General features: G+C 46.7%; 2 protein-coding genes across 5 annotated transcripts; one reads left to right on the forward strand and one right to left on the reverse strand.

Moving 5' to 3' along the window:
- The first annotated feature begins 33,457 nt into the window (after positions 1–33,457).
- LOC133885824 (GDSL esterase/lipase At5g45910-like) lies at positions 33,458–35,837 on the forward strand. Its single transcript, XM_062325577.1, has 4 exons — positions 33,458–33,753; positions 33,841–34,226; positions 34,390–34,693; positions 35,611–35,837. Exons 1-4 carry the CDS (start codon positions 33,489–33,491, stop codon positions 35,835–35,837), a joined length of 1,182 nt encoding a protein of 393 aa, XP_062181561.1. The 5' UTR covers positions 33,458–33,488.
- Positions 35,838–36,153: 316 nt separating this feature from the next.
- On the reverse strand, positions 36,154–41,871 carry LOC133884404 (probable receptor-like protein kinase At5g18500). 4 transcript variants are annotated; one of them, XM_062323802.1, is made up of 9 exons: positions 41,542–41,871; positions 41,172–41,329; positions 39,823–40,505; positions 39,617–39,721; positions 39,378–39,500; positions 38,707–38,877; positions 38,447–38,576; positions 37,426–37,635; positions 36,154–36,689 (listed from the first exon to the last, which is right to left on the reverse strand). In XM_062323802.1, the coding sequence occupies exons 3-9, from the start codon at positions 40,485–40,487 to the stop codon at positions 36,546–36,548; spliced, it is 1,548 nt and encodes a 515-aa protein (XP_062179786.1). In that variant the 5' UTR covers positions 40,488–40,505; positions 41,172–41,329; positions 41,542–41,871; the 3' UTR covers positions 36,154–36,545. The 4 variants fall into 4 exon arrangements, with proteins under 4 accessions (XP_062179786.1, XP_062179787.1, XP_062179784.1 ...); XM_062323803.1 differs by having other exon boundaries at positions 41,506–41,871; XM_062323800.1 differs by having other exon boundaries at positions 41,462–41,871.
- Between the last annotated feature and the right edge of the window lie 29,972 nt (positions 41,872–71,843).

Genomic DNA, 71,843 nt, shown 5'->3' on the forward strand with positions numbered 1-71,843 from the left:
GCTGTGATTAGAAGGGCAGGGAAGCTCGTATATCGATGTAATTAGAGTGCATCGATAGAATAACAAACTGGTGCTTCTAGATCCATGGCTTTAGTGCTCCCAAGCTACTGAAGAAGCAGGCTTTAGTGCCCCAAGAAATTCGATCTCCACTGTTTCCGGTATCTAGCTGATTAGCGGCGGAGATCATGGCAAGAGCTTGACGCTGGTAAACCCTCGATTATTGCAGGATTCCCTGTTGCATGGTACGTACAGCTTCTTGATCTCGACCATGTCCCTTTTTTTTTTCTGCTCCTTCGTTTCACTATGTTGTTCATGGTCTCGAAAGAAAATGTTTCAAAATATTTAACCATTGAGAAAATCAATATTGTAGTCATTGCAATTTTTTTCACTCTCTATCCCTTATCCATTTTTTCTTGAACCTATTGCTTCCTTGGTAGTGCGCACGGTGGGTGCACGGTGGGCTATGATGAAATGTAGGGATAAAGATGGGTATTTCACAGGAGGAAGGAGAAGAATCTGAAGTATAGTAAATTTTGATTCCATCGATCCCTCTATGTACGCTGGCAGTGGCGTGGCATGTGCAAAGCACGCTGGCAAATTGTCCTGATCTTCATTTTTGAGTCCCATCTTCTATATCCTATCTGCATCTGTGAATGTTTGCATGCCGAAGCTCTCAATCATTCCCTTCTAGTGTCACTACAGTGCCGAGTTATACTTGTTATAGATGACGGGTCCCGTACCCGTCATCTCGAACGCGTCACTGATGACTAGTCATTGATGATGGATAAAGACCTGTCATCAATAAGATCGTCGGTGTCAGGTCATAACTTCGACCTGTCACCTTTGAGCGTCTCCCATGTGCTTTGGTGGTAAATATAACCTGTCACTTATATCCCAATAAGTGACGAGTAACTAGGTTATCCATCACTTATATCTGTCGCACATATGCTGAGGAAAATACATAAGTGACGAGTAATCTAAGTTACTTGTCACTTATATTTAACATAAGTAACGGGTAAATATGTTACCTGTCACTTATGTTTATGGTGTCCTACTGGATTGGCCCACTTCCTGACTGCATCTTGGAGTGTAGCCAGGATTGGCAGCTGTCTTCTCTCTGCAAATAACAGCAACACATTTAAATTCATAGCAACAAACACATTTATATAAGAACTCACTTCATCACAGAATCGCAAATGTTACAAAGTTCCAATCTATTAATTACAGAATCATAAATATTATAAAGTTCTGATCAACTCATATTACACAAGACATCACAAACTAGGGATTTTACAGTGTAACTCGCCGTGTGGGCTGATGACTTCAGACACTATGAACTCGGCGATCTATCATCGAATCTCCGGAATTGCACCATTTTCGAAAAAAGAGCATTAAATCTCTAGCATAATTTGACATGTAACCAATGTCATGTTACCATAGAATTAAACTAATTACTGAAATTAGTTACGAATCATCTCGTATTGAACTTACATGGGGGATTTGAGATCCTTCATGCGGAGTGTGAGGAACATGTTCCACGCAACATATAATTCACATGCGTTATCCGATGGTTGTTGATGGCACTGCTGAACATGAAATTTAGTGTTAGATCAAAAAGAAAAAAATAGCAACAGAGAGCATTTGCTAATATGTTAGGTAGCACTTACTGCGAACCCAGAATTGTGTATCAGTCTACGACTGTCTTCCTCGTTGTAGTCAGGTTGAGCTCGAAGATACTTATCAAAAGCCATGCATAAAGAAGGATCGATTAGGTAGCATTTGAATGTTAGAAAAGTTAAATATGTATATTAAGCCAAGCTGAACTTATGCGTTGAGGAGTCATTTTACAGTGTTGTAATCACGCTATTTAAGTTTACCTTTTCGTCCTACTGGTCTTGACGAGTCGAGGTACCACACTAAGTTCCACTTGAGACAAATAATCAGTAAGATTCAATAGCCACTAGTGTTATTGGCATCTAACAGGTAGTGCATTTTGGAATATTGTTGCATTGCCCTGGCCACTTGGTCCACAACGAAGTCGGGGTGAAGTTGAATGATCGATATTGTAATGGCCTCAGGGTCAAGAAATGTGATGGAGTCATTGTTCTTCTTTGTTTCTTTCATCAAGTGTTTACAGATAAGAACACAATTCGATTCAAGACTTAGTGGTATTAATTAATGAATATCCAGTTTCAAGGGACTTACAATGTAAAGACCTGTAATAACGATACGTTCAGACCATCAAAGTTGAAGAGGTTGTATAAGTCATTGAAACCCACAATGAAGTAGCCATCGTCTTTACTTAAGAAGTGTCGTCATTTGTATTGTACGATTATGAATGTGGCATTGCTATCTCTACAAGCTTGCATGTCTTAATTATGTAGGTTGATACATGCTTGTCCCGTCCTCTCTAGGCCATCTACCATCATCATAGGCTTACCATATTTGAATTTCGTGTTAGCACTAGTCCACACTGCTCCAATGTCCGTGGCATTTTTCGTTGGTATAATGGCCTTCGACATATTCGACATATGCTTCTTAGATCCTTTCTTCTCGACCTTCTTTTTTTTCTTCTTTGGGCTCTCTTGGTGAGGCGGAATTGGATCCGGAAGTGAGGCCGTCGGATGCGGTGGAGAAGGTAGTGAAGCCGGCTTCTCTGGAGGAGGAGAAGGCAGTGAATCTACCTTCTCTGGAAGTGAGGGGCGCGGTGGCGGTGCACTTGGAGCTCATCTAGACTGGGATGCACGGGAGACCATGATGTCGCCCCTCTTCCACTATATCCTTTGATGAAGAGCTTCACCCAGAGTTGTAACTTCATCATTGGGAGGAGGGAGCTCCAACACGTGATCGGTGGCATTGCTATGTATCATGTCCGCCATAACCACGATATAGCCTGCACGTATCGAGATCGTATGTAAGATACGGACGCCTGAAAGCACCTGACCCTTTGCAACCTCGATATGATACCCGCAAGGCCTGATTACAAGACAATCATATCTAGCTCAATCAATGCAACACTATTTGTTGCTCGACCTCCTTAGAGGCGCAGCTACTCTTCCCTACAGCTTCGAGGCTAGCTTCTTGTGGCATGGAAATCTATATTCCCTGTGATACAAGCTGCCCCATGATTCTTGCGTAAACTTTATGGGTGATGTCCTGTGTAATTGCAACCACATCCACTGCAGACCTATTCCTCGTCTTGTACATCCCGATGTCTTCGAGAAAGCCGTATTTCTAGCCCTGGGAATTTGATACACCTCGCACTTGACCTGGGTGCTCCGGGTTTCCCAGTGCCGTTGTGAGAACATCATGTTCCCTGACCCGGGTGAAAGAATCTTGGATGGCTGTGGCTGCCTTTTCTTTGACTTTTTCTACAACTGCCTGGGTTTCATTGTTTCTGAATGTGATTTCCCCGCTTTCGGATAGCTCATCCCTTGCATGCAAAGATGACCACAATTGTCCCGAGAATTGGAACCAAGGATTCTCGCTACCTTCTCTGGCTAACTTTTCGTCCTCTGCCTACCATTTCACCCTTATCCCAACGTACCTGGTTGCGCCGGTCCTGTGGTTATGCTTGTTCTTTGCCTGAAGCTACTTCTTCTCCTCACTCTCTATTTTGAACTGCTTAGAGTTCTTCATTTGCATAAAAGCATCCCAATCTTTCTCTTTCAAGTGCTTGTTGCTCTCGAAGGGCACAACCACCCCTTTAGCCAAGCAAAGCTTTGGTGAAGTTTCACGACCGCTTTTATCTACTTTTGCTCATCGACATATGGACACAGTTCACTCAATTGTTTCAACACGAAGAAATGAACTTGGTCGTAAGCCTTCGGATCAGGAGTTATTGCCATCTTCTCCAGAACTCCCACACCTGTGAGCTTCCTCTCATGGCGAGACTTAGGCACACCAATTAGGTTATTTGGGTCAATGTAATTAACAAATCACTCTAATGCCTACTCTGTCGTGTAACCCTACACGATGCATCCCTCAGGAAAGGCTCGATTCCTTACGTACGACTTAAGAACTCCCATATATCTCTTGTATGGAAACAAGTGATGCAGGAACATGGGGCCAAGGTAGTGTATCTTCTTCACAAGGTGAGCAGTGAGATGTAGCATGATATCAAAAAAGGATGGTGGGAAATACACCTCAAGAATATATAGTCTCAAAGTGTCTTCTTTATATCTCCTCCAGTGAGTCTGGATCGAGCACCTTTTGTTCAATTGCATTGAAGAAAAAGCACATGCTTAGGATAGCCTCGCGAACCTTTATTGGGAGGATGTTTCTAATAGCTACCGCAAGCAATGACGTCATCATCATATGGCAATCACTGGATTTCATTATGGTGAAATTTATTTTCAGCTCTTTCACCAAAACAAGTCTTACGATGTTGGACGTGTAACCGGAGAGAATTTTCACACTATGCAAGAACTAGTAAAATTCTCCTTTCTCCTTCTTGGAGAGAATGATAGCTGCTGGGGGCAGGTGTTTTTCTTTGTTCGTATCTTGTGTATAGAACTCTGGCCTTAAACCCATTTCTTCAAGGTCAGCTCATGCATTCTCATGATCCTTTCCTTTTATTTATTTATTTGGAGCAATGTACCAATCAGACTCTTATAGATATTATTCTTTATATATACGTTGTCGATAGAGTGGTGAACATCTAATTTTTTTCTAATACTCTAGTTCAAATAGTATTGATTTTTGGTTCCACATTCCTAACTGTTCATCATCCTTAGAGGATTGTTTTCGCTTGCCACGGATAATATTGATATTCTTAACCTATAGACATCTTCCCCACTAAAATGCCTCGAAGGTAACACTTTCTCTCTTGTGCTATTGAACTTCTTGACCATGTTTCGATACGGGTGTTTCTTGGGAAGGAAACATTGATGCTGCATGTACACTATTTTCTTTGAGTTGTTCAACCTCAAACTGCATGTATCATCTAAGCAATGGGGGCAAGCTTCACCTTTTCTTTTGCTCTGACCTGATAAGTTATGAAGTGCTGGCAGATCATTGATGGTGACGAATAATATGGCGTACAAGGTAAAGTACTCCTATTTATACTGATTCCAAACCTCGATGTCTTCCGACCTTAGTTTCTTAAGATCATCGACTAAATGCCTGAGGTACACATCGATATTATTGCCAGGTTATTTCTTAAGTATTTCCGCTTGTTACAAAGCTAGAGAGAATGGTTGTTGATCGACAATACAACAGGCCAGATGCTATGTAAGGTACTCATATTACCGAATGGATTTATACCATCTGTGCTTATAGCAAACCTAATATTTCTCAATTCTTCGGCGAACTAACCAAATGTGGAATCAATTATTGACCACTAAGTGGAATCCATCGGGTGTCGTATCATTGCGTCGTTCTTACGACCTTCCTTATGCTAATGTACCAATTGAGCCTCCTTTCTGTTGGCAAACAGACGCTTCAGACAGATAATTATAGAAAAAATACCACACCACCTTCCTAGGACCATTTTTACTTTTCTTGCCTCTGTTCCCATCACCACCACCATCATTTCTACGTTTGTATCGATGGGTTCCACACACTGGGCATTGATCCAGGTCTGTATACTCTCCACAAAATAAGATACAATCATGCTTACATGTATGTATTTTTTCTATTTCCAGTCCTAAAGGACAAATTATCTTCTTCGCGTCGTAGACGCCTTCGGGCACCAAGTTCCCCTCCAGTAGCATGTCCCTTAGCAGATCCAATAATGCTTCGAAACTCTTGTCAGTCCAACCATGGGTTGTCTTCAGATGTAGAAGCTTTAGGTTCTCAAATATCCGCGTGTACTTCTCCTTAAAGTTGGGATAAAGGGGTGTCTTGGAATCCCGCACAAATTTCTGGAATTTAGCGAACTCACCATTGTTATACTCATCATGTTGATCGACATCCCGCACCATCTAGTCCACATTCTACTAAAAATCCTCAAGATCATTATCATTCAAACCTAATATGTCATCATCCCTGAGATCATGATCTATTTCACCGGGTATAAGTCTTTGATCCACACTGTCAGCATGGAGTACCTTATCCATCTCTCCCTCATTAATGCCTTCCTCACTATGTTTGTTCCAACATGTATAATTCTCTTTAAATCCACATATGACCAAGTGTGTATGGATATTATCTGGTTTCGAGAACTTCTTTTCATTCCTACAGTCACGACATGGACAATACATTGCCGTTTTACCATGATCTTTCATATCCGTCAAGGCAGCACTCATGAAATGCTTTACCCCGCTCAGGTACACCGGACAAGTCCGGATCTCAGGGTACATCCAACTTTTGTCTGTCATCTACAATTAATGTAAAAACACTCATTCTTCATTAATAGTTACCTTAATTTCGTGGTTAAGCACATGATTAAAAATTCCCTACAAATACACTAGATCTGTGGCATCTCACGGTACATTGGGCAAATCTAGTATCAAATCTAACATAAATACAACTCACTTGTACTAAGATTTTCGATAAAGATATAAAATAACCGATTACAACTTAAAGCACAACAAATTTAACAAATAAGGATTAGAGGAGGAGGAAAGGACGAGGAAAGAGGGAGATGCAAACCTTGAAAGATCAAGCATCAATTCAAACTTCAAATCAACAAGATATTAGAAAATCTCTAACGGATTCGGTGAAAATTGCCAGCACTATACGGATGAAACTATTGAGTAACTGTTTGCCCGTATTGTGGCTGATCAGATCTTAAAACAGATCTAAGTAATAAGTGACGGGTGATAATAATACCTATCACTTATTATTTGTTATAAGTGATATGACATATTACGATCCGTCACTTATGACTGGCCCAACAAGACCCGTCATCTTTGTCAAGTCATAAGTGACGGGTCGTAATATGACATGTCACTTATGTTGGTCATAAGTGACGGGTTTATTCATTACCTGTCACTAATATTATAGGTGACGGTTAATATTATGACCCGTTATCTATTAGCTGTTATCTATGATGAGTAAATACCCGATCCTAATCTAAGACGACATAAGTGACGGGTCGTATAATGATCCGTCACTTATATAGATCTCTTTTGTATATTTTTCACGTAGTGTGAGCCTTTGTACGAGGTGTGTAGAAAGCTTATAGATGAAGAATTATCGAAATATTATACTCCAGCTCATGCACATTGATCTTTGATCGAACAAATGAAGTCAAAGCACTCGTCACTTCACTTCGTGGTAAGCATGTCGGTAGTCGCTATTATCATAGTATGTACACCGTATAAAATGCGGTTCAGGGGTCTTGATCAACACATTTTGTTTTGTTTACAGAGAGCCTAAAACTACGTGTGGAGCTTCCATTTCAATCTAAATCAGATATCAGTACCATATTTTGAAAATACGTATGGTCCATAAGATAAGAGCCGATAAAAAGTGAAGGAAAATCGATCAGATTCATAGACTAACAAGTATTCGAGATCCTTTGCAGTTAATTTACGATGCAAAAGCTACATTATATTTCCAAAAAAACTACATTATATAGACATAAATAAGTTATGAGAATAAATGTTCTTTTTAACAATGAGGTCTGAAGATTCTCTTATTGATGATAAATAAAAGAGTAATATAGCGACCGAAAGTCAGATTTTTGAACTAACCCCGCGTCGCCCACACCGTCGCCAGCCAGGAGCCTTCCCTTCCGTGGCCTCGTGCGGCAGCTACCACCATTGCCGGCAGGTGACGACGGTGGTGGCGGCGACACCAAGCGGCGTCTGTTGTGAGCTCCTCCTCCCTCCCTCTCCTTCTAGCGTGGCTCGACGCGGTGGTGGGCTGATTTGCATTTTGCCAGGTGTTTCGAGGCGACGGTGGGTGGATCTGGCCGGATTTGGCACCGGTACGGTGAGCTTCGTCGGGGGCTAGTTGGGGCGGCCCGTGTTAGCATCGTACAGATGTGACGTTGTGGGTTCCTCTCAGTGTTGCGGTTGTTGGCTCCTCTGCCTCGCTACACCGAATCCTCTCCAAGTGCGTGCTTGACTGTGTCTTGCTTTGGTGGTCGGCTCGACGGCATGGTGGGCTCGTCGGCTCTACGTGGCGCCATTTCGGGCTGGATCCGTGGTGGAGATGCGAGTGGGCAGCAGGCTCAGCTGCCGCCCGTGGTGCTGTGCTCTGTCTTGAATGTGGTTGTTGCTTCCCGGGGTGGCTGCTGCTGCTCGGCGTACTGTGCTTCATCTCCCTGATGCTGCAGCTGGCCTCTGTGCTCGCCTCCTTGCCCCATCACGCTGCCTTTGCTCCTCCCCTTCTCCGGTTCTGTCTCCTTTCCCCCAGATCCGACCCGTGGGGAGTGCGGTGGTTTGGTGGTGGCTCAAGGCTCGACTTCGACACTGCAACTTGTGGGAACTTTTCGGGGCAGTGCGCTCTCCCGATGCCAGCGGACGTGGTGGTTGCGGTGTGGCTTCAATGGAGGTGCTGGGGGGTGGGGAGTAGTGAGTGTAAGCTTAGGCCAGTAATCTGTGGGTGCCAATATCGATGACGTCCATGGGTGCCATTTCCTCCCTAAAGGAGATATTGTGGCGTCTCTCACACCCTAGGGGCATCTTTGGTAGGTTTCTGATCGGGCAATGACGGCATTTACGTCGCTACCTTCCTGAAGGTGTCATCTTCAGAAGCCCTCTTGCACTCATTGGCGACACCTAGTTCTTTTGTTCAGGGTGTACCGCGTCGTCGCTGCCTTCTACTTTTTTTTTTTGCAAGTTGGCCCCTATGCCTCCGCTCGGCGTGATGGCATTTTCAGTTCATGTGTCGTTCCCAATTCCAGTTGTTGCCTGATGCGCAGTTCTTTGAAGTGACACGCCCGCTGACTTCTTGGGGGTTTGGTTCGACGTGGGAGTAGGACTCCGCCAAACATGCTATTGATGGCGTCGATGCAGGGCTCTACCGGCTTGTTGCTCAGGTTGTTGGTTTGGTGCGCGAGTTGAGTTAGGTTGGGCATGGCTATTTTGTTTGGTTGTGCCGTGTGTTGTGTACGTCATTGAGTTGTTTGTGGTTGTTTTCGCAAGCTTCTTCTATAGGTTCACTCCTACGACCTTGCTTCACGCTCTTCATTCAGTTTGGCGCTTAGTGACAGAGTTTTGATCCAATTCGCGCTCCTCCGAAGCGACGTGCTGCCGACTTGTGTGACAGAGAGGTGCGACGTGGGAGCAGGGCTCCACTAACCGAGTTGTGAGGGTGACATTTGTTTGGTTGGCTAGCGCACGAGTTGGGTTGGGTTGGTCCTGTCTGTTGTCAGGTTTGTGCTATTGGTGTGAGCGTTGCCTGTTGAACTTGATGTCGTATTATCGTCTTGAGGTTATCTACTGATTTTCTTTAAAACTATGTAGTTGTGAGGTTTTCAGACCCGATTTTCCTTATAAATTGGAATAATTCTCTTCTTTCTATGAAAAATCGGCAATACTTTGCCATCCTTTTGAAAAATAAATAAAAGAGTAGGATCTGTATTGTTGATTATAACAGCATCGGTTAACCGTTACAAATATGACAACTTGTATAGTTTCATGACAAATCGATACAAAGTATATGTTCAAGCATTAAAGCATAGGCATTGATGTTCTCAAAATTGGATAATGATACATCACTATACTTCTGTCCGCAGTTCAACTCTCATCGGTACTATGTATGTTCATGCATGTCTACATTATGAACAAGTGAACAACACATTGACATTTCATCAGATAAATTCCACTTTTTTCCTACCTATGTCGAATCCTAATTTTCTTTCGGATATTTGCTATAAGGCCCTCTGCCTGTCACTCTTGAAGAAACACTCTGTAACTTCTTCTTCTCCTTTTTTTTTGTGAGGACACCTGCAGAACTGTCAAGTAATGTACACATTTTTGGTACCAACTACTAAAGTATTGTGAAGTCCCAAAATCCTAATGTACTTCTTAAGCATGTAGAAGCATCATAATGTCTTAAAATCATGTTTTAAGTATTTAAAAATATTTTAATAATATGTGTCTTGAGTCTAGACGCGTTTCCACCGTTTGTAATTGAGTAGAGATAGTTTGGAGATGGTTAGGAAGGCACTAGACCCTTTAGGAAGAAATCGGGAAAAGACCCCCTTATTGGTCCAACCGCGCCACTACCAGTCTGACCGCTAGAGCCGTGCATAGCCCTTTTGGTCTCTGTCCCGGGCGGTCTGATTGTCCGAGCTTGCGGTTTGACCGCCAAAACCCATAACGTCCACTTATCCACTCGCCCACTTCACGTTCGTTCTTCCCCAACCTAAGTGAGAGAGATAAGAGGGAAGATCCCCCACCTTGAGCTTAACAAAGCCCGAAGGTCGAAGGAGATGGTCGTAGATGAGCCCCCCACGTTGTCCCCAAGTTTATCCCAAACCCCCTTTCGCTGGAGCAAGCCCAAAACTCTTCTTCCACCTCTAGGCTGGCCGGAGCACCTCGGAGCCGATCTCCACCTCGTAAGTTCCCTGGAGCCGGACAACCCTCAAGAGAGCTTTCCCACACTAAGGTGAAGTTTCCAACCTCTTTCCCCTCATTTTCCCCGAGTTCCCCACCCCCTTGCAATAGAACAGAGTTTCACTTAGCCATGGACGTCGATCCATGGGGCCCAAGCTTTTAGCCCTATGAATGGTGCTCGAACCACCTAAAATAGATCCTCTTAGTTTAATGGAGCATTTAGGTGCTGGCCTTGGTCGAAGGCATCACCGGAATCATCATCGACGGGCTCGCCAAGTGTTCTGACCGCCGTTCAAGTGTCGGACCATCGCTCGGGCCGGTCTGACCGTCAGAAATCAAACTGACGCTCTTGCTAGGAGTCTGATCGCATTTTTCCATAGTTTGACCGCCACTCCCAATGGTCTGACTGCCCATGTTGACGGTTTGACCGCAGTCACTTAGGCATAACTGTTTCAGTGCTGTTTACTGTTGTTGAAGCTTGTAAACTTCATAATAAATTTCATGTAGCTCCAAAAATTATGAAATTAATTTTATTGGTTTCATAATAACCTCCTATAACCATTAAAAATATCCACAACCATTAAATAGTTAATTAACTTTCTGATATTAATTAATTACTTTAAAGCTTAATTAATTCACTGTTAATTCATCGCAAGTCCAACATTGGTGAAGCCAATTTTTCTAGTCTTCTATTTACTTGTGCTAACTAGGAAAAAAATTTTCATAACATTTTGCATTACATTTTGTTCATGATCATGTATTGTATGCTTATTACGATGCATTTTCATTCTTTTAGTAAACGACATTCCGAAGAGTGATGGCTTTTCTTTAGGTGTCTTCTCGTGGTTGTTTGTGTTTGTGAAGCGGAATAGTAGGATAAGTATCTAAACATACTTTATCTACTACTTTGGATCATATGTGTCTAAATAGATAAATTATGCTCTATGTATGTTATGCATGTTGAGTTAGTTGATGTTGGGAAATTGGGTAGCACCTAATTGTTGCATTTATCTCTATCTTATATTGATGATCTTCATCCTTGTAGCCTGGGAATAATCATGATAATGTCTAGCATAAAAGTGGTATGAGATGCTTAGCAATGCATAGGTCTTCGGTAGAAGTCAAGTGGTGAAATGTTCCATCGTTCGCGAGCTATAGGGTCAATTATTGTTCACAATGATGATAAGAATATGGATTGTATGAGAGTGAAGATGAGACGAGATGTGGGCGGTGCCAGGGGTAGGTTGGGAGAGGAACACGGATGCCATAGACCGCTTGAAGCATCGTTTGTTGGTGTTATTAGTTTTAGCACTTTCCGTGTTCACCACATGTCGATCTAATGGTAAGACAAGCCGATTATCATACGCCATGCTGACGCTTGCCTTGCAGCCCTATGATACGTATGAAAAATAGAAAAAGAGAAGTAATATGGCGGGGAGCTGGAGGTGTCCGAGACATTCTCACGGTAACCCCAGTGCCATAGTGGTATGTACAAGTGGGTAGTTTCAGGTATGAGAAAGGTTGACATGAGTACCCCTTCTGTGGATCTGTGTGATTGCGTAAGCCGTATAGTCCTCGAGAACAATTCGAATTGCCACGCTCTTGGTCATGAGTATGCTTCTGTCCATCCGTATCAATCGTAGTGTCACGAATGTAGGATGATATGGTATGATATGTTGGATGTGGTTGAGATCGTTCTAATCATAGATATGTTTACGATGGTTCTAGCTACATATATGTTTATATTGATGATTACATGATAGAATGGCTAGGTGGTTAAGTGTAGATACTTGCACAGTTATGTCAAAAATTTGCTTTTGCATATAAAGTTATTTAATCTTTGGAGTCGGATTATTATATATACCTAATATAGATTAAGTCTTGTGAGTACCTTCGTACTCACGCTACTCCTTTTCTTTTTAGGTGAAGTTAAGTGTCTGCTACTTATTTCGCACCAAGAGTGGTGTGGTGGTGAGCCACTGTTATGCTACTCTAACCCCGGTCTGTTGCCTAGTGGGCAAATGGTGCCACTGGTTTAGTTTCTTTAGTTGTGTTTTCCGCTGCGATGTATATATGTTTATGCTCGATGAAACCTTATCTTTGGTTGAATGGTTCAACTTGTAACCTTTTAAACCCTTGTATATTTGTGTTGTTGTGATATTCATATTGTTAAAGTTATGTGTGGGTAATAGTTTTCCTAAGAGTTACCAGCGCACACATATTGGGACTGTCAGAATTAGATTTGGGGTAATCATTGGTGACTACGATCATTGTGATAAAATGTGGGTTAACACGTGGCACATCGTAAAACGGACTAATGCTAGCTCTCATCTTATTAAATGGTATCATAATAATTAATTCGAATACAATTTACACGGTCCTGACAAGTACTCCCTCCAGTAAAAAATATATGTCGTTTTTGACTTTTTACGATTTTCGACATGCAACTTTGACCACTATTTTCTTTTATAATATAGTTATAATATCTAATAAAAATATTATATTATAACAGTAGTTTTTAAGATAAATCTGCACATATGATTTTTATATTTCCAAATTAAGTATTTTGGAAACTATTGAGAGATAAATTTTTAAAGTTAAATAAGATTTTGGTTAAAGCATTGAGAATTTATGACATGATGGAGTATCAGGTTTCACTCGCACACAAGCACACCTACATGCATGTACATGTACTATGAATACACATGTTTCGTACCAACATGATCAATGCAAAACTGCAGTCTGTACAACAGTAAAAAATATATGTCGTGCCCTCTGAATTGCAAATCTAGCTTAATCTCTGTCTTCAGTTCTTAACCTAAATTAAAGCAGCACTCTTGCATGCGTGCCCAGAGAATCTAAAATTGCCTTCCCTTCTACGCAACTCCAACTGAATTCATAGGCCTATCTATGCACTATCTCGGCATGGTGCAACATCAGTGATGGACAAATGACTATATGCATGCGCCAACCTCCGATCCTGCCGTTACAAATGGGAGGGCGAGAAGTGGTGGTGGCGAAGTAGTGAAAAATACATTGTTAGCATTGAGTTAGCTGCTGTGCTAATGTATTGACAAGCTTAGCATTGAGTTACTGAGAAGAATTTAGGGATCTCAACACGATTTCACATTCTATTTCACTACCACTGGGTTCTTTTCACCTTTTACCTTTTATTCCAAAATTTCCTTGGAAAACCAATTCCGATCAGGATCGTATTATACGGTTACAACTAAAATGATCATTATTCTTTTTTTTTGCAAGGACGAAAATGTGCCAGACTGCTGTAGGGAATGGTTTGATTATCCCTACAATATACACTAACAAATATAGGGGGCAGTTGGTCCTCATAAACTAACAAATATAGGCAAATATTCAATATAGATATGGAAGATAAATAATAGGAGATTGAATGTATCTTAGATGGGTTGCCAATTAGACCAAAACTGCTAAGCAAAACAGGCTAGGCCCAAAAATAGTTGGTATGTACATATGAAATTGGCTTAAAATTAGTATGATCGTTAAAATGGGCTTGACCCATAGATAGTTAGGCCCAAAATGATATTGGTCCACATGTAATTGGGTCCAAAATGGTCTCAGTCAAATCAGAATTGGGCCTAAAAAATGAGCTTGTCCCAACCAACATTAGACCTGAAAATGGGCTAGTCCCAACCAAATTGGGCTAGAAAATGGGTTAGGCCCACAAATAAGTGGATTGCTACTTGGACCTGGACACAATGACCTCAACAATCAAAATAGGCCCCGCGAGCAGTTATGACCCACAAATAGGTGGGTCATATTATGTCACCCGGTTATATAATTCTATGATGATCCTTGTCCAATGTGACGTCACCACAATCACCAGCTTGTAATGTTATTTGGTTCAACATTAACAAAAACCTAACGTCATAAAATTAGTAACGAAATATTATTGTCATAAAATCTATGACGATAAAACTCCAATTCGTCACTGAATTAGATTAGAGACGCATGATAGGTGACAAACGGATTTTCGTCATAAGATTGTCACAGATTTCATACCATGACAAATATTTCACAATCTGTGATAAAAGCTTATGGTCACAGATCAACAAATTTGTTGTAGCGAGGGTGTGTCATTGCCCGTACATCATCTCTACCGCCATCTACCATGGAGGTCACTTCCGTCACACTATCTTTACGCTAAGGTACATACGAGAATTGTTTTCATCCTCTCACAAATCAGTCACCATCTTAATCCTCCTAATAGTGTTACTACGGACGACCAACCCTGGACGATACATTTCCCCTCCACCCTCCTGTCCGTACTCAAAATTCTCATCTCTCATAAACTTACATAATTATGTTGTACATTTCATATATGCAAATCTCCTTTTATATTATATTATTTTATTCTTTTCAGATCGTTATATCTTGAATTGATTGTGAAACACGACTGCACTAAATGTACCTTAGTAATTGAGCGTGGCCCGGCCCTTTTGCTTCCCCAACCTTTTCCCCTTTTCCGGCTCGTGTAACCGTTCTGGCAACGCTTCTTTTACTCCCTTTGCAAGCTAGAAGCTCTCCACCTCTCAAGTAAGGAATTAGTACTAGAAGCAGCATGTTGTGGTCGCAAACACGAATCCAACCACAAAGGTGACCACTGATCAAACACCAAAGTGCTCTAAACCCACCCTAATATAAGGAGGTACAACTAGTCAACTAGTGAAAATCGTGCAGATAGAATTGCATGCAAACTGTCTATGAGACACAGTTATAAGTGATGTACACCTATATATATATATATTTTTTACAGTTAGGCCCTCTTTTATCCAGGACTTTCCTTAGAAGTCTTTTACAGGAGATATGGGAGGAAGGAATCGAAACCCCCCCCTTACCATGCCCATGTAGGTGTTGCCAACCGGGCTACTGCCCGTCCACATGTACACCTGTATATTGCGAGGTGGAATCGCTTGCTCCCTCCGTTTCATAATATGTCTCTTTTCTCAGATTTTTTTCTATATAAATGTTTATCTATGGAGGATACAGAGCTGGTTGGAGAGGACATGATGATTCCCTGTCTCAAAGATTGCGTATCGTTTCAAAACTGTTGGCATGTCCCCTTCGAGACTCGGCCATGCTTTCTTTGGCAGCCTTCTAGTCTATCCTAGTACAGGGATTCTGCCACCATAATGCTGGCTCCTTCATCATGTGTATTCTCTGGAGTTTGGAAAAATAGGTTTGGTGATTCAGTTTGACAGGCTCAGATTTCAGTTTGATAGTTTCTGAACTTCAAATGACAGTTAGGAAAGCTTACACGATGATGTTGTCGACGGGGTTTTGATCTGCAACCTGCCTACCTCCACCGCAAACATCGGGACTTATCAGTTGTGTGGAAGATTAGTATCCGATAATATATCCGTAATTAAACAGGGGTGTCGTCGAGATCAGGAATCGAGTAGAAAATAAGACACACGATGTATACAGGTTCGAGCCACTAATTAGAGTAATACCATGTGGATGCTATCGTATATTGATTATCTTGAGTATGAGCAATATGGTTAGACCTATTACAATAGAGAGGGTTGAATCTAAACTAATCTAGGGTTGAAGTCGTCGAGTATCTCCAGTTGCTAGGGTCTTGGTGTCGCTTACGTCAAGTTGCATGGGTGGAGATTGTTTCATGGTTCGGAGGTTGTACTATGAGGGTCAGGGACCCTGCCTTATTTGGGATCTAATGCACCACCTTAGTCCTGGCCGTAATTAATAGAGAGTCCTTCATCTTGTCGGTCAAGGCAAAACAGATGAATCTAATCTGAATACTGGTCATACTTGAGTCAGATAACCGGATCGAGACCTTCCTAGTATATGTCTCCGAGATCTCTAGGAGTATCGGGTCCTGCAGATTTGGGTTTGCAATATCCAAAGTGTTAAGCATGTGTACGGTGTGCCCTATCCGTATACAATGTACTCCTTATGCACTTATACCCTATAGTTAGATATACGACAGTAGCCCCTAACTCTGTTCAGTAGGGAGGGCTTCCACAAGCGCCCGCTCGAGTACTGCCAAGTCTAGGCTTGATCAAGTAAGATGGATCAAGCTTATAGTCGAAAGAATCGAGCAGGAAAGGTCCTATTCCAAGTGTCGAGTGGAAATGCAGTTGGGTAAAGCGCCCCGCTATTGTTCGAACCCGAGACTCAAAAAAGCTTAAAAACTCGACTTAACAACACCCGACTCTAAGTAGAGTTAAAAGAGAAACACCCTAAAATTTAAATCGTTGGGTATTAGCGCATTTAACATGCGCGGATGGCATTGCCAAGATTCGCACGGCACCATCACCCCGCTTTTTCATGCGGAACGAGGCGTCACAGTGTAGGGAGTAGTTACCAAAGAGACGATAAGTTCCCGATTATTTATACGTACAAACCTGGACTGCAGCCGTTCTTTCATGCTCTTGCCATCACTCTTCTCCCACAAGCTTTTATCTTTCTCCACCCTAGCACACGCCGCCACACAAAACACCTGGCGCCATGGCTTCCAGCTCTTCTGCGAATGCCGCCACTCCTTCCTCACTTGAGAAGAATCCCGATGCAATGGCCACCGACACCTCTCCCAAGCAACTTGATGAGATGAAGCTCATGACGAATGTCTGGTCAATCTTGATGATGCACGAATTGAAAATCCAGGAACTTGAAGCTTTAAGGGATCGTTCCTCCTCATGAACTGGCCAACTAGAGGCCGGCGTCAGGTGAGGAATTCCCCTCCTACTAGTCTAATCATGAAATTGTGGTGTTTAAATTGTTTTTCTGATGTGGTTTCAATGTCCCCCCTTCCAAGTTTCTTCTCACCATACTCGAGTGCTACCAAATCGAGCTTCACCACTTGAATCCCAACTCGATCACTATGCTTAGTGTGTTTGTTCACTTGTGTGAAGTCTTCCTTGGCATTGTACTGACCTTGAACTTGTTCCAGTTCTTTTATCATTTGAAAATGAATACTGAGAACAAATGTGTCGGAAGCTGTGGTTTCCAACTGCGGGTTGGGAAGAAGAATTCCTACATCCCAGTTACGCTAACCTCCTCCTGGCAAAAAGATTGGAAGAAACATTGATTTTACGTCTCCAACCCCATTCCAGTCAATTCTCCTTTAGTTTATAAGGACCTCCATCCCCGCCAAAATCCATCCTAGACGAAGAAACACCTTGAATTCGACCACACTGCCCATTATATCAAGAGGATCAGTGAACTTAAGCAGAGTGGTTTAACCGGGTGGCATGTGGTCAAAGACTTCATTAGTCGGAGGTTGAGTCCCTTGAAAGCACGGGATCACTTTGTCTGGGACTACGCTAGAGATGATGATAGCTCATGGGACACCACCGGATGTAAGATTTAACTAGCATTTTGCTGCTTCTTTGCCATAGTCAAGCTCTTTCAAAGGACTCTTTCCTCTCTCTTTTCAGCCCTATTCCTGCAAGACACTGCTGCTCGATTGAGCAATCGTTCCTGCTCCGTTCAGCCCTACTCCCTCATGAATCCTCGACCACCGATGAAAATTTTCCTAATTGAAGAAGTGGTACTGATTATTACTTGTGTGACCTGATTTATCTTTTTGATTCCAGGTTCTAGTTTTCCGCCAAGAGGATAACATCCCCATGACTGGGGATGAAGTAGTGAACTTTTGCGCATGTAGGACTAGGCTTAATTTTTTAGTTGGTTACCGGCTCCATCACATTCCAAGGTAAGCTGTATCAGAGAGAGATGGGTGCCAACCTCTCCTAATCTCCCATCACATGTATGGCGTAGAGATCACATGACAACCTTTATGGCAGACACTTAGGGTATGTTTGATTCCTTTACCCACCTTTACCTAGGCTTGCCTAGCAAGAGGACAAGTAAACTTGTTTGGTTTGAATTTAAGCAAGGTGGATAAGGATTTTCTTGCTTTTGTGAGTGGGCAAAGAAACCTTACAAAACAAAGCTAGTGGGCAAGAGTGAGCAAAGAAACCAAGGATACCCTAACCTTCCCATAATAACTTTGCATTAGCCAACAAGAAAAGAAAAGCCATCTAATCGGCTGAGCCCTAACCTTGTCTTAACCAAAACACCAAAAATGTGGTTTTACTCTGACAACAGAAGGAGCAGGTGTCGCTATGGCCCTTCAAGCAGCCAGATTTAGGATTCCCAGAAGCAGCATGTGCAGCACTTTGGGGCCGTTTGATAGAGCTCTGATTTTATGGTGAGAGTGATTCTATGGTGGAAGTAGGATGGAAGTGATTCTGTGGTTGAAGTGATTCTATTTGTAAAATCGTTTGGTATGCTAGTGGTGGAAGTGATTCATGAGAGAATATTATATTGAAATCGAGGAGAATCAGCCGGGAATCGGGTGAAAGCTAGATTTTTCAGCTCCCACCTCACAATACAAATCGTGAAGTGATTCCCGCGCAGAATCCGCTCCCAGGCAGAGCGTTTGGCAGCGCGGGAGCTGATTCCCGCGCGAAATCACTCCACGGAGCGCTACCAAACGGGGCCTTTATACTGCGTTACTGTTTGATTCCATGGGATCTGGTTGGGAGCTTTAGCTTTAAGCTAAGAGTTGCATTGCAAAGAAGTATCCATCTAGAAAACATTTTGAATAGAGAATATCTTAGTCCTATGGAACTTGGCAATTTTGCATTAAGAATAAAATAGATACTCCGTTCAAGAATATAAGACGTATTTTATTTTAAAAAATCATCAAAAGTAAACTTTAACTGTTAATTTATCTTATAATATGTTATCAATTGCTATAAAATCAATATTGTATAAAAGTTCTTTGAAATACAAATCTATTAGAACAAATTTTGTATACTAAACATGTATATATTTTGACTAATTGTCGATCAAAATTTATAAAATTTGATTTTTTTGAAAATAAAATATACCTTAACAGATAGAATACTACCTAAATACCTGCCAAGGTGAACATGAATCTGGACGATGATATACCAACAGACAAAAAATCCAGAACATCGGCTACAATACCAGCCTCATGACCAATGTGCAGCCCAATTTTTATGTGTGTGATCTAGAAACACTCGGTCACATATTGCTGTAAGCTATAAGCTACTCAATCGAAGATCTTGCGCGCATCCGCTTCTTCTGAAGTAACACACGACTGCGCTGGACCAATTCCTTCTTTTCCGAGTCTAGGACATATGAAAGGGGTAGTCTATTCCCATTTAAAGATGTTTAAATGGACTGTGCTTACTAGGTCGATTCAAAGCACGACACTGTAGGCACGGTCCAAGCACAGCCCGACCCGAACCTAGATGGTTTGGGTCGGTACGGCACGAGGTTCCAGGCCGTACCTAGGCCAAGCACATGGTACGGCAGGCCGGCACAACCCGGCCCGGACGTTTCAGGTCGGCATGGGCACAGCCCAGCCCGAGTAGGCACGGGCATGGCATGGCCTGGCACGGCACGACCCAGGCACACGGAGCCTCAGGAGGCATGGCCGGCCCGGCACGGCACGACCCAGCGCACCCGCTCGGCACGCAGCAGCCCAGGCGGCACGGTCGCCCCGGCACGGCATGACCCGGTCGGCATGCTCGGGAGGGCGGGCACGGCCTAGCGGGCGTGTGATGGCATGGCCTAGCGGGCACGCCTGGACCGGCTGTAGCCATTGTGCTTTTGCTTGGCACGTGGGGCATGAGAGAGCACGGATGGCATGCGGGGGCACATAGGTTTAAGGGGTTAAACGGGTTGGGAACAGCCCTTTAACCCATTAACCCGGTATTTTTGAATTTTATAGCCGTTTTACGACCGTTTGAGCTCCAAAAAATTTGAAAAAACTGCAAAAATACAATTTTTCACCTATAAATAGAGGATCACCCTGCCATTCTATTCCACACCAGCAACACCATTTGCTCTCTTGACCCTTGTTTCCTCCCCTCATTTTTGTCTCAAAGTTCTCGAGAATTAGCGATAATTTGGCAAAATTAGTTTGATTTTTTGCCAAAAATCCAAGCAATTCCAAAACCGTCATCCTACTGCCTTAAAGTTGTAGAAATCTTGGTGATTTTTTTGCATCGTTGTTCATTCATGTTTTATTATTAGTTTTATTATTTGATTATTTCTAACACTGAATATTTGCATTTTTTGTAGTGCCATTTTACATTGATCATGGATGCCCGTGATCATGATCATAATACATCCAACGATCATAATTTTTTTCTCCAAAGACTCACAGGGGATTATGGCCCCTTTGATACCAGTGCTATAGGTGATGATGGACCCGACAGTGAACCTCCGGTTGGTTTACATGTAGTGATGCAGCAGTACCTCCATCGTTAGGCTCTACAAGTGCACACGTATCAGCAAACACTGGCTCTAAAAGATCAAGAGCCGGTACTTTTGAAGTTTGGCAAGACTTTGAAAGGTTCTATAGAGAGGACGATGGGGCAAGTGTCAGGTATGTTAAGTGTTATATTTGCAAACATGAATTATCTGCAAAGCCCTCAGGTGAAACAGGATATTTGAAGAGGCACGTCACAACTTGCAAGTGAAAGAGTGGAGCAACCATGAAGCAGACGGTGCTGCAGTACAACCCCGATGGTTCTATTCGTCATTGGGAGTATGACTCTGCCAATGCTCAAAAAGAGTTATGTCGCTTCATTGCAAAAACGGATCTACCACTCAACATCGGCGAGTCTCCTGTATTTAAAGATTACATTAAGCAAGCTCATAATTTTAGGCTCACGCATGTTTCTAGACAGACAACTAGTAGGGATATGGTAAAATACTATAATACGTGTCATACCAAGATTAAAGAAATGTTGCAAACATGTATATTTTTAGTTGCTTTGACCTCAAACATATGGGCAGGTAGGGCTAGAGAGGATTATCTTAGTGTTGTTGCTCATTTTGTTAATAATAGGTTGATTGACAACACGTATACCGGTGAAAATATTGCTAAAAATATCTCAAGTAGTTGAAGACTTTGGTCTCATAAATAAAATATTTTCTATCACTTTAGATAATACCGGTGCAAACTCTAGAGCTATGGATATTCTTACTCCGTTGTTTAGTACATATGATGAATCGTCTTAGAAAACTCTAGACGATTTTCGTACTGCAATATCATTTGTAAACTCCTCTAATCAACGAATTGCAGCATATAAGTAGTACTGTGTTACAATGGATGTGCATCCACGTAAGTTTGCTGTGAACATGCTGGTAAGATGGAACTCTACTTTCTTGATGCTCAAAAATATTATACCATATAAGAGCACATTTGGTGTGTTTATTCATACACATTATCATCAGTATGGGGTCAAACTTTTCTCACGGAAGCGCATTGGTATGTGGCCGAATGGATACTATAGTTTCTTGAATTTTTTTATGATTCAACTGTGAGTTTATCAAGAGTTTATTATCCCACATCTTGTTTAATAGTGTATAATATTGTTAAAATTGTTACTCATTTAAACATGTATGAAAATGACAATCTTCTAAGAGATTGTGTAGTTCCTATGAAATCTAAAATTTTAAAATATTAGAAAAAATTCTTTTGTTATATGCATTTGCCTTTATTTTAGATCCTAAAGCTAAAATCGTAGGTTTTTTTTAGAGTTCTCACAATTCTAGGTGATGCTCTTGGCCATGATTATTCTACTTATTATACTAATGTTCGTTCTATGTTATTAGATGTTTATAGTAAATATGAAACAAAGTATGTCAGAGTTTATCTGCAATGACCTCCACTAGCACTCACAACAAGTAAGAAGACGACAACGTGGAGAAAGATATTTGGTGGAGGTTCTTCATCAAAAAGTTTAGACTCTTCGTCATGATCGTCTATGACTACGAGCACAAGAATTCCAACATCCGGAGGAGAGCTAACTACCTTCATCGACATCGACGTTATCAACCATGAACAAAAAAGTTTCAACATACTACAATGGTAGTATGAGCACAAGACGAATTATCTAGTATTTTCACTGTTAGCACGAGATTTGTTAACGGTTCCCGTATCTACAGTTTCTTAAGAGGCTACCTTCAGTCTTACTAGAAGGATAATCGAAGAGAGAAGAACAAATCTTACAAGTGAGATGGTGGAAATACTCACTATAGTAAAAGACTAGGAATAAGCTGAAGCGGGAATACAACACACTGCAGAGAATACTGAGCTTCAAGCTTCATTCGAAAATTTGTATCTAGATGTTGATGATAACGTGTAATTTCTAATTTTCTGAGATAGGTTGTACTATTTTTTTCTTTGCTAGAAAGGTTTTTAATGAGATAACCTATCAATAAAGCTCATTTTTAGAATTAATTATGTCTCCCTATTATTTCTGAATTTTTTATGTTTTTTTTTATTTTTTTTCGAAAGCGACCAGAGACCCACCACCCACCTCTCATCTTGGCCTATAAATAGCCACTATCTGTCCATGCCAAACTCCCACTGATCCAAACTTCAATGTCACTTGACCACTTCGACAAATCAATTCTATATTTCCAAATTTCCATTTATGGATCAAGACGCCGAAAACTCGTGTGTATGGTCATGAGTGTGGCAATATTTTGAGAAGGTCTTTAGAGAAATTAACCAGGAGCAGGTAAGATTTGCTAAGTGTAATATATGTAACAATGAATTAGGTGTCAGGTCTACAAATAAAATAGGGTACTTGAGGAGGCATGTTAAATATTGCAAGTAAAATTCTGGGGTTTCGAATAAAATCATGTAATTTTTGAAGTATAGCTATATGTTGCACTCTTTTTTCCTTCCAGTAGAAAGGTTTTTAACGAAGCAACCCATCAATAAAGCTCATTTTATTTATTGTCTATTTTTTGATTTTTTAGGATTTTCTAACTATTATTTTTTATTTTTTCTTATTTTTGAAGTGTTGCCAGGCTGACGTGCCCATCCGTACCAACGGGCCGGCTGTGCCTCCACCGTGCCCGCTGGCCCGTTGGTGTGTAGCCGTGCCGCCTGGCCGCCCTGCACTATGCCTTTGCCGGGTTGCCCATGCTTTCGGGTCGACCAGGCCAACCGTGACGGGCCCATGCCAGGCCGGCCCGAAAGACCCATTTAGCCATCTCTGTCCCCATTCACTCTTCCCGCCCCTGATTAAAAAAGAATAGAATAATTCCCCTTCCCCCTCGCTCCCCCCGCCCACCTCTCTCTCTCGGCTCTGTGGATCCGACAGATCTACCCGCCGGCTAGCGATGCGCCATCGCTCGATGACCGAATGCTGGTAAGGGGCTTCTCCTCCTCCTCCTCCTCTCTCTCTTCCTACAAAAGGCAGGATAGCACGCTCAGTGCCGCCATCACCAGAGGAGGAGTTCGTGACAATAGAAAGGGGCGCCGATAATGGAGAAGAACAAATGACAGATTTGATACTCCCTCCGTTTAAGAATGTAAGGTGTATTTTTTTCAAAAAAAGTTAAATTTCATAAGTTTTGACTGATAATTAGTTAAAATATATGCATGTTTACTATACAAATTTGTTTCAATTGATTTGAATTTCAAAATACTTTTAATATGATGTTTATTTTATAATAATTTATAAAATATTATAAGAGAAATTAATGATAAAAGTTTACTTTTGATAACCTTTTTAAAATAAAATATGTCTTACTTTGTTGAACGGAGGGAGTACTTCTTTTTGAAACTTTTTCCAGTGAAAATTTTCCCAAAAGTCTTCCAAAAAAAGATTTGTCAAAAAATTTAGTGGACAAGTTTTTTGAAAATTTTTGTGAAAAAGATTTGTCAACAAGTTTTGGGAAAATGTTTCCCGAAGAGTTTGAATAAAAGTTTTCTAAAAATGTTTTTGAAAAGTTTTCAAAAAAGGAAAGATGGGGAGGAAAAAAGTTTTTTAAAAAAGGAAAGATGGAGAGCCTTTCGGATCGTGCACGACTTCTTCTGCTAGCCCATGGCCCCTTTCCTTTGCCACAGAAAAATACATGAATTTAAAGCGAACGACACAAACTAAAGTTTCTGTAAGGTTTGACCCCACGTCAGAGTTTCTTCAAAATTTCTACGTACTAAGGCACTCCATAGGAATTTCAAGTGGCTCGTTCATTTGTTCCAAAGGTAGATAGGAAATTCCATTGGATTCGAATCCAATGAGACCCATTTAGAAATCCTACGTTTCATTACTGAGTTAGTTAAGGGTGTGGATGTACGTCTAAACTATCTAAGTTCGACTTCTCATGGATGCGATTTTTTCCGATAAATGAAGATTTATTAACTCTCATTGTTATATCAAAATGATACAAGAAAATAAGAGCATACTTTCGACCTCTGCATAGTATGAATACACATAGTAAAAAAACAAAAGGAAACAAAAGTTATCTTGATCATGGTCTAAGGTGAAGAAACAATCCGAAGTCTAGATTTTCATCCAAATCAGGTAAAAATCTCCTTGACCATTCTCTCTGAGAGAGTACATGCCGCCGTCACCATATATTGCTCCTCCTGCCGGTGCAATTCTGCCCACAAGTGGAGCAACCATGTATAAGTATGGATAACCTGCATAAGAGAGTTAATTTTTCTCTTATTAAACACTACATCATTTCTTTACAGCCACATCGACCAATAAAACGTGGTTGTCGCTATCATTATTTTGACTTTCCATTGCTTATTAATCTCATCAATCCAATTGACAAACATGTCTGAAACACTTATCGGTGGGTATAGGTTGAAAGCCACTTGAATGATAGACTATGTAAATCTCGCAAAACAGCAATAAAAAAAAAAGATGCTTAATCATCTTGTTTTCATGATGAAAGCAACACTTGTCACTACCTTGCTATTATCTCTTGATTAGATTATCTTTTGTTAGAAGAACCCCTTTGTAAAGATACCATAATTTTTTTTATCTTTAGTGGTACTTCTATCTTCCATATTTTTTTATTCTTCTTGGTTCTTCATTATTTATAAGTGTTCGGTAAAGCGACTGCACCATATACTTCTCTTTTTTTTCAAATTCCAATGAAATTCATCTAGTTCTTGTGTCAGATTGATGTTGATAAGGGGAGGAAGAAAATCATTCCAGGCTATCAATTTAGGTCTGCTCAGGTTCCGGCGGAAAGCAATATTTGGTGGGAAGGATTCTAGGACGTTGACGACTGTGTCTTGTTTGTTCCGTGCAATATTATATAGGCAAGGATATTGGTTGCTCAAAGATGAGTTACCCAACAACATATCTTCTCAAAAACTGATTTACAAACCATCTTTAACGAATAAAGGTACCAAAGCGAAACAAATATCGCTTCACCTTCATCAATTCTGCCTAAAAATGAGAATCACCAGCTTTCTAGCTGACTGTGATAGCGGTTTGAAACCCAAGTATTTATTTTGAATAAGATTATGCTAGACTTCATTTTCAGACATCAGTTTAAATAACCATTTACAGACGCGAATTTGAGTGTCTATTTTTCAAAAAAAATAGCCATGTACATTCTTTGTTGATGCAGAGACTAGAAATTGTACTTCATTATAAAAAAGATGTTCCATTGAGGCCCTTAGTGGGTTAATACATTGTTGGACCAACAAATACGCCAAAATCGTCTGTGTTTCCCATTCAGCCCATGTATAACATCTCGTGCTGGTACGCTTTTTTATCGAGCCCAGCAGGTAAAACAAACCCTTAAGGACGGCCTGCTACACGTGGATCTGTTATCTATGATTTGGGTCATGCAAAAGGAGCAAATTGTTGGATCAAAATGCCGTTCTCCGAAGCCTTGCAGTGGGCTACTTTCGTCAAAGAAGACTAGCTTTTCAGCAGCAGAGACGAGCAGCTTCCTGTAGGCAGCAAAAGCTCATCTTTCTCACAGTTTTGCGGCCATTCCTTGGTGAACTGGGACACGGTGTCCCGACCAAAAAGAATCAGCAGGCTAGGCATTGTTGACCTCCAAAAATTTGCGCATGAACCAGAGCTAAGGTGAAGGGTCTCTCTTCTTCTCCAACCTTCTCATTTCCCTCCTCTTTCTCTCTTTCTTCTTCTTCATCCTCTTCCTCCAGCCTTTGTTTTCCCTTGGGTTCCAATGGCTGTGGTTTTGGTGGAAGGATGAGACAAGGCCATGGGTCAGCATGCAGTACCATGTTATGAAGCTGATAAAGATCTTTTCAACGCCTCCACGATAGTGCCCTTGAGAGATGGAAAAAGGTTCTCCTTCTGGCACTCCAGTTGGGTGCATGGCCAAGCACCGAAGAACATCGAACCCTCGCTCTACTCAAAAGCCCGAAGAAAGAACCAGGCGGTAAGCAAAGCATTGCTGGACAATAATTGGCTGCACAGCTTGGGTCCCATAGACACACAGCAGGAACTCGAGCAATTAGTGACATTGTGGGAGTCCCTGCAAGATTTTTCACTAAATGAGAAAGTACCAGACTCGATCATTTGGCGATGAACGACTAATGGAGAATACACCATAAAAAGTTCATACAAACGTCCAGTTCAATGGAGCGATCAAGAGATATAACATGAAGAAGGTTTGGACAGCTAAGACCGAACCAAAATGTAAGTTCTTCACATGGATTCTCCTGCAAAATAAAATCCTAACAGCAGACAATCTAGTACGAAGAGGATGGTCCCATGACCAACAGTGCAAGCTGTGCGCACAAGCGGATGAGACACCAATCCATCTATGTAAAGACTGTCCATTCACAAATGAAGTTTGGACATGCATCGTAGGATGGCTCGGTCTAGCAGGGCTACCAAACCTAAACGACCACTGTAAAATAATGAAATCGTAGGATCTTCCAACGGGAGACATTTGCCAGCATCACAAGTTGCCATAACAGTAGAGGAAGATATCGACGGAAGGAGAGCTTTTGGAAACCAACAACATGAAGATTGATGAAAGTGATCCCCAGTTGTCATAGGGGTACAATTGCTAGTCAAACGATTTTTTTTTTATGTTTTTGTATGTATGTAGTAATTGGTTCCTAGTTTGAACCATTGAAAAATATCGGCAGATCTCCTGCCGTCCTTTCGAAAAAATAATTTGCTTTGAGATATTTTACACTCAACTAATTTGTTGTGTATGCTGTATCGACATGTTGCGTGCAGGTGCTCTTCGCCTCCATTATAAACGGACTATCTAATTTTTAATTAACTAAAATTTTAATCCTTTTCATTTCCATGATTAGATCACCATCCAATAGGTCACATTTTTCTTTCTATGTGCAGTGCAAGAATTGCGCATAATTTAGTGTTAGGGGATAGCCCAATAGCCCAGGAATAGATCCATGTAAAGATTTAGCACAATCCATTTAGTGGCATAAATTATAAATCATATATCCCACCAAAAACGGAAGGAGGATGTACCCCCTCCCCATTCATATATATAAGACCCCAAGGGGTCATGAGCTCCCAAGCTCATTCTAGCACCACCATTCTATTTTCTTTCTTGTTGGGAATTTTTTTCTAACATTGGTGCCATATGTGTGATCGAACTCATGCATGAGCGCTTCAGAATGTTTATTCTCCTCACTCATACGTTGCATAAGCAATTCAAAATGTTTATTCTCTGCACGCATAGATTGCATAAGCGCTTCAGAATGTTTATTCTCTGCACACATATGTTGCATGAGAGCTTCAAAGTATTTCCTTTCACATATATTGCATGAGCTCTTTGGAATATTTATTCTCCTCGTGCGTACGTTGCATGAGCGTTTCATAGTATTTACCTTTCGTATACATACGTTGCATAAGAGCTTCGAAATATTTATTCTCTGCATGCACACGTTGCATAAGCACTTTGAAATATTTATTCTCTGCTCGCATACGTTGCATGAGCACTGTAAAATATTCACCTTTGAATACAAATGCCGCATGAGCACTGCTGAATTATTTACTTCTTGCATGCATGCATGGCATAAGCATGTTAAAGTATTAATGAGCCGAAATATTTACATTGTGGACACATGCATGGCATGAGAAGCCGGGTTGAAGCCTAAGGGCTCCCCGCTGGGCAGTCTAAGGACCCTCAAAGGCCTCTATCATAAGGACACACCTTTGATAAAGGATCATAGTCCAAGGACTACCCTGTTGTTGACATCTAAGGACTCGCCACCTAAAAAACCGAGCGAGCCTAAGGGCCCCGGAGGGCTGACATCTAAGGACTTGCCCATAATAATGAAGCGTCGTTGCTCAAGTATGGGCTTGACACCTCAAAAATTGGGTGAGCCTAAGGGCTCTAAAAGGCTTACATCTAAGGACTCGCCCCCAATAACGAAGGTTCATCGCCTAAGGATGGGCTCAACACCTCAAAAACTAGGCGAGCTTAGGGGCCCCAAAGAGCTAATGTCTAAGGACTCGTTTGCAACAATGAAGGGTCGTTGTCTGAGGACTCCTCCATGGCTGATCTCTAAGGATTCACCACTTCGAGAAACCGAGCGAGCCTAAGGCCCCAGAGGGTTGACATATAAGGACTTGCCCGCAATGACAAAGGGTCCTAGTCTAGACATGGACTAGCCACTTCAAAAACTGAGCAAGCCTAAGGGCCACGAGCGACGGGCACCTAAGGACTCACCTGCTATAGTGAAGGGATGTAATCTAGTGATTCCCTTGTCTGGACATCCAATGACCCGTCACTTAAAAGATCATGCGACTCTAGGGGCCCCAAAGGGTGACTACCTCAAGGTTCCCAAGCAGCTGGGATCTAAGGAACCATCCGCATGAAAAGCCGAACTAAGCAAAAATAAAGGCTATGAAGGCTAATGCCACGCTGATGGATAGCACATAACTAATCGTGGCAAAAGAAGTCTTTATAACCAGATGGCTCGCTTCGAGTGGAGTAATTGAGCAAGGCAAATTGCGAAGAAAACTGCCAACACATTATTGAAACAAATAATGTTACAAATTACAAAGGAGTCGAGGGATCGTCTGAAGATCTTGAAGGATTACCCAAAAGTATCTCCCTATATTGGCGGTTTCATGCTAATTGAAATGCAAAGCTGTATCTAGTATCAAAAGGTGCTTCAAGATCTACTTCATCATCAGGCCAATCCTTGGAGTGCAACGATCCTGAGGACGAGGCCTCCACAAATACATCGGGTAGATTATCTTTGACTTCTTCAATAGGCTCTTCTTTCAGGACTAGAGCTCCACCTCAATTAAAGGTCGCGCACCCCTTTACTCCCTCCGTGACTCCAGGACAGAGTTGTCGAAGTCCACCCAAAACTCTCGGGCCACAATATTATAAGCATCTTGAATAGACCTATGCTTGTAGGCATAGTCATTAAAATCCCCATCGGGATGTCGGCACAGAAACTTTTGTCAGGTTGCACCAAGATATAAATACCGTTGTAGTACATCGCTAGCGAGAATGCATCCAGTGATGACCTCTTCGGCCCTGGACCCGAAGACAGTCTTTTCTCACACTTCACCACTAAAGACGGGCCAAATCCTCAGAGCTCCCCACATAGAAGACTCCGGGTGGGCCTTCTTCGACTTTGACTCCGCGCATGCCTTCGTCGACTTCAGAGCACCTAAGGGAGTGCTTCGTCGACTTTGACCCCAGGAGTGCCTTCATCAAATTTGGCTCCGAGTGCGCTTTTGTCAACTTCAGAGCACTTGAGGGAGCACTTCGTCGACTTTGGCTCCGAGCACACCTTAGTCGACTTCAGAGCATCGGAGGGAGTGCTTTGTTGACTTCGGCTTCGAGTGTGCCTCCATCGACTTTAGTGCACCAGAGGGAGTGCTTCATCGACATGGGCTTAGCTCATGTCTTCATCGACTTCAGCGCACCTGGAATAGTGTTTTGATGAATTCGACTCACTAGCCTTCATCAAGAATCGCTGAAGCTACTGAGCAGTGGATAGCTCTCAGAGTTTGTCCTGGCTCGTCTCAAATCCACCAGGTGTCACTTGGGCGTTGAGGGAGTTTCATCACCACCGGAGTACGCCGCATGGTTTTGTCATCTAAATCAACTGCTCCAGGCCTCATCGACTCCTGTACGTCGTAGGGAGTATGAGTCCCTTGGCTTTGGTTTCTACTGTGACACGCTTTGCTACCACCGGAGTACACTAAAGGGAGCATGAGTCCCTCAGCTTCATTGTTGGCTTTGACTGTGTCAGGCTTTGCCACCACTGGAGTATGCTGGAGGGAGTACGACTACTTCGGCTTCGTTGACCTTGGCTTCATTTAGCTTCGTTGACCCCAGTGTACAGCTCCCTCGTTTGTAAGCACCCCCGTTGGCTACGACCTTTCAGCCCCCCACACTATCAACATCTCGGACTTCAAGCGGCTTTGTGGCTGCAACCCAGTCAGTCTATGAGACTTGATCCACACCTTTGACTGTGCCAGGGGTTTGTGGTGTGTGAGGCAAGCCTGAGGGAATGCGACGCCTTTGGCTTAAACTTTGTCCATTACTTTGACTCCATTGAGTGTCTCTACGACGGCTCGAGTTTGGTCTTGATGAAGGTTTTGGCCCTAATTCGACAAAGTTTTTAGGGCTATTTCGACATTTGATGAAAGCTTCAACTCGACTTCATCTTCATCTTCAGCTTCATCGATGACCTCAACTTCGCTAGACTTTGTCGGCATCGGAATATACCGGAGGGAGTGCAACTCCTTCGGCTTCGCTTGGGTACCGCTATCGCAGCGGGACTCCATCGACAACTCATTTGGCTACATTGACGATGATGACTTTGGACACGCCTTCATCAACTTCAGTGTGCCTGAGAGTGTGCTTCATCAACTTTGGCTCTGAGCGTGCTTGTGTTGACTTTGGAAAACCTAAGGGAATGCTTAATTGACTTTGGCTCTGAGCGTGCCTTTGTCGACTTTAGAGCACTTGAGGGAATGCTTCGTCAACTTTGGTTTCGTGTGCACCTCCGTTGAATTTAAAGCACTGGAGTGAGTGCTTCGTCGACTTCAGCTCTAAGCGCTCCTCTATCAACTCTGGAACACCTGAGGGAATGATTCGTCAACTTTGGTTCTGAGAGCGCCTTCATCAACTTCAGAGCATCTGAGGGAGTGCTTCATCGACTTCGGTTTCAGGCGCACCTCCATCAACTTCAGTGCATCAGAGGGAGTGCTTCGTCGACTTCAGCTCCACCAGGCTTCATCACCACCAAAGCATGCTGGAGGGAGTACAACTCCTTTGGCTTCATCGACTTCGGCTCCACCAGGCTTCGTCGACATCAGATAATGCCTGACTCCTTCAGCTTCATCAAGACTCTCCAAGGGAACACAGAACCCAAGGCTTAGGACGTCGAGTGTCTCGAGTAGCATCATCGACCACCACCTCTCAGCATTCCTGAAGCCTCCACCAGCCGTCGTTCAAAGTATTGGACAGAGTGCGCAGTCTGTTCTACAGCACTAGTTAAAGAGGGAGTATGAGGTAATAGTGGGTATGACCAACTTTGTAACATTACTCGAATTTAACCGTTGCTGTTGAACAAGCGCCTCCGTTGGTTCTTGCTTTTTGGCTCTCCTTCAACCTTGACTTCAGAGCAAGTACGACTCCTTCAGCTTCTACAAGTTCTGTTGCCATAGATTTCACTGGGTCATGGGAGGCCTTCTCATCCACCATAGACTTCGCCAGGCTGTGGTGCTCCGTCAACGTCTCCTTCAACTACATTGGCAGCTTTGACTCAGTTTGGATCTACGCCTTTGGCTATGTCGACAACTTTGACTTTGCTAGATAATGGAGTACGGATGACTCGACTTTGTTGAGCGTTGCCGCCACCCTTCATCTTCGACTTCGTTAAGTCTCATCGCCATGACTCTCCTTAGACATCATTAGGTAGAGGGACTTCGTCAAGGGATTCGGCTCATCTTTGACATCAGCACACTTCATCAGGTACTCCCAAAGGTGCCAAGTACACTCGGGGTTGCGACGCGTTCGACTCTGATAGGCTTAATCGAATACTCCATGGGGTTTCGACAATTTTGACTCCGCTCGGCTTCGTCGCCACTAGAACATACCAGAGGGAGTGTGGCTTCTTCGGCTTGGTCAATTTCCACTCCGCTCTGCTCCTTCGACTACTTCGACGACTTCGACTTTGACTACATTAGCAGCTTCAACTTCACCAGGCCTCATTGACTCTGGAGTAAACCGGAGGGAGTGCAACTCCCTCGCATTGGGCAGGCTCTGTCACCACAGACTTCGCTAGGTCGTGGGACTCCATCAACGACTCCTTCAGCTATGTCGACAACTTCGACCTCGATTGCGCTAGGCCTCACCGACACCGAAGTGAGCATGCGGGAGTGTGACTCCGGGTTTCATCGCTAAGGCTCTGCTTCGACTACATCGAGCTTCATCAATAGTACACAAGAAGGAGTATTCCTGTGAGAGTATGACTCCATCGGCTACGGTTCTACACCTTCGGTCTCGCAGCAGCCAGGACTTCAAGCAATGTGGCTCCCTCAACTTTGTTAGGCTTCGGTCTCCTACACACTCTTTTCTCTAGGCCTTTTTCTCACTGGGTTTTTGGGCTGAAGTTTTTAATGAGGCATACCGGTGCATGGGATTCTAGAGTAGATATTCCTATTCCTAAGGGGCTAAGAGCCATCCTTAGTAGTAGCTGTAGGTTCCTCATGCTTCGGAACCTACATCCGAGGGAGTACTATTAGGGGATAGCCCAATAGCGTAGGAATATGACCATGTAAAGATTCAACCTAATTCATATATTGACATAATTTGTAAATCATATATCCCACAAAAGACAGAAGGGGGACTTACCCTCTCCAATTCACATTATATATATATAAGACCCGAAGGGGGTTATGAGCTCCCAAGCTCATTCTAGCCCCACCATTCTATTTTCTTTCTTGTTGGTAAGTTTTCCCCAACATGTAGTGTTGCAATTTTCAGCAAAGAATGTGCAATTCTAGGCGACTGATAAATAAAAAAAAAATCTTGTCGATTAAAAGTTACAAATATATTCTAGAATATTTGGATGATAAATATACCAGTCCCTTCCTTAACTGAGTCTGACTAGGTTCCAAGCTATGAAGCTAGTCAACCATTCACTTGCAGTTCATTAGATTTGTGACCCCTCCCACGCAGCCCGCTGCGCCGCAAGCAAATTGACCGGCCGGTCACACTTGCTCTACTGACATGGAGCCGCCGACGCTGCTGCTGCTGCCGTTCACTGTCGTCGTCCTCTCGTCCATCCTACATGGCACGGGCGCCGCCGCCAACGCACCTCAACGGTTCAACGCCATCTTCAGCTTCGGCAACTCCTACACGGACACCGGCAACTTTGTCCTCCAGTCCGCCGGCCTCCCCGCCATCCCCTTCAACCACTCCCCCTACGGCGAGACCTTCTTCCGCAGCCCCACCGGCCGCCCCTCCGACGGCCGCCTCGTCATCGACTTCATCGGTACGCAAGTACATATATCACACACAACACTCTGAAGTCTTCGTAGGTACAAACATATATAGATTTCTTCTTTGCATGTTCGTGCAGCGGAAGCGCTCGAGATTCCTCTGCTACCGCCGTTCCTCTCGTGGGCGGGGCGGCCGCAGGACTTCAGCCGCGGCGCCAACTTCGCCATCGTCGGCGGCACGGCGCTGGACGTGGGGTTCTTCCTCCGGCGCAATGCGGCCAGCGTGCCGCCGTTCCGGAGCTCCCTGCGCGTGCAGATCGGGTGGTTCCGCAGGCTGCTGAAACAGTCGCTCTGCAACACTACCGACACCACCGCGGGGTGCAGGGAGCGCCTGGCGAGGTCGCTGTTCGTCGTCGGCGAGCTCGGCAGCAACGACTACGGCTACATCCTCGCTGGCGGCAAGAGCCTCCAGGAGGCCAAGTCCTTCGTCCCGGAGGTCGTGAAAGCCATCTGCAGAGGCATCGAGGTATATGATTACAGCTATACTATACATTCCTCGGATCACATGAAACATCGCGAGTTGTCGGCTTGTCGCCGAGAAAGATGAGCTCTCACATGACACATTGCGACTTCCCAAGTTGTTGTTGCGAAGAAAACAGAGTACGTTCTCACTCACATGACATGTGCAGAGGCTGGTGGAGGAAGGAGCGAGGTACGTGGTGGTGTCGGGGACGCCGCCGGCGGGGTGCATGCCGATGGCGCTGGCCAAATACGGCACGGCGGCGGCGGCGGCCAAGAATGAAACGGATCATGAGCACGAGTACGACCGGCGGACGGGGTGCCTGCGGCGGCTCAACGGCCTGTCGCAGTACCACAACTGGATGCTGCGGGAGGCCGTCGGGCGCATGCGCGGCAAGTACCCTGGCGCCAAGCTCGTCTACGCCGACTTCTACCGGCCGGTGGCGCGGCTCGTCCGGCGGCCCGCGAAGTTCGGTGAGTCAGTCGTCGTCTGCTATCGCATTCGCATATTCGCCATTCATTTCATGCCTCTTAGCGACTCTAATGTTCCTCTAGCATGTCATCGTTTCTTTGGCTCTTCGTCTGAAAGAATTTCAGTTTTCGTATCATCTGTAGCGATGTAGAGCCTGCATCAACCCAGTATATTGTTGAAAAATTAGAGCAATATAATGCACATGATTTCTGACGACAAGCTCATGAATGCGGTGTCACCGCTACCATGCTGCTGCACATATATATGCGTGTAGATATACCAGTAGATACTGCAGCTATAGATTAGCTACGGAGTCAAACATGTTGATGATATCTAAAGCAATGAGATCATTAACAACACTTGTCCTGCCAAGTGTTTTGCAATTTTCAAAATTTTGGAATCTTGGGGTACGCTAACCCATACTTCATGTAGCATTTCCTGTTGGGCAGGAAATGAGAGCAGCATCGGTAAAACAAAAAAAAAAAGGAACCAGCGAGATTCTTTTAGCTGTTGATCGAGGAGGACCATGCAACCGGTAGAGATTTTGTTGGGTTCCACGTATACAACATAACTAATTTGCAAGGTCAACTCTAGTGAAATTCCAAATTCATTTGCACGTAGGCCTATTTGTAAACGGAGTGAACAAACAGACTACAACTCGCAACCATATGTGTGCACCTGGGATCACAATCAAAATTTGGAAAAATGGAAATGGCCTTCGACCGGTTAGCGAAAACGGTTATCTCGACCAGCTTTCCATCTTCAAATTTTCAACATTTGAGGTCATTTAGCCTTTAAATTGCATTTTCACCCTGACACGAGTATTGGTTAGTTGTAGACCAAGATTTGGTTCCCTGGTATGTAGTGATCATATGGAAAAAGTATATGCGAGTAACTTATGGTTTCACTTGGTTTGCAGGATTCACCAAGGAGCCTCTCCGAGCGTGCTGCGGCGGAGGGGGTCCCTACAACTACAATCCTGAAGCAGCCTGTGGCTCACCCAGCTCCACCGTCTGTGGCAACCCGTCGGCCTACGTGAATTGGGACGGCATCCACTTTACAGAGTCGGCCAACAAGTACATCGCCGACGGCTGGCTGAATGGTGTTTACGCCTATCCCTCCATCCTGAACCTGCTGGCGCAATAAGGAACGCCATAATAGTTTAATTCATTCGCAATATCAGGATAGGTGTGGATGATTTTGTTACAAAAACTAAGGCATGATCTAGAGATTGCCAAGTGAAGAAAAAGTTGATTCTTGATTGAGGCGTCACAAGTGATCCGATCAGGTGATGGTACGATAGCACCAGCCTTCTCGCCGACACATAGCATGGCATGGCATGGCAATGGTGCAGCCCCGGGAAACCTTACATAGCTGACACACAAGCAAGATATACAAAACCATTCAGGTTGAGGTTGATTCATTGATTAACTACACAAGACAAACTGACAATGGAGCGCAAAGATGAATTTTTTTCTCTTCTCTTTATACTCTTCGAGTAAACAATATAATACAAACAATACCCAATGTTACATCGACCGATCCCTTTTCGCACTCTCATACTTCATACCAGCATCCACTCTCAACCATTCCTGTCACCAACCACACCCAGCCATCTTTTTGAAAGCTTTTACAAACTAGTACTGTACATCCTTCGACTATCACACACCACTGTACATGTGTCAAGGAATACAAAAAAATGCATTATCGGTCACCGTTCCGAGAGAAATAAAAATCAGTCAATTTGTTTTCTGTTGAATCGAGATATCATGCTTCCCACAATGTGTTTCTCGCACGTAGCACTCCAGGTGTCTCTTATCTTATCTCCTAGTATGCTTTTCTTTGCTTGTTCCCTCATTTGGACGAAAATGTTTTACTCTTCACCCGAGGTGGCCTCACCTCACGCTCAGGGGCATCACTCCTGCCACTGTTATTCTTGCCCCTCAATGGCTCGGTTTCTGAATTCTCAGGGGTCCGGTTCTGTCGGTGCCTCCTTTCCTGTAAATCCATTGACATGTTTTCTAATTCTGGTATAACACTAATATACAAAGCTGCGATTTCATTGGGTAAACAATAGACATCAATGTCAAGTTGCACAACCTTCTAATAAATACCATAAAGCTGATGGAATAGGTATATGAGGCAATCAAATAAGATCATCGTACCAATGGCAGCATTCTAGTACAATGTAAATAATTGTTTCATCTACCGCTAATTTTAGTGACATGGACAAGGCTTAATAATAGTCCCTCCCATCTTTTCACGATGTAACTTTGACCATTACATTTACAAATTATGACAGTGAGTTTTTTTTTTCTTGACCACGAGGAGAGACTCCCCCGGGCTTTTTTTTTTAAATTTAAGGTAGGGGAGTATCGAACCCTGTCTGGCCAGGAAACTCGCTGAAACTAGTTTCTCAGGGAGATACCCACAAATCGGTGCGCCCTGGGTTCGAGCCTGGGTGGTTGTCCCCTCTACTGGAGGCACTAACCAACTGATAAGTAGCTCAGTTCGCCAATTAGAGTTAATAACATCATAATATTACAAAAGTATTTTTAACAGCTAATTTAATGGTGGTTATAAATCTATCAATGGTGAATCTTTGCAAAGTTTGACTGCACAGATTCTAAATATCAAATAGAAAATAATGGAGTAAGAGAAAGCAAAAGAGACAATATTTTGAGGAATATTATTCATCATGTCCACACATGGTATTTTTATTTATGGATCATACCTCTTGAGGTATGGGTTCATTTGAATCCAACATCCGGACCACTTGGTCCATCCTTGGTCGCTTCTCAGAATTCAAATCGATACACCTCAAAGCTGTCAAAAGGGCACGTTTGAGCTCCTTCGTCGAAGGTCTTCTCTCCAGGTTTGGATCTACCACTTCTTCAGAACGTCTATTGGCAACCATCATTTTAAGCCAATCAACTAGGTTTACCTACAGTTAAGGAGCAGTGCATTGGAAAATAGAGAGGGGGTATCAAATGTCAAGGATACGGTACGTTGCACATTATCAACTGATAACATCTGCAGTGTTTCGCGGGTAACTCTGGTTGTATGCTAGTTAGTAAGTTGCAAATTTGTATGTGCAAATATCGTACAACAATAACAGCATGCTTGCAGGAAGATAAGGTTTTAATTAAAGTTGCACATGTTTTTGCAGAAATGAACAACTTCATTATGCTTAGAAGTGTCCCTAAACTCAAAGCACAGTAGCTGTTATGCTTCATGGAAGCAACAGTAGCAATTCTGATGCAGAATGCTAGCGAAAGCATAGGTTGGAGAGACAAAATAATAGGATAAGGCTAAGTGGCTCCAAACCATTCATATTTGACTCTACAGTCCACAAAGCTGCTAGATCAACAGATATTCAAATGCAGCAGCAGATGTTTCTTGCCAATCCAAGTATTAACATGATTCACAAGTCCATCTAATTTACCCTTGACTCAATCTTGCATGAGAAGTTCATTTAGTTTATCCCTTGTTCTTATTGTTATATCTTTCTGAGTTTTGGTTGTTGCACACTATGCTGCATCAAATTCTCCTAAAAAAAAGCTACACTAGCAATCTAGATCAATAGTTAGACTGTCTTGTTTGGTAAGAGATGTTACTGAATCTTGTATGTTTTCTGTTATGGAGTTGAATAGTTAACTAATGTAACAGAAATGAAAAAGGGTTAAGTCGTAGAAAATATAGAGAGCAATCAGGACGCTGGAGATTATCAGAAAAAGATATTTGACAAGTACTACCTCATTTCCAGGGCGATCGTAGTCAATTGGATCTCTACCTGTAATAGCTTCCAACAAAACAACCCCGAAGCTGTAAACATCACTCTTTTCATTCAAAAGTCCACTATTAGCATACTCAGGCGCGACATAGCTGTAAGGGAAAAAAGTTGAGTAATACTAGTACCAACAATTTTTCCTAAAATAAAAAATTCACAATGGACAAGATTGAAGGAAATATTAACAGAAAGTGTCTCAAATATACAGTGGTATGAAGAACTTACCCAAAGGTACCCATAACTCGAGTAGCAATGTGACTTTTACCAGCACCAAGCATCTTGGCCAAACCGAAGTCTGATATTTTGGCATTAAACTCATCATCAATCAAGATATTACTGGACTTGATGTCACGGTGAACAACTTTTGGCTCGATTGCCTCATGCAAATAAGCAAGGCTGCAGATTTAGCAGTCTACATCAAATTTACGTTTTACAAGGAGGAATAACTATAACTGGGAATGACCAAACAGAGCACCACTACGTTATTAAAGAAAACAGAACTAGTTTACGAGATCATAATAAGAATCATAAGCTAGTGACAAGGACTGCTTCAAACTTCCATAGTTTCAACCTTTCATCTAACCAGAGCTTATCAAAATCAAACATGTTCTTGTTCACAATAGAATGGTTGATTACAAATTGTGAGTTAGTGATTAGTAAGAATAGTAAAACTCAAGAAGCTGCCAAGATTGAAATATGTGCTCAGATTGACCATTTTTAGCCTTAAACATTAAATGGTACAGATCCAGTCGGTTCACGCTTTGCAAATCTTGAGAGTGGGCAAACGATGTACAAATGATATTTCTACAAAAAAAATAATAATAAAATAATAATAATAATAATAATAATAATAATAGACAAATCAGGGCATCAGATTCAGTTAATGAGTTACTCACGCCTTTGCAGTGCCCAATAGAATTTTCATGCGAGCTAACCAAGTGAGAGAGCTGTACTGGGACAATTCTCCGTGAAGCCAACTTTCGAGATTTCCATTGTTAACATATTCATACACAAGCATCCTGGTTACAAACACACATAAAGTAATTCTTGTTATGAGCTCCCTATTTTTATTGATACAAGGATCAAATACATAGCACACCATATTTTAGAGAAAGATTGGATTTCATATTCTTACCTTTGAGTACCCTCAACACAGTAACCCAAAAGGCGGACCAAATTCTTGTGTCGAACATGGCCAATTGCCTCAACTTCCACTCTGAATTCTCTCTCAGCCTGCCCTCTGCACAAGACAAGCAGCTATAGTATAAGAAAAAGGAGGCAAAATGATAAAGGCATGTACTGCCACAGCATCAGTCAAAAAGTGCCATAGAAAAAGCTCACAGATTGTTAAGGATTTTCTTGACAGCAACTGGGGTGCCATTTGATAATCTGCCACGATACACGACACCATATCCACCCTCACCAATTACATTATCCTTTGAAAAACGGTCAGTTGCAAGATCGAGATCTCTGAGAGTGAACCAATGGCCCCAACCAAGATACGAAAACTCAGGTAAGCCCGCCAATGGCGCAGAGTCAACAGTAGCATGCGTTGAAGACTGTTCATTGATGGAAACAGTCTGAATGCCATCACAGGCATCCGTAATGTGAAAAGAACCAGAATGATTGTTCTCTTCTCTTTGTCTCGACTTATCCTCCTGAGCCAACTGAATTGCTTCTCTATTGACTGAATCAACAGGGTCAGGCTCATTCTGAATGGCGAGTAGAAGCCCATCATGTACAACAAAATCATTTGCTGGAAACTGGTCCACCGTCCTTACTTCCTTGATATCTTTGCACGCAGAAGGTATTAGGGTCATTGGAAGATCAATGACTGTCCTACGTGACCTCTTGATACAACTCTGGATGGTGATGCATATGATAAGTATGAGAAGAATACCCAAGAGGGACGCTCCAACAGAAACCCCAATAACAACCCAAAGTTTAAGGCCAAAGACAACTGTTCTCTCATGGAGAGATTCTGTTAGACTGGAGTTTGATGACATCTTCTGATCATCAAGTACCTACATGAAGAGGATAAGAACGTGTCATGAACAAATGCAAATAACCACTTTGCACAAACATAACAAGATTGCAATTCAGATATAGGCTGTTTCAAGCTGGTTCTAGTGAACAGCAGTGCAATTGCTCCTTGAACTGGAATTCTGCAGCATGCTAATCAGGAGAAAGCTACATTGTAACCACCAAGAAGACCAATCAAGAGTTCTCTGCGAAGTCTTGATGTGCATTCAGAGGGGTAGCAAGTCATAATTAATTTTGTGCAATTGTATTTAGACAACCGACATCAACTGAAGCAGCCCGATTGTTGAAGTCAAATTTCACATTAGATTTTTTTATAAGAAACTTTCACATTAGATTAAACAGTTTATTAAATGTTAGCGCAAACAATACCTTAAACACGAAAAAGGTGGAAAATTTACAGTAGCAGACATTTGTGGGTTTACAAATACGTGGAATTTAAACCAGCGGAAGGATTCGAACTTCCGTAGCTGCTGTGCACAGGCTAGAGCAAAGGGGGAAACAATCTGTCCATGAATAAAATTCAGCAATAGTAGTCCACGATAAGCACATCAAAGAATCTCCTCTTTCAGAATAAAGAACCCATTCACCTGTCAAGACCATCCTAAATCGTAGAAACAAACGGCTAAGAATATCAGTGAGGTACTTACAGGTTGGGGCGAGAAAAATCAAATCTTTACAGGATAAGCTCAGCAATGGTGACTACTGCAAGACATCCACAATCTGCGTGGCGCAGTGGCGGACTTGGCGCTGGGCATGGGAGCTCGGTTGAACACCCCAACAAATCCTGTGGTGTTGATCTTGAGAGCTGGAGAAGAGGAAGAAGAAACTAATTAATCAAACCATGGGTGCACGCAGCACACAAATCCACAACAATCTGAATGGAGAGAGAGAGGGAGGGAGAGATTTGGATCTGAATGGTAACAAGACCAACTCTTACAAAAAAAGAACGGAATCCACCCAAGTAAGCTAGGATCTTTTTACTTATTTGCCAGCAAAAGAAGAAACCAATCCACGTACGGATGGACGGATCTGCACTCCACCTCCACTGGAGACTGGACAAGACGGGAGAGCAGCGCGGCAGGAGGATTAAGCAGCGAGCGGCGTGTGGAGGATCCAGACCAGCACCAGCCGAGAGAAAGGGAGTGACCGGCCCTGGCAGGCAGCCTCGTGCTCGGCCCTGCTTGTTTTGGAATTTTTAGAGGCTCGTCTGCGTGCGCGGCGCGGGTCGGGGCGGTTGGCAGGTCGATTGCAGCCACCTTCCGACGGTCGGTCGCCCCTGAGCCCCTGCTGCACTTGCTTCGTTTACAAATTTACATGGGCAGACAGCTTTACTTCTCCAGCACTGCTGCTGGTTAAGCTGCAGTGGAGTCGGACTCGAGAGTGAGGGAGAAGGAAGAGCCAGGTGGTGTCGTGGCGTGAGCTCAGGTCACGTAGCACCGCAGTAAACATGAAACAAAGCAAACATTTTTTTCCCTCCCCTTTTTTGAGGATTCAAGTGAAGCAACTGTGGTGATGCTTTCTCCTCTTTTTTAATAGGCTTTTGTGATGATTTCCGTTTCAGACCGAGAACGTATGTATGTACGTATGACAAAGAAGGGTGTGGATGGAACAAAGGCATATATTGAGAGTCGAGAGATGAGTCCCAGTGGTGATGGGCAAGCTCCAACTAACACTAGTGCTTATAAAAAACAAATCGTTCGACCACGTTTTATGGGATAAGTGGTAGTTGTCAATTGTCATCGATAGTTTATTATAGATATGCATTATGTGTACGCTTCTCTTAAATTAGATTGGATGTCAAATGTCACTGGATCTTCCGGCGACAGCAACATCATCTTCTCTCTAGATTTGATTAGTTAGGTGCGTCTGGCATTGGCAATATGGAGGCACCAGTGGAGTTTTTTCGACAGAGTAAATTTGGGAAAAATTTAGTTAGCAAAAGCAAGAGTATAGATATTAAAAGCTGTATCACAAAACTGCATATTGGTGTCTTGATGTACCGCAAACCACAAATTTCTGCACCATCAGCGAGTTTGAAGTTCGAAAAATTCCAGATTCACTGCACCCTATGTCCTGTGGGGTGTTGTTGCCATATATTGATGATATCGAGTACAAGCAATGTGGCTAAAACTATTACAGAGAGTAGATCAGATCTAATCTAACTTAAGGCTAAAGTCGTCGAATATCTTATCTGCTAGGGTCTTGATATTTGCCTCGAGTTCTCTCGCTTGTTTCGTGTTGTTGTCTCTCTTCTTTTCCCTCCCCAGTCTTTCCGCCTTACATAGGGGTGAGGTACTGACTTTTATCCAGCTGTAGTCGATAGGGAGTTGTCTTCCTTCACGTCCAAGTAGATGAATCTGTTTTGAATAATGATCGTATCGGGTTGGATAATCAATCTAAACCTTCCTCATATATACTTCCTTGATTCCGGTATATCGGGTACCACTGATTCAGTTTCGTGATATCTAAAACTTCTTAATGTGTGTTGTACATACCCTGTCTGTCTGCGATATATTTCTTATGCGCATATATCCCATAGTTAGATATTCGACAGTAGCCCCCTAACTCTACTCCGGAGGAGAGGTTTCCATAAACACCTACTCAAGTACTGTCAAGTTTGGTCAAGTAAAGTAGTTTGAACTCATGGTTAAAAGAATCGAGTATGGACAAATCCTTTCTCGAGTATCGAGTGGAAGCTAAGTCGGGTCGAGTGATCACTCGAGACTCAAAAAGATTTAAAGAACTCAACTGATCGACATCCGACTTCGAGTAGAGTTAAAAAAAACCTTTCAAAATTTGAAACGATGGGTATGTGAGTATTTAATGCGGGCATAAGGGTGTGCAGAGATTCGCACATCGTCATCATTCCTTTTTTTTGCGCCAATCGAGGCATTGCAAAGGCGGGAGTGGTTGAAACGGCGATAACTTTTCGGTTTTTTTACCCGTATGACCCGAACTTGTGGTGGCCATTCCTCGTTATTGCCACCAGTCTTCTTGCATAAGCCTTTCAGCTTTCTTTGTTCCAACACTCACCACCACCAGAAAGAAATTTTAGATCCATGGATCCCAACTCTTCCCCCTCACCGAAGAAGCAGTCGGATGCAGCAGTTGCCGATACCTCGCCTGATTAGTATGTTGAGGCGAGGTTTATGATCGAAGCCTGGACACCCTTGACAACGCAAGAATCTCGACTGGCGGAACTTGAAGCGGAAGAAGTGGTGCCACTGCGCAGCCTGGTTGAATGGAGGACGGCATCCGATGAGAGATTCCTTTCATGCAAGATCGAGCACAAGTTTTTAGTTTTCGAGTCCTTCTTCGATTGCGGTTTTAACATTCCACCTTCCAAGTTTCTTCTTAATGTTCATAATCGGTATCAAATTGAGCTTCACCACCTGAACCCCAACTTTGTCACCATGCTTAGTATTTTTGTCCGTCTATGTGAGGCTTTCCTTGGTATCGATCCAAGTTTAAATCTTTTTCAGTACTTTTATAAACTGAAAATTATTACTGAGAATAAATGTGTCGGGGGGTATGGTTTCCAATTGAGGAGTGGAATGAAAAACTCCTACATCTTGGTTGCCCTAACCTCTTCTTGGTCGAAGGATTGGAAAAAACATTGGTTTTACGTCTCCAATCCTGACCTAATTGGTTTTCCTTTAGTGTATAGAGGTCTTTTTCCCGTCAAATCCTTCTTGGACACAAGAGCATCGAGAATCCAACCACACCACCTATTTCGCCAACAGGATTGGCATGCTGAGGCAATTTGGCCTAACCAGGTGGCATGTAGCTAAAGACTTTATTAATAAGAGATTAAGTCCCTTGAAGGCATGAACACGCCTAGCTTGGGAATACAATGGGGATGAGGATGCTTCAACAGATGCAGTCAGATGTAAGGCTTAGTTAGTACTTTTGCCCTTTCCATTTTTGCTATGAATTTAGAGCTTTGTCGAGTAAACCTTTCTTTTCTTTCTCAGCTCTACGACCTTAGGATGTCACTTCCTGGTTGAGCAAGCTTTTCTCTTCCGGTGCACCAGAATGCGACATTCTGCCTTATTCCCTTGAGAATCCTCGACCAGATGTAAGGATTTTCTTAAAAAAGTAGGACCGGTTATCGTACATTTGATCTGACTTGTTTGTATGACCGTAGGCTCCAATCTTCCGCCAAGAACACATCCTTTCGAGCGAGGTCCTTGATCTTGACGACACTTCTTCCGCTAATGTTGTCGATAAGGGGACGGGATCAGCCAATGAGGAGGCCGAGGGGTCACTTCAATCGAAGAGATCGTCCCCGTCTTCTCAACTACTACCTGATCCGAGCCCTCACAAGCGCAAGCGAAGGAGTCCTCAGGTATTGAAATAGAAGTCCTTATTATCTTCATATTCCATAAGCGGATATTTGAATGCATTCGATTGTGATGAGTGGTCTTTTGTTAGTGAACGGCGAGCGTACCCACCCAATTGCCTCCTCGAGCAATCGCCACTCTTGATGACCCAGCCGAAAAGGTAACTATTCTTGAGTTATCGATTTTCTTTTAGTCATTCTACTGATGGCAACTTTGCGTGGGTGGCCTTTTTTTAGGGGGCATCTGGTGCATCCTCGCAATTGCCAACTCGAGGGTTCGTTGTGCCTGATGAATCGACTAGAGAGGTAATTTCAGTTGAATTATCACTCTTTAGTTGTTCATACTTTCACTCGATAATAAATTCTTATCGTTTGGTTCTTTGCAAGTTACTGATGTTTTGACCTTGCCTGGTACATGTGTAACTCCTCCACCGGTTCTGCTTGCCAAACTGAGAACGGAAAAGATGACCACAAAAAGGCCAAGATCAAGCGTCAGCTCACACTTTCCAATTTTGAAGAGGTTTGTTCTGGATTCTGATCTCGATTGGTCAATTGGCAGTCCTTTTTTCTTCCCTTATTCTGTTGATTGCAGACTATCGACTGAGGTGCAAACCAAGGCTACCGGTGCCTCAACCAGTCATTTGGGTCTAACTCCTTTAGTTAAAGATCCTACCTCGAGTACGCCCAAAGAAGACCTGCAGCTCAAGGGAAAAGAAACCTCAATATCGATCCCAACCAATGACCCATGGATAGCGATAAAGGTTCTTCTCCAAGTCACAGATGCCCAGGTAGCCGCCGCTGAGGATAACCACCACAAAAAGCTCAAAGCCAAGAGGGAGAAAATCGAACGTAAGTATGTCCCTAATCACAAGCGTGTGATTCGATTACTGGGTGATTAACAAAAATTACTTTTTCGGTTTACTTTTTTCAGGCCTTGAGTCCACCTGTAGCAACAAGGAAAAACTTCTTGCTGACGCAATGAAGAAGATTGACAACGGCATCAAGTATTGGGAGATGCCGAAAAGAGCTAGTGAACACTGCGCGAGCCGAAAAGAAAGCCATGATGATTGAAAGGGATGCTGACATTGCCCAACGAGATGCTGCTATCCTGGCTTTTCAAGAGCTGAAGGAGCAAACACTCGACTACATGATCCAATCAGCCTCTATAAGTGCCACTACATTGCTCGGTATCCTCGAGTTACAATTCCGCGCTTGATACTTTGTTGGTGACAGTCGGGTTTAATTGTACTAGCAAGGAGGACGCAAAACTTGTTGAAAGTGTCTAGCCGGTGGTTCCAGCCTTTGTCGAGTCTTTAAGGCTTAGTTTGCCTAGTGAGGATGGTGAGGAGAGTCCCTCAGACTGATGGTCCATCCTATTCTGACACTTGTAAAATACATTTTATGATCTAAGAATGCCCACAACAACGCTACATTTTACCAGTCTATTATGCTTTTGCCTGCTATTTCCTTGTCGATGAAATAGGATTAGCATAAGTAGATGCAATAACTAATAGAGGCATGTTGTCATTGTTCTCAAGACCATATGATTATGTATCTGTAAACCTGAAATCTTAACTGGATAAGTTATTAGATGTGCGGCCCTCGAGTAATCGAGAAAACCGTAATAGTAAGGAAAAGACTAATATAGAGCTAAAAAAAAGAAAGATCATATTGATTTTTTTTACGAACTTTTATCAACATGCGTATTCGGCCAGCATACAAATATGAACTCGATAGAGAGCACACGCAAGGCAGACTAGGACTTCAGAACCCTTTTTGGCCATTAGGCGTGAGATGTCTGACAATCTCTGTGTCGTTATGCCTCTTGAGGTATAACTATCCGTCATCGAGCCAACACATGCCTCCGTTGGTCCTATTCAATGTGACCAATGCAGAGCCAGATAAAATTTTGCAAAAAACATATGGTATTACGATGTAGCCCCCGACTCTATGGTCGAGGAAGAAATTACTCGATCGGAGAGTAGAAAAGGACATACCTATACTATTGATCAGAAAGTAGTTTTATAGCTCAGAACTGTGTACTCGACCGAATCTCAATCTCGACCATGTACTCGATAAGGCTCACTCTCGACCATGTACTCAATAACGGAGTCGGTTGAAGGATGAGGCTCGTTCTCGACTGAATACTCGAGAATGCAAGCCCCCGAGTGTTATGGTTTTGACTGCAATATGATTATCGAGTGAACTTGAACCAACGGGCAGGTGGGCATTAAAAGACCCTACTCCCATTTGTACTCGTTTTCACCGCAACATTGATTTGACGCGTCATAATGGCCGCCCATCCCTCTTTGCAGAGACGAGACAAGCCATAACGCCATCATGACTTCCACCAAGCGCTCTACGTGCCCGAGGCGACGCCATCATTTCGGATCTTGACAGCCACGTTTACACAGTACAACCTGTTTCCCCTGCTATAATGTCACACCCTGATTTTCAGAATTTACAACTTTTTAAATTTTTCCAAGATTATTGAATAGCTTCACCAGTAGTATATGTTTAAAACCTATTTTCTTAATCAATAAATCAATATAGGTTATTTTGTGTGCATTGCATGCTGAGTTTTGCTAGAAGCCAGGTAAATGCATTAGAGTTCTTTTTCTTTTTCTTTCTCTTTGGTGTTTTGAGTGAAAAAGATTTTGAAAAGTTTTTTACAAAACTTTGTAGTAAACTAGTTAAGGATCTTAATGGTTGGAATTCAAAATCTTTGAATTCATCATCTATTCAATCCTCGATCATACCGGATCCTTCTCTAGTTCAATTCAAATCTTATCCAAATCCTTGTTTAAAGCCAATCTTACATCTTTCTCAAATTCTACCCAAATCCAAATTCAAATTCCTTATCTACTCCCATATTTGTTCAACCTCATTTTTTCGTTTCTCTTAAATTCACTCCAAGCTCAATTCAAATTCAAACTCAATTCAAATTTCTTTGCAAAAGTTTCTTTTCTAAACCCTAGATATATCTAAAGTGTCTTTGGGCTTAATCTTGCTCAAGTCCAAACCCTTAGCCAGTCTTCTAGATGGCCCAATAAAGGATCCATGAAATCTGCAAATTTTCATGGAGTCCTGGATAGTCTCATCTTACCATGAAGTTTCGTAGTTTAAAACGGCCTCAAATGCAAATCTTGACAATACTAAAGTTGTAGGTCTCGTCGAGAGCTTTGATTTGAAACTATGGAAGTCCCTATTTGGATAATGGAGCTAGGAGTTATGGCCCCCGAAATCAGTGCTACGCAGATAAGTCTGAGTTCAAACATTTTATCTTGTGGTGTATTTTTGGAAATCAATATGGCATTTTCAGAAGTTCCAATGAATACCAAAGTTGTACATATTTTCAAGTAGTACAATTTAGAGTCTAGAATGGAGAGCTACGAAAAAGGAAATCCTAACTGACTTGAACTTGAACCCGATTCTTGTTCGGCGTGGACTCCACATCAACCAGCCACCCTAGCCCTATAAATATGAGTTTTACGCCCTCTCCTACCCCTATTCCATGCCACCAAGGCCTAGAGGTCGCTGCTGCCCTATCCGTGTGCCGCTGTTTGCTGGAGCTGCCGCCGCTCGTGATGCGCTACGTCATCTTCTCTGTGAATCCTCCTTCCTCGACCATAGAAGCAAGGTGAGGACCCATTCTTCTCCTCACTTAGTACTATTTTATCATCATACTATATCCCTAACCAAGCCCTAGCCCCGGCCAAAGCTCGATCTACACCTCCACGGTCGTCGCCGTCGTGAACAGCCGTATGTCCCGGCCAGCTAATGCACTGTTCACCATGCCCTTTCACCAGCGTATGTCCCATGATGTTACCCACGCCCTCACCAACCAGGTTGGCCAGTAGAGTTGCCAAACCATCGAAATCAAGGTCGGCATACCCGTTGTCCGACTTCTGGACGTGTTCTGCGCGTGCACTGGATTTGCATTCGCGTTCCCTGTCAATCTAAAAGGCGTATGGATGCACCAACCGCATCACGACGTGTCCCATAGTGTCTTCTACATGACCCTAGGAGCCCATCCCTGTTTGTGCAGCGACACGACCGGAACGCGATTGCCAACCATAGTATGTCACAACCGTCACCCATCTCATCTCCGTTGATCGTTCTTCATCTCAGGGGATGATCTACCAAAACCCATGCAATAGCATTGTGTTCCCCGGATATATGAACATCTATGTTCAAACGGTTTCTCAAATTTTATAGTCAATCTCTTGGAACACGAGCATCTTTGTTGCTGCATCTGTTCGCGGTCACCACCAAACCTAGCAGCAGTCATCGCTGTTTTGCCGCTACCTCAGATGACCCCTTCTGAAACCAACTATACCGCTGAGTTAGTCTTTCCGCGTTCTATGCCATGCTTCTCTCGTTTCACTGAAATGCCATCGAAGCCCGTCATCGATGTCAGTGGCTACACGCCCGATCGCTGTCTTCGATGAAACCCGAACCACCACCGTTACATAGAGTCACCGGTAGTATCCTTAACCTAGAAGGGCAACCTTCGGCATTTTTGATCCATCATAGGTGATAGAGACTAGATTTTAGTGTATCCCTTCTTTAATTTAAGATGGTATTTGCATAGAATACCAAGTCAGCACCACATCATTCTCCTTAACCTAGTCAGCGAAGTCTGGTCTGTCCTACACTTCTTGAATCTTGCGCAATGATGTTGTCAATCCTGACACAGTGATTGTGCAATAAATCCTTTTCCCATAGAAGATAGTTCCGGTAAATCAGCATTTCTTTTTCAGTCTAATCCATCTCCCGAAAGTTGTTCTCTTTTCATCTTAACTCCGATTTAGGCGATTCTTGCGTCTAAATGTTTCTAAAATTATACCTATCCAACCATAGTGTTTAAAAGTGTTTTAATGATGTTTGGTATATTTTTCTTAGTGTTTTCCTTTGTGTTGTTTGTCGGTAGTTCCTGCGATTAGTCGATAACGTTCCGGAGCAGTTTGAGAGACTTCAAGACCAAGATTTCGACAACACCGAGCAGCATTGTGTAAAAGGCAAGTGTCCTTGATCATCTTATACCTATGTTTTTAAATATTTTGTTTTACAAAATTTCATGCAGTGTCTATCAATATGATGGGTAGTCACCTATGTTAGGGTTTTCTCTTATCATCCCTTGGAACCTAGATGGTTTATGGTTAGGTATCTTTGGTGGGTAGATTGCTTAGCCATGCTTTTAGGATGTTGAGAAGTGTCATATACTTGATTAATAAACTTATGCAACAATGGTCGTTAATGTGTTAATGGTCTAGCAACATGGAACCTTAAGCCTTGAGCAAAGTGGTTTTGGTGGTTGTTATGGTTATGTTGTTGGTTTAGTGTTTGCTTAAGTAACATAACTAATGACCGATTCATGGAGCGACAACCCAAGGTATATTGTACCAACCATGAGACTTGGTATAGGATATGCCTGGCCTATTAATTAGTGGATTCCAGTTTTTATGCGTGCCAAACGGAAGAGTGGATGTGTGGGGACAGCTAAGGCCAGAACCATTTGGTTAGTGGTATGAGATGTGTAGTGGAAGGGAAGGGTGAAAACTTTCTAGAAACTACAAGGCGCAAAAGGCGGCTTCTGGGTGGGATGAAAACCACTTTTGACGGTGGTGAAACCTAACAGGCATGCACATACTGGATGAAACTTTGTAACGGCTTTGAAGTGACTTTCTGGGCGACACACCACTGGCGTGTGTTAAGTGTCTAACTAACACGGTAACATGGAAATCATGACTCATGGGGAAAGCTGGACAACCTCTGTAGAGTGTAAAATCTGATATATCAGCCGTGCTCACGGTTGTGAGAGACTTGGATCCTCACATGATTAGTGGGTTGTGGTTATGGCTTTGGTTGTGGTTTTGGTTATAGTACAGAGAGTACTAGACAGTTATGGTATGCAAGGTGGGGAGCCTTGTATGCTGGGTATTGGACTGTATGGGTTACATTCACTTAATAATTAATTAATGCTTTTTGAGTCCAAATATCTTTTCATTACTCGTATTTGCGTAAATATACCATGTGCTAGCCTATTCTTGATATAAGCCTGCATATCATTAACTTTCCCACATTTACTGAGCGCGTCATGGGCTCACACTTGCTATTTTCCCTATGCCATGCGACATGTGTGGTGCTGCTTAGTGAGTGAAGATGTTGAAGACTATCAAAACGAGGTTGTGACGTTCTAGGCGCGTGTCTCCCGATCGGTTGCCTGCGGTGTTGTTGGGCACCAGTGCTTCTATTCCGCTGCAGATATCTTCATAGAAAACAATATATGTCAATTGCTGTAAGAGTTTAACATTTATTTAATAAAAGTATTGCTTTTGTTACTTCACCTGTAACGTCCTTATGTGTGTTGAACATCCTGGGCACACAGAAGCCGCATATGGTTTTGTCTGTTAATACTGGGTGTGACATATAAATAGAGGGAACTCGAAGCCGATTGTCCATTGTCTCCTTTGTTTTTTATCCATTGCCTCTTAGGACTCGTATAGATTGAATCCATAGCCTCCACTCAATCTCTACCTCATGAGTCGATCCCAAAAGTCCTTTCCCCTAGGCCTCCCGCCATGATACCTCCTAAGGTCATCATCATCACGTCTTCCGATGATGAGGACTCGAGTAGCGGGCCTCAGAAGGAGAGGGAAGAAACATCCATCGTGGACTGTCATCGTCCCCTCAGTCAGCGCATCCGCTGTTACATCAAGACCTATGCTTCGGCGCAGTGCTCTGCACTGGAGTGGAATGAAGGTGATGGTGATCTTGACCGGATCATCGACCAAGCTACCATTGAGGTCTTCGGCGGTGGAGCCCCCAAGTCATTGTCGGCGAAGGAGGCATGGTCGTCTTCTCTGTTGACAACCGCTAGATTGCCTTCGCGCCAGGGAGAAGACCACTCGGCATCACCGGCGCCAGTCATCAGCTCCAGCAGGCTCTTCACCTCGGCCACTTTTCCTGGCCCGTATGCTGGTCAGCAGTCGATTCCTAGGGTGATTAGCTGTCACTCGAGGGAGGAGTATAGAAGGTTCCTCGATTCGTTCAGGGCGAATGAGGGTCCATACGCTTCCAAACTTTCGGTGGTGGTGGATCTTCACTATTTGCCAGAGCTAGACGGATCCTTTCTGTAATCTATCTTATGAATAAACTTTTGGGGTTGGTCGATGTTCCATGAGTGCTCAAGTATCTCGCCGTTTAGAGTAGATAGCTGTACTGAACTAGGTCGGATGACCTCGACTACTATGTAAGGTCCTTCCCACTTAGGCGATAACTTGTAGCGCTGGGCCTGTTTCTGTACCTTTCACAGGATGAGGTCCCCAGCAGCGAGTTGTCTAGACTAAATTCTTTGGCTTTGATATCTACACAACGCCTGCTGATACTTAACTGCTTGAATAGACGCTCAATCTCGGTACTCCTCGATTAAATTTATGTCATCCGCTCGTAAGTGCTCCTACCCTTCTTCTGAGTAACTTTGCACTCGAGGTGATCCGAACTGAAACTCGGTCGGCAGCACCGCTTCCGCTCCATAAACCAAGAAGAATGGAGTTTCACTAGTGGCCCCATTAGTTGATAGACGAATGACCCATAGTACCGAGGGAATCTCTTTTACCGAGTGTTTCGAGTAGGCTTTTAGCCTGTCGAAGACCCGAGTTGTGATACCCTGCAAGGCTATACCATTAACCCTCTCAACTTGACCATTACTTTGTGGGTGAGCCACTGAGGCAAAACAAGTGTTGATGCCGAATTATTCACAAAACGCAATAAAGGTTCCACTTCTAAACTAGCTATTGTTATCCATAATTATCCGATGCGAAATGCCGAATCGAGTAATTATGCTCGTCATGAACTTCTTAGCCGGTTCTGTTGTTATTTTTCCTATGGGTTCGACCTCTATCCACTTGGTGAACGTGTCGATAGCCACGAATAGAAACTTGTAACCACCTTGGACCCTTGGGAACGGTCCCAGGATATCCAAGCCCCAGACAGAGAAAGGCCAAGAAAGAGGAATTGTTTGCAGAGCTTGGGCTCGTCGCGTGGTCTGCCTTCCAAAAAATTGGCAGCTTTCGCACTTTTTGACCAGCTCGGAAGCATCCTGGAGGGCAGTCGGCCAATAGAATCCCTGGCGGAAATTTTTTTCTACCAAAGTGCGAGAAGACACATGATTACCACACGTGTCTCCATGGATATCAAGCAATATTTTATTACCCTCTTCCCGAGTCATGCACTTCATCAAGATTCCGTTACTCCTCGTTCGGTATAGCTTGCCATCTACCAAAATGTAGAGCTTGGATTTATGAGCAATTTTCTCTACAGACGCATCATCATCAGGGATGTCTCGACCCTCGAGATAGGCTTGGTACAGAGTCATCCAAGTCAGGTTGCATTCAAGTAGTACAACATCCGTGTCTGCGGGTTCTGCCTCGCTAACCTAGCCAGACTGCTGGTCGGGTTGAGCAGCATCCGTTCGCCAAACTGTAGGGACAAATGGTTTAAGGAGTTTCTCAATGAAGACCCCTATGGGTACCTCTGCCTGAGAAGAAGCGAGTCTAGTAAGTTTATCTGCATCAGAGTTATCACTCCTTCTGATATGCGTCAATTATAGCCCTTCGAACTTTTGCTCGAGCTTTTGTACCTTGAGTAAGTAAGCCATGATGTTGTCGTCCAAGCACTGGTACTCCTTTTGAACTTGGTTTACGACTAGCTGTGAGTCCCCTTACACAAGAAGTTGTTTAATCCCAAGCGATGTAGCTATGTGGAGCCCGTTTACCAGTCCTTCATATTCTGCAACATTATTAGAAGCTTTAAAGTCTAATTGAACAACGTACCTAAGTTCGTCGCCTGTTGGAGATTTGAGTACAATGCCAGCTCCCGAGCCCTGAAGCATGAGAGATCCATCAAAGAAGAGCGTCCAGTGATCTTTAACCATGTTTGGCCTTGTCTCTTCAACGCTTGTCCATTCGGCGATGAAATCTGCTAACACTCCGGATTTCACGCTTGTGCATGGTGCGTAGCTTAGGTCGGACTCATTTAGTTCTACCGCCCATTGCGCGATTCGTCCAGTAGCTTCCCAATTGTGTATTACATGCTTTAGTGGATACGTCGTTATGATGGTGATCCTGTGCGCTTGAAAGTAGTGCTATAATTTCCAGGAAGACATCAATACTGTATATATCAGCTTTTGTACTTGTGGATATCATAGCTTAGCATCGTGTAGAACCTCGCTCACATAATAAACAGGTTTTTGGATCTTGGCATTTTTCTCAAGACATTCCCGTTCAACCACCAGTACCGTGCTTACAACTTGTGGGGTAACTGCAATATACAAAAAGATCTCCTCTTTCTCGTTAGGTAGTGTAAGAATTAATGGAGAAGATAAGTACTTTTTTAAGTCCTGGAAGGCGCGCTCCACTTCTTCTATCCATTCAAATTGGTCTTGTTTCTTCAACAACTTGAAGAAAGGCATTCCTCGCTCGCCCATCCTGGAAATGACTCGACTAAGAGCAGCAATGCAACCTGTCAGTTTCTGAACCTCCTTCAGTGTTCGAGGTGACCGCATCTGGTCGAGAGCCTCAATTTTGTGCGAGTTGGACTCAATGCCGTGACTTGACACCAGAAAGCCGAGAAGCTTGCCTGACGGCACACCAAACGTGCACTTTTCGGGGTTGAGCATCATGCGATACTTTCTGAAGTTGTCGAACATTTCCCTGAGATCATCAACCAATGCACTTCTGGTTTCCGATTTGACTACGACATCATCGACGTATGCTTCTACATGGTGCCCAATTTGGGGTTGTAGACAATTTTGAATACACCTTTGATACGTAGCATCAGCGTTTTTTAGACCGAAAGGCATCTTTACATAGCAAAATACACCGAAGGGAGTAGTAAAAGCTGTTTTCTCCTCATCCTCTAATCCCATACTAATTTGGTGATACCCTGAATAGGTATCTAGAAAATATAGCAATTCGCAGCCAGTTGTAGAGTTGACGATCTAGTCGATGCACGGGAGAGGAAAAGGATCCTTGCGGCAAGCCTTGTTGAAGTCGATGAAGTTGACGCACATTCTCCATCTGCCACTGGCCTTCTTGACGAGGACGTGATTCGCGAGCCATGTAGGATGACACACTTCTTGGATGAAACCTGCCTTTAGGAGCTTATCGACCTCCTCCTGGATGGCCTGCTTCCCGTCTTCCGCAAATCATCGCTGCTTCTGCACCACAGGCTTGGCGTCGGGTTTAACAGTTAGTTGATGCTCGATCACCTCCCTGGGGGCCCCAGGCATATCGGACGGTTGCCATGCGAACATGTCTTGGTTTGCCTGGAGGAAGGTGATGAGCTCGAGTTCCTATTTAGGGTCAAGGTTGGCCCCAATCTTAACCATCTTGGATGGTTCAGACGGGTTGAGGGGCACTACCTTGACGCAACCATCGGTCTTCTTGTTGTTGACGCCATCGTTGTTCTTGCTTTTGGCATTGTCGGACTCAAAAGTGCCAGCAAGACTTACGAGCCTAGAGTCTTTGGCCTCGACGACACCTTGGCACCTTTGACAATTAGATTTTGTGTCCTTCGGAGTGATGGCCACTCGTCCTTTGACGCTCACATTTAACCACTGCGTGTTGATCCCCTTGAACGATAATGGCCCCCTCAAGACTCGGGATCTTGAGTGTTTGATAGGCGTAGTGAACCACCTCCATGAACTTGTCTAGCATTGGGCGATCTAGGATCACATTGTACGCCATCTCGAAGTCTGCAACATCAAAGGTCAGCTTTTCTGTGCGAAAGTTGTCGGGCGTGCCAAATGTGACTGGCAGCTCAATCTAGCCAAGAGGCATGGTCGATGAGTTGGGAGTTATGCCATGGAAAGGCTCGATTCCCATCTTAATCTTTGACCTCCGAATTCCCATCTTGTCCAAGGTTTTGGAGAAAATAAGGTTGATTGAACTACCACCATCGACCAGAGTTCTTGAGACTTTGATGTTGAGTATGGTCATCTGAACCACAACCGGGTATCAACCAGGATGTGGTATCACGACTGGTTGGTCGGTTTGAAAGGTGATTAACTGTTTCGACCACTTGAGATACCGAGTGAGCCTAGTTAGGGCCAAATTGACTTCTCGCTCGACCGTCTTGTACTGCCTTTTGGACTCGTACATGGCGGATCCTCCAAATATGTGCGCTAAGCTATGTTCAGCCTCATGGAACTGGGGCTCATTACCCTCCATGTTTGACTAGCCTGCTTATTACCACGCTCAGCGTTTGCCTTGATCTTTTTATCAAGCTTCTTCTTGAACACAAAGCACTCATCAAAGTCGCGCTGGTTGCTCCGATGGATGGGGCACCACTTTCCACCACCTTGACTGAGGCCATTATTGTCCGCAGTGTTGCGCTATTTGCTCTTGTCGATCGCGACTATAGTTGTATCGGGACCCTTGCACTTGTCACCGGGTTTGTTCTTCTTTCATCCGTTCTTCGAGGACTTGGGTCTGTCCTTGCCAGATTGGAGGTTTTTAGCGTGTACCTGCGCTTCCGCTTGTTTTGCGCACTTGTTGGCCAACTCGAAAGGCTCTTTGAACGTGAGGATCTTCCGAGTAGCCATCTTTCCACGCAAGTCTGTGTCATGAACACCTCATTTGAAGGTGATAATTACAGACTCATCTGAGATGTCCGGGCTCATGTTACGCTTGTCGCTGAACCTATGGATGAAATCTCAAAGAGATTTGTTGTCTCCTTGGTACAATTGCTGGAGGTCGTTCTCCATTCCTAGGCGCTCGAATGTGCCTTGGAAATTGGCTATGAATAGGGCCTTAAGTTCTGCCCACAAACTAATCGAGTTGGGTGGCAAGTTTGGCAACCCGGACCTTGCGGGTCCATCAAGGGCGGTTAACATGTAATTGGCCATTACTCGATTGTCACCATCGGCTGCTCGAATAATAGTGGTGTAGATCTGTAACCACTCATTAGGATTGATTTTCCCATCATATTTCTGGATCGGGCCCGCCTTGAACTTCTCGGGCCACCGAATTGATCGAAGTTCGTGCACAAAAGCCTCGCAGTCCCTGTTGAACTCTTTATGTGGAGGTGGTGGGGGACTATCACGCCTGGCTCTTCGAGCAGGGGAGTCATGTTGACCATCTCATCCTGTTGATCTACAGTTATAGTGGCGACGATTATCTTCACGACATTCTTCATGGTGGTTTTCGATCCCCATCTGTAGATCATGCCGATTGTGAGGAATACGATTCCTCAGTTCTTCCTGATTTCTGTGCCTATGGATGGGACAGCTACAGTTTGGCCCATAGTGTCATGTTCTAGCTCGATCACCTGAGCTTCCCATCCGAGATTCCTCTACTTGAGAGTGTTCCCACCCATGGCTCCTCAAGCCGGGACCGTACTGTCTGTGGGGCCTGGAATTGTTGGGATTGTTTGCTTGAGCAACTTGGATCTGGGCTGCATCGAGTAGGATCTTGACTTGATTAACTATAAGAGTTAGTGGATTCGCCGGATCCAACTTTGGAAGAGATCTGAGAATCAGATGAGCTCCTTGTATTTTAGTGTCCGGAGTACTGAATACGTCGCTATCGAGGCTCGGTGGCGGTTGAGCCAATGAAGCCTCAAGGTGACTGTTCGGAGGGAGCTTCTCCCTTGATCCGTGAGTCATCACGGGTGGAGGCGCACCCACCAGAAGTCGTCGGGAGAGGCTAGGAGGCATCTGCTCTCCCGTGGTTTGCTGGTGGAGGGTCATGTCGGGTGCACGTAAGGCTCTAGCTGCGGATGTTTCTGGTGGTACTTGGCACCGGTACTGTTGGTAGTGGCAGCTGTCGCCGGATCTTTGGGAATTTCCGTACCGTTGTCGACCACGTCCATTGAATCTATTGCCATTAGGTCAGCCGATGAGGGGTCGTTGCTTCTAGCCATATACACGAATCGATCTGTTCGGCTACTCTGGCTAGCATTAGAATCATCATCGCCACCCTTGTCGCTGTCGCTGTCCATGCAGTGGAGAACATTAGGCTCCGCAGGATCCCACTCGAGATGTCCCACCTCACGGTACGCATCCACTGGTCTGGATTCGAGGGTACCGGTATGGATCAGTCCACCTTGACCATCCCAATGGAAAACTATAGTTCCGAAGATAATTTCTGAGTTGATGAGAGGTGACTTAAAGCTGTCCTTCGTCGACTCGAAGTGGTCATAGAAGTCATTGTTGGAGACTGTGACGTAAACGTGAGCCTGAGACATGATTAATCCTGCGAAACAGAAGAAGGCCCCTACCTGACGTGCCAACTGTCGAAGATTAGTTCCTAACAATATGTCCATAAATTGACTAGGTACTTTCGAGTGCAAGGATTAATCACGAGACGAGACAATCGATGTATATAGGTTCGGGCCTCTGATTGGAGTAATACCCTATGTCCTATGGGGGTGTGGTTGCCGTATATTGATGATCTCAAGTACATGCAATGTGGTTAAAACTATTACAGAGAGTAGATCGGATCTAATCTAACTTAAGGCTAAAGTCACCGAATTCTTCAAGTACCGGAAGAACAGTTACCAATGGAAGACTTGGATGTTTAAGAAGATCTCTCCTATACAGAGTACCCAGTGAAGATCATTGACAAATCAGAAAGAGTGACTAGAACAAAAGTAATACTACTGTGCAACGTACAATGGAGTCATCACTCTGAAGATGAAGCGACATAGGAAAGAGAAGAATATCTGAAGATGGAGTTTCCCTATCTCTTCTTCTATCTGTCCGAATCTCAAGGGCGAGATTCATTACAAGGGGGGTAGGTTTGTAACACCCTGATTTTCAATTTTTGCTAATTCTTAAAATTTTCCTAGATTTAATTTGAGTTTAAACAAATAGCATAGGATAAAGCCTACTTTCAAAAAAATAAATCCAAAGTGACATAGGTTATATTGGTTGATATGCATTCATGCTGCAATTAGTCATCTAGGGTTTCATTTGATTTTGTTTGGATTTAGTTTTGTGGTTTGGATTTGAAATTGTTTTGCTTTAGTTGAAAATTAGAGAAAAAGAAAAAGGAAAAGAAAAGCAGTCTAAACCCGGCCCATTCCGTCCCCCTTGGCCCAGCCCGAGCTAGCCGGTCCCCTTTCCTCCTCTCTCCCCGCTTGGGCTAGCCAAAGCCAGCCCACCGCCACATCCCATCTCTTTCGCTTGGGCCGCGTCTCAGCCCAGCCACTGCCGTTTACCACTCTCTGGCCCGCACCGCAAGCTAGATGTAGGTGTAGCGAAAATGACCCTATTAGGCCATGATGGTAATTAATGATAATATGGTCATTGGGACTAACATGTTTATCAAGAATATATGTTAGTAGGTCTCATGGAGGCAATACATCAAGAAGCCATTGCAGCTGTCGGTGAATCAGGAACTGGGGGTCCCCGAACCCCGAGGCCAGGCCAGCAATCCGCCACGTGACGCCATCCCGCGGAGTTTCCTCCGCGAGGTAAAAAAGATTAAGTCCCGGAAGAGGGCGCTTGGGGCCACAGTCAGTGGTCCCCGAGTACCCAAGTTTCCCGATGATCTGCGAAGTCTAAGTGCCGGGAAGAAAGTGCTCGGGGAGGTATACGGTGACCCCCGAGCACCCGTGTCCCCCGACGATCAGGAAAGCTAAGTACTGGGAGAAGTGTGCCCGGGGCCGCGAGCGGTGGCCCTCTGGGCACCCAAGTACCCCGAGGACCCACTGAAGGAAGTTCCGGGAGAGAGTGCTCGGGGCTGCGAGCAGCGGCCCCCGAGCACTCGGTCCCTTGAAGGTCCGTGCAAGTGTGCCCGGGAGAGAGTGCTCGGGGAGGTGAACAGTACCCCCGAGTACTCAGTTCCCCGAGGATCAAGAGAGGGCATTCTCGAGAGAGAGTACTCGGGGAGGTGAACAGTGACCCCCGAGCACTCGGTTCCCCGACGACTCAGAGAGCCCCCTGACAGTGGGCCCCGCAGGGGCCCACTGATGAGGTGTCAGCCAGTCAAAGGCCCAAGGCCGCATTTAAAGAGTGCGCGTGGCCTGTCACCACCAACTGCTCCCGCCACGCTCGGTGTCAGTTCCTGCCACATTCTGGCAGAAGGGCGTGGGGTCATTAAATGCACGGGTCCCATCCCGCGCCATCCGGCCCGTCTCGGGATAACGTCGTAAGGGCTGAGGCGTTCCGTCTGCCACACTGCTGTGGCAGGAGAACAAGACAGGGCGGGCACGCCAGGCTGCTCTGCGGCTGCCCGGTGGCCCTCTCCACGACGCACGTTGCCAGTGCATTTATGGTGACGGATGACCGGGCGTGGGGCGCATTTTCCAACCACGATCACTTCGCACAGAGGCTATGATGACGCCCTTTCCATTTATGGTACCTTGGAACTCGTGCCCTCCCGTTCGGGGCACGCTACTACCGGCGGGTATTTAAAGCAGCCGGCAGCAGTAGACAGAGACAAGCTAAGAAGATCAGGACAGGCAAAAGCTTTGAAATCTCTGAGCAAGCTCGACAAGTTAGACAATCTCTAAAAGGTTGGAAAATCCCAGAGGAAGTAAGTAGTGAAGAGAAGAGAAGATCGAGAGCACCCAAAGCCAACAGACACACGCAGACCGAAGAACAAGGAGCCTCAGGCTCTAGGATAGACAAACATTCTTGTAACCAGCAACATCGTTGAGGGACATTCTCAGGGCATTTATAGTATCCATACAGGAGTAGGGTGTTATGCCTCCGTGCGGCCCGAACCTGTCTAAACACCAGCGTTCCACCCCACCGGCCATCGCATTTATACCCATTTATTTCTCCGGCGAATATATTCAGGATCATCCCCCCGGCCGAATCTCTAAAAAGGGGTCCCTCAGGATCCCTATGACAGGAGTTAACCCTCCAATAGCTGGCGCGCTAGGTAGGGGAGAAGCATCCCTGAATTTGTATGTTTTCTTCTGCAGAAAAAATGGCCGGTGGTCATCGTCTCCAGCGCTTCGGCTCCAGCTCCAGTGGGGAAATGGAGCCCCTCACTCAGGAGGCCCCAGTCGCTGCTGCGTCCTAGCAGCAGCCACGACCTGCACGCGCGGTGTTCCCCTCTCAAGGGGACAATGGCGCTGGGCCCAGCAGGGCCGCCGCCGCCATCGCCGGTGCACCATCCAACCCCCAGCAGGTGGCCAAAACTCCTACCACCAGGTCCGCGTCTGGACAGCGCTGAGCGCCGCTCCGGCGTAGGCTCGCCTTTGGCGAGGCCAGTCCCAGGAGCGCGCTGTTTGCGGCACACGCTCTCCTCAGGCACCCACAGTCCAGGCGGCGGGGGAAACCCTGGAGGGCTGCTGGCTCCAGGAAGTAGCCGCCCTAGTCGGCACGGCCCACCGCCAGGTGCTAGTCGAAAGTTCCCGCGCCACCTCCCAGCGCGGCGCCGCTAGGACCGGCCCATCATTAGGTGGCGGTCGCGCTGGCTGGGGGGCCTCCAGGTGGAGCGCTGCCTCCCTGGCCACTTCTGGAGCCCAGGACCTCCGTTTGCACCTCAACGAGCGGAGGGGCATCGAAGACGCACGCGTCACTCTCAAGCGCCAGCGGGAGACCCGGCAGGAGGCTGAAGCCGAGGACCAGGCCTCCTCTTTGCCGGCCCATGATCGCCAGGGCTCCCCGGCTCGCCGGCGTTCACCGCCCAAGGGCGCAGCCCGCGCCGTAGGGTACAGCACCGGTTGCCGTGCCTTCACCAGTGAGCTCCACCGGGTCAAATGGCCCACCAAGTTCCGCCTCGAGCTGCCAGAGAAGTACGACGGGTCCATCGACCCCGTCGAGTTCCTCCAAATATACACCACCGCTGTCGAGGCGGTTAGTGGCAGCGAAAAGGTGATGGCTAACTACTTTCATGTTGCCTTGAGGGGCTCTGCCCGCTCTTGGCTTATGAACTTATTCCCAGGGTACGTCGTCAAGCAGCAAGAGGGGGAGATGCTGCGGTGCTTTATTCAGCGCTTCAGCCAGGTCCGCAACACCATCCCACGGATAATCCCCCACGCTGTCATTGTCGCATTCCGGCAGGGCGTCCACGACGAGCGGATGCTCGAGAAGCTAGGCACGCAGGAGGTCGAAACCACCGCGGAACTTTTCGCGCTGGCCGACAAGTGCGCCAAGGCAGCGGAAGCTCGGGCGTGGCACGTTCCGCGCCCTGAGCACCCCCGCCGTCGATCAACCAGGTCCTTCCCGCTCCGACAGGCGGGAAAAGAAAAAGAGAAGGAGGCGCGAGGCTGTCCCCGTCGAGCCAGCCTAGGGCTCTACCCGTGGGCTGGCCTAGGAGCCCGACCGCCAACAAGCACGCCGGGCGGCCACCGACAGATGGCCTGCGCCCGCGAGGGCTCCGGCCCGAGCCCCTCCAAGGGCTCCAGCTCCCGCTCCGGCAAGGACCCCCGCTCCTGCGGGGCCCGAGCTTGGGAAGTGGTGCCCGATTCACCAGACCAGGTGGCATGACCTCACGGAGTGCCGCACGGTCAAGGGCCTCATCGAGCAGCGCCAAAGGGACCGCGAGGAGCCCCGCCAAGGTGGCGATGATGAAGCCGCCCCCAACAACCCAGAGCTCAGCTTCCAGGAGCCTGAGCACACCGTCGCCTTCATTGATGGAGGCGCGTATACGCCCTCCTCCCGCCGCAGTGTCAAGACCATGCAGCGCGAGGTGTGCTCGGCGACCCCAAGCGAAGAGGCCGTAAGGCCCCTAAAGTGGTCGGAGACCCCGATCACATTCAGCTTGGCCGACCACCCCGTCAGTACTACAGGCGTGGGGCGACTACTCCTGGTAGTGTTCCCCACCATCTGCAATGTGAAGGTCAGCAGAGTTCTGATCGATGGGGGCGTAGGCCTTAACCTCCTCTCCAAGGAGGCTTTCAAGAAGCTGCAGGTGCCCTCCAGGCGCCTAAAGCCATCGCTCCCATTTTACGGGGTGATACCCGGGCACTCATTGCCCCTCGGGCAGGTCGAGTTGCCCGTGACATTCGGGAGCCGGGACAACTTCCGGACGGAGAACGTCATCCTCGACGTCGTGGAGCTCCCCCTCCCCTACAATGCCATCCTCGGGCGCCCGACGCTCGCTCAGTTCATGGTGGTCACGCACTATGCGTACCTTACGGTTAAGATATCGGGCCCAGCGGGCCCCATCTCCGTGTCCGCCGAGACCAGCAGCGCCGTCTCTTGCACCGAGCAGTTATACTCGGCCTTGGTCTCAGCTCGAGCCGAGGTCGAAGGTCGTCCAGGGGGCCTGGGACCGTCTTCATCCAAACCCCGACTCGCTGCCGACGCCTCCGTTCCTACGAAGGAGGTCGTGGTGGGCGAAGATGCCTCCCAGGTCGTCCGAATCGGCGGTGACCTGGGCGGCAAATAGAAAATCGTGCTCGTCACCTTCCTCCGGGCTAACGTCGACATGTTTGCATTGCAGCTATCCGATATGCCTGGGATCCCTAGGGAGGTGATCGAGCACCACCTGGTTGTACGCCTGGACGCACGCCCGGTGAAGCAGAAGGTCCGGCGGCAGGTGCCCAAGCGCCAGGAGTTCATTTGGGAGCAAGTCAGCAAGCTCCTTGACGCCGGATTCATCCGAGATGTCCTCCACCCCGAGTGGCTGGCGAACCCAGTTATCGTCCCAAAGGCCAACGGCAAGCTCCGCATGTGCGTGGACTACACCGATCTAAACAAGGCTTGCCCCAAAGATCTTTTTCCTTTGCCCCGCATAGATCAGATTGTAGATGCAACCGCGAGATGTGATCTTTTGTGTTTTTTAGATGCAAACTCTGGATATCACCAGATTCGCATGGCCATAAAGGATGAAGAAAAAACTGCTTTTACCATTCCGGTGGGAACTTATTTCTATGTATCGATGCCTTTGGTTTGTGCAATGCTGGGTCTTCTTTCCAGCACGCTATCCGCATCACCCTTGATTCGCAGGTTGGCCGCAACGTTGAGGCTTACATCGACGATCTCATGGTCAAATCCCGAGACCACGCCACCCTGCTCGAAGATCTTACTGAGACTTTCAACAGTCTCTGCACTACCCGCCTGAAGCTCAACCCCGAGAAGTGCGTCTTCGGGGTGCCTGCGGGCAAGCTCCTCGGTTTCTTGGTCTCCAGCCGAGGGATCGAGGCCAATCCAGAGAAGATCCGGGCCATCGAGCAGATGCGACCCCCGGCTCGACTCAAGGAGGTTCAGCGCCACGCCGGCTGCATGGCGGCCCTCGAGCGCTTCATCTTCAAACTTGGGGAGCAAGGACTCCCCCTCTTCAAGCTTCTAAAGAAGTCCGGTCATTTCGACTGGACGCTGGAGGCCGAGCAGGCCTTCCGCGATCTGAAGAAGTAACTCACCTCGCCACCCGTACTGGTGGCCCCCTCCGAGGGTGAGCCATTACTGCTCTACGTCTCGGCCACTCCTCAGGTCGTGAGCATGGTACTGGTGGTGGAGCGCGATGAGTGCACGGGGTTAGGCGCTGGGTCCCAGCTCCCGGCCGCCCCCGAGCACTCCCCTGTCCTCGCGGCTCTCCCCGAGGTGGGGGTCGGGCCCGAGCACTTGGCTCCCCCCGAGCAGGGGGTCAAGCCCGAGCACTTGGCTCCTCCCGACCAGGGAGTCGAGCCCGAGCACCCGGTCAGCCCCGACCACGTCGCCGAGCTCGGGGGCTGTAGCAGGCCCTCGGGTGAAGCCGTAGCCTGGGCCCGCTGGGTACAACGACCGGTGTACTTCGTTAGTGAAGTCCTTCGGGAGGCCAAGACAAGATACCCCCAAGCTCAGAAGCTGCTCTATGCCGTGCTCATCGCTTCCCGGAAGCTGCGCCACTACTTCAAGCCACACAAGGTCTCAGTGGTTACCACGTACCCACTGGGGCCCATCCTCCGGAACCGAGAAGGCACCGGGCGCGTCGTCAAGTGTGCGGTGGAGCTGGCGGAGTTCGACCTGCACTTTGTCAGCCGCCAGGCGATCAAAAACCTGGCGCTCTCTGACTTCGTGGCAGAGTGGACACCCATTCCTGAGGTCATCCAAGAAGGAATCTCCACATATCCCGGGCATGATGTGCCCGGGTACTGGATTATGCACTTCGACGGTTCCCTCATGCTGAAAGGCGCGGGGGCCGGAATGGTTCTCACCTCCCCAACGGGTGAAGAACTCCGGTACGTCGTGCAGCTGTAGTTCCGCGCATCCAACAATATGACGGAATATAAGGGCCTCATCGCCGGCCTCCGAGCCGCGGGGGGCCTCGGGATTCATCACCTCCTGGTCAAGGGAGACTCCCAGCTGGTGGTCAACCAGGTATCGAAAGAATACCAGTGCACGGATCCTCAAATGGCGGCGTACGTGGCGGCAGTTAGGAAGCTAGAGAAGCGCTTCGACGGCCAGGAGCTGCCGTACATCCCTCGCCGTGACAACGCTCTGGCCGATGACCTCTCTCGCCTGGCCTCCTCCCGTGCGTGCGTCCCTGCCAGAGTCTTTGAAGAAAGACTCACACGGCCTTCCGTCCTGCCTGCCGAACAGGACGAAGGGGAAACCTCGAGCTCAATTCAGGGGACCCCGGCGGTGCCCTCAGTGGGAAGCCCTGACAGGGTGCCGCCGTCCGACGAGTGTGCTACGCTTACTGACAGTTCTCAAGATGCCTCGTGGATGGACGAGATCCGAGGGTACTTGAAGGAAAAGTACCTCCCCGGGGATGATGCCTCTGCTAAAAGAGTTGCTCGGCAGTCCAAACGCTATGCCATAGTAGATGGGGATCTCACCCGGGCAGAAGGCAGCGAGCTTCTCGCTGAGGTCCACGAGGGCGAGTGCGGTGGCCATGCATCGTTCTGCACGTTGGTCGGGAAGGCCTTCCGGCAAGGTTTCTACTAGCCTACAGCCCTCCAGGATGGTTCCGAGCTAGTTCGGCGCTGCAGGGCGTGCAAGTTCCACGCAAAGTAGATTCACCAGCCAGCTCAGGCTCTTCAAACCATCCCCCTGTCATGGCCTTTCGCGGTCTGGGGGCTGGACATTCTGGGTCCATTCCCCCGAGCAATCGGGGGCTATGAGTACCTCTATGTCGCCATCGATAATTCACCAAGTGGCCGGAGGCGGTTCTAGTCGTCAAGGTGACCAAGAACACGGCGCTCCAGTTTATCTGTGGTATCACCAGTCGCTTCAGTGTCCCGAATCGGATCATCACCGACAATGGCACTTAGTTCACAAGTGCCCTATTCAGGGACTACTACGAGGACCTCGGCATCAAGCTCTGCTTCGCCTCCGTCGCTCACCCTTGGAGCAATGGGCAGGTCGAGCGCACCAACACGGAGATACTGAAGGGGCTCAAAACCCGGACCTACAACGTGCTCGCAAAGCATGGGAAAGGGTGGATCGACGAGCTGTCTGCCGTGCTATGGGCCAATCGGACCACGCCGAGTCACGCTACCGGGGAGACTCCTTTCTTCCTTGTGTATGGCGCTGAGGCGGTCCTCCCTTCCGAGCTCACTCTAGGCTCTCCTCGGGTGCATGCCTACTCTGAAGGCGAACAGGAACAACAAAGGCGCGACGACGTCGACTATTTGGAAGAGCGTCGGCGGCGTGCCGTCGTCCGAGCAGCCCGCTACCAGCAAAGCCTGCGGTGCTACCATCAGCGTCACATCCAGGCCTGGTCTCTCGAGGTGGGGGATATAGTTCTCCGACACGTCCAATCGCGCGAAGGAAGGAATAAACTGTCCCTTATGTGGGAAGGCCCCTTTACCATGATCGGTGTCCCGCGAGAAGGCTCCTTCCGGTTGGCTACAGAAGATGGACAACCGCTCCCCAACGCGTGGAATATCGAGCACCTGCGCAAGTTCTTCCCGTAGGTGGCCATGTATGCAGGCTCAGGTCAACCTAGCCGGGGGCTTCCCCCCGCCCAAATTGACCGGGGGATACCACTAACTGGGTAAGTCACCCAACCTTGTAAAAATTGTCAGTACAATACATATATCAATGTGTCGTTCTTATGTCAAATTTTATTTTTTCTGGATTCCATATGTTTAATCTGTCTGGTGAGATGCTCGATTGTGCGAGAAAAGTTCGCTCTCTCCTTTTCCCCGTTGATAAAAGAATCCCGATCAGTATGCGCACGGGCAGTTGCCGCTGACTTACGTCTGTCCTGGTAGGCTGTGGTGTTCGGTGTCGTGGCAGTCTCCCGGGCATCACCGAGTCCCTGGGGTTCTCGGGTAATCCTATCGCTCGAGCTGCTCGAGTAGTCCGGAGCCTAGGCCCCAGGGGCGGGCTGTCGGTGCTCGGTCTGGTCTGTCATACCCGGGCGCCACCGAACCATAGGACCTCTGGGTTATGCCTCTGCCTGTTTTGTCCGCCGGTCTGGGTATTCGAGATGTCTCGGGTCGAAAACGAGAGCAGTCTATAATGAGTACCGCACTAACAGAGCGCACTAAGCAAAAAAAATTTCTATTTTTCTCAAGTCACAGATCGACAATCAAAAGCAAAAGCAGCTCGACCGCGAGGGCCTCAGTGCCCAGGTCGCTGCTCGGCCCTAGGGGTCCTCGGGTGGTCCTACTGCTCAGGCATGAGTGGTCGGGATCGCCTGATCCTGGGCCCCCCTGTGCGCCCCCCGGTGCTCGGGCACCCCAGGCGTGGGAACCAAGTTCCCGGGCACTCCGAGCTCGGAGCGCATGCCTCTCCTGGATCGGTTGGCCGAAAAGTTGATAGCTGTCCAGTGAGTGGTTAAATTCACATGAATTTACATTCAGTAATATATTGTTCCTGAGTTGTCCTCGGGGCCCTCGTATTCTAATCTGTTCGGCGAGATGGTCTCCTCGCGCACAAAACCCTGCCACGGACAGTAGAAAGGTGTACCGTACGTACGGCAATGTCTGACCGAAGTCTTTCATTGTGGTCGTGGTGTTCGGTCCGCTTAAAAGGTCCCGGGCACTACCGAGCCTCTGGGGTTCTCGGGTTATCTCACTGCTCGAGCTGCTCGAGCGGTCGGGAGCCTAGACCCTGGGGGCGGGCTGTCGGTGCTCGGTCCGGTCCGTCCTAGACTGGGCACCACCAAACCGTGGGGACTCTTGGTCACATTCCCGCCCGCACGTGTCTCCAGTCTACCTGTTTGAGTGGTCGTAGAGTGGGAAAGTGTTCACTTGTCATGGCGTGCTCCGTGCTGGATCGATCTATCTCCCGAGCAAGGAAGTTCGTGCCTTTGTCTTTTGACTTAGCTGTTGCGTACTCGCGAGGGCTCGAGGGCTGAACGTGCAGAGAAGGCCTCACTGCTCGGGCGACGAGTGGTCGCGGTGACTTCGTTCTCGAGGAGGGAAAGGTCGGGCTCGGTCTGACTAAGTACTCCTTGGGGCATCAAGTGAAAAGAACAGAAACTTCATCAAGCACTCAGAAGAACACTGGAGTTGCGACCCCAAAGAAAGGCTTCCATTATATTCACAAGAAAGGATAGCTATTCTGAGGGATCACTCCCATATTTACATCAAGTCAAAGAAAAAGAAAATTACAAAAGCCTAATCTAAGTCGGAGCCCTCGCCGCTGCTCCCCAGGTCCGGAGTCGGCGGTGCCTCTCGCGTGAAGCAGGCCGCCACCTCGGCGGCGGCGCCCCGAACTGCCTCCCGGGCGGCCTCCTCCTCGGCTTCGACCACCCCTTCCCGAGCTGGTTCCAGCGGGAAGTTCGGGTCCTGGCTTCGGTAGCAGGCCAGGACATGCTCGGCCACCACTTGGGCCAAGCCTCGCCCTTCCAGGGCGGCTAGCTCCTGGACGGCCTGGGCGAGCGCCTTGAGGCACTGGCTGATTCTCTGGAAGCCAAGGGCGATGTGGCCGATGCTCGTCCCCTTCGCCTCCACATGGACTCGCCCGAGCCCGGCCACCCTCACGAACCTCTACGCTTGCCGAATGATGTCTTCCATCATCAGATTCACGTTGGCCCGTTCGGCCTTGGCAGTCTCGAGCTCCTCCATCATGCTCTGCAGCCGCTCCTCGAGGCTCTGTCCACCGGCCGCGCGGGCCGAGGCAGCGCTGGGCGCCTGAGCTTCAGCCTGCTTCACCCGCTCTGCAGGGGCAGAGAGGGCCTGCTCGCGGGCGGTCAGCTATGACTCCCATTTGGCAGCCCGCTCCTCCCGAGCGGCTGAGGCCACCACTGCCTCGGCAACCTCTGTCTCCCGGAGGATCAGCAGTTCCTTCCGGGCTTCCAGATCCGACTCCGTGATGCCAACATCGGTCTCTCGGATCGCGACGTCCTCCGCCCGGCGCTGGAGCTCCTCCTCCCGACGCTAGAGTTCGGCGCGGATCTGGTCAGCCTCGCCTTTCTGGCGGGCCAAGTCAGCCTGGGAGGCCTCCACGGTCCTCTCGCGGGCCAGGACTGCCTCCTCCCACGCCTCCTCTAGAGCGCACAGCTCGTTCTCGTTGACGGCGCGCGCCGCAGCGACGCGAGCCTCAAAAAGGCGCCTGCCCTCGGCAAGCCGCTCCGCGAGGGCGGAGAGGGCCTGCTCGCGGGTGGTCAGCTCGGACTCCCACTCGGCGGCCCGCTCCTCCCGAGCGGATGAGGCCAGCATCACCTCAGCAGCCTCCGTCTCCCGGAGGATCAGCAGTTCCTCCTGGGCTTCCAGGTCCGCCATCGTGATGCTGACGTCGGTCTCCTTGATCGTGACGTCCTCCTCCCTGCTCTGGAGCTCCTCCTCCCAGTGTTGGAGTTCAGCGCGGACCTGGTCAGCCTCGCCTTTCAGGCGGGCCAATTCAGCCTGGGAGGCTCCCGCCGTCCTCTCGGGGGTCAGGATCGCCTCCTCCCGCGCATGCGCCTGCCTCTCCCTAGCGAGTGCCTCGGCAGCCTGCTGCTACGATGCCTCGGTCAGGCGGGCGGCTTCTTCCCGTTCCCGCACGGCCTCCGTGCGAGTGCCCTCTAGGGCCTTCCGCTCCTCCTCCAGAGCGCGCCGCTCGCTCTCGTTGGCGGCGCGCGCCGCGGTGACGAGGGCCTCAAAAAGGTGCCACCCCGCGACAAGCCGCTCCCTCTCCGCAGCAAGGGCGGCGCGGTTTGCCTCAAGCTGCGTCATCTCCCCCGCCACGGCCGCCTCCAGCCGCCCGATCACCTCCCGGGCGCTCCCTAGCACGACTGGGAGAGGGTCGGCAGGCCGGCTAGGCGACGGTCGGGCGCTGGGTCCCCTGCGAACCTCCTCCGAGGGGCTCGGGGTCCCCGAAAACTGCCATGCAGGCACCACCCATGATGAGGTCGTCCACCCCACGCTCGATGCTCTCGGGGCGGGCTCAGCCGGCGTCGGTTGCTCAGGCGCGGCCGCTGCCATCGGCTCAGGGCAGGGTGGCGCCTGTGGCTTTATCTCGGCCGGCGCGCTCAGCGGCTTCGGCTCCACCGGCGCGGTCGGCTCAGGCGCGCTTGACTCAGGGGCTGGAGCCAGCCTCGGTGCCTCCGGCCGTCCTTGGTCTCCGGCGGCGCCCGTAGGCGGCCTGCGAAAGAAAAATGAGGTTAGTCTCCGAACTCACTCCAGGCAAGGCATGCTTAGGAAAAAGGGGGGAAACTTACGCAGATTTGGGTCTTCGGTATTGCCACCTCGATTCCGGGATCCTGTACCCCAGGCCCGATGGTATTGGCCCGGAGTCCTCCCTCCTCCTCTTCCACGGGGGGCTCTGCGGGGCCGCCGTGCGGTCTCCGGGCTCCAGACCAGGCCCAAGCAGATCAAGGTCTGGTTCCAGAACCGAAAATGCCGCCCCCACCGACGGCCCTGTGCTGGACGATTAGCCGTTCTGGCCTCCCGCCTTCTCTCTTGGCGACGACGACGGTGGGGACGTCAGCGTAGGAATGAAAGTCCGGGGGTGCTTCCCTCTGTCCCCCGGTGCTGTTGCCACCCTGCGCCTCCTCCTCCGGCCTTGAGGCTGCTGCCTGCAGCAGCCCCACCGCTGGCATGCGGCCCACCGCCTGTGGCACCCGGGCCACCGGTCTACACTAGATCGCCTGCGGCCTCCTCGTCGGCCGCCTCGTCCACCCCGGAAATCTGGATAGTCCCGGGGTTCCAGCACCCTGGCCGGTCGACCAGCCCCTGGGCGTCAAACTCCGGCAGCTTCGCTTGCAGCGCCACTGGTCAGGGTTGGCGCAGAGCGCTAGCTCCTTCCAGGGGAGCTGCGCCCAGCTCAGGTCATCCACCCCGATCACCACCCGGAGCAGGCCCCTCAGCGCCGCTCTGTCCAGGTCCCACTTCGTACCAATCTGGGTTCAGGTGATGTCCTCGGGGCTGGTGTACACCCAGCAGGGCCGGGCCTGCTCCCGCAGAGGCGCCACGCGGCGGCGCAGGTAGTCCGCCACCACCATCACCGAAGTAAGCCCGGCCTGGCTCAGGAAGTCGATGCGCTCCAGGACCGGCGCCATCCGCGCGTGCGCCTGCGGCAGCACCTCCCAAGTCGCCTTCTGGGGCTCCGCCGCCATCTCCGGCAGGGTCAGACGGTCATGGGGGCTGATGTCGATGTAGAACCAGTCACGCCGCCAGTCCTCCCACTTGCTCCGTAGCACCTAGGAATGTACTGCTCCCTCAGGCCGTCCCGCAGTCAGAAGTTGCAGCAACCGGCGACGTCCTCGGTGGAGAAGCCCCTCTTCTTCCCTGCCGACCGAAGCACGAAGAAGTGCCGGAAGAGCGTCACCGACGGCGGAACCCCCACAAACATCTCACAGAGGTTGGCGAAGACCGCCAGGATGACAACAGAGTTGGGCCCGGGGGCTGCTGTCGGTGAATCAGGAACCGGGGGTCCCCGAACCCCCAGGCCAGGCCAGCAATCCCGCGGAGTTTCCTCCGCGAGGTAAAAAAGATTAAGTCCCGGGAGAGGGCGCTTGGGGCCACAGTCAGTGGTCCCCGAGTACCCAAGTTCCCCGATGATCTGCGAAGTCTAAGTGCTGGGAAGAAAGTGCTCGGGGAGGTATACGGTGACCCCCGAGCACCCGAGTCCCCCGACGATCAGGAAAGCTAAATACTGGGAGAAGTGTGCCCGAGGCCGCGAGCGGTGGCCCCCTGGGCACCCAAGTACCCC

Source organism: Phragmites australis, chromosome 11 (assembly GCF_958298935.1).
Source record: "Phragmites australis chromosome 11, lpPhrAust1.1, whole genome shotgun sequence".
Lineage (NCBI taxonomy): Eukaryota > Viridiplantae > Streptophyta > Magnoliopsida > Poales > Poaceae > Phragmites > Phragmites australis.

Bases quoted from the DNA above. Each gene is read 5' to 3' on its own strand.
- LOC133885824 (XM_062325577.1), top strand. From the start codon at position 33,489: ATGGAGCCGCCGACGCTGCTGCTGCTGCCGTTCACTGTCGTCGTCCTC. The intron at 33,754-33,840 runs GTACGCAAGTAC...ATGTTCGTGCAG, and splicing joins CCTCGTCATCGACTTCATCG to CGGAAGCGCTCGAGATTCCT. The intron at 34,227-34,389 runs GTATATGATTAC...TGACATGTGCAG, and splicing joins CCATCTGCAGAGGCATCGAG to AGGCTGGTGGAGGAAGGAGC.
- LOC133884404 (XM_062323802.1), bottom strand. From the start codon at position 40,487: ATGTCATCAAACTCCAGTCTAACAGAATCTCTCCATGAGAGAACAGTT. The intron at 39,722-39,822 runs GTGAGCTTTTTC...TGTCTTGTGCAG, and splicing joins AAGAAAATCCTTAACAATCT to AGGGCAGGCTGAGAGAGAAT. The intron at 36,690-37,425 runs GTATGATCCATA...ATGGATTTACAG, and splicing joins ATGAACCCATACCTCAAGAG to GAAAGGAGGCACCGACAGAA.